Below are 54,909 nucleotides of genomic sequence, written 5' to 3' on the forward strand. Positions count from 1 at the left end.
CTCGGAGACCTTGAGGCCTTTCCAGGCCGGGGAAAGGCACAGGGGCCTGGAAGAGCAGGTGTGAAACCACCTTCCCCCAGGGTCCCGTCACCAACGTGTCCTGGCAATGCCAGCATGTGTGTGCCTGATGAGTGGGTCTCAGGGAGAAAAACAAGTCCGTGGATGCCTTCCTGAGCCAGAGGGACAAGAGCTTGTTCCAGGTGACAGCAATGGTTTGAGGGAGGGTGGGGGTGAGCTCACCAGGCCCTGATTCCCTGGCACTGGAATGGAGCTCTAGCTCCTAGTCCAGGCCTAGCTTCCTCAGGACTTGAAATAGCGCCTGGCCTGCCTGCCTGGACCCACACTGCCCTGTTACAATGTCTCCCTTACCAGCATGAAATAAGGACTCAGGGAAGCTCAGATGGGAGCAGGAGAGAAGGGTAGCGGTGGGAACAGGCATTTCCCTCCTTGTTCTCAGCTCTGTGACCGTTAGATCACGACACATTGGCTCCGCGGCCTCCCGAAACCCACTGGAGCAAATACAGTTCACTGTGGGAATACAGTTCACTGTTGTTGAGTGCTGGGTTTGGGCCCTGGGCCAGGGCAGGGGATGGAGACCTGGGTGATACGTAGAAGCTTATGTTATGGTTTTTTTGGGGAATGCAGGGAGAGAGAAGAGAGAGAAGCCCAGTAGAAACACATGTTTAAAACTACATAGATGAGCCCTGACCTGTGTGGCTCTGTTGATTGAGCTTTGTCCTGCAAAGTGAAAGGTCACCAGTTCGATCCCCAGTCAGGGGCACATGCCTAGGTTGTGGGTTCAGTCACTGGTCAGGGAATGTACAGGAGGCAACCAACCCATGTTTCTCTAAGATAAAAATAATAGCCTTCCTCCCTCCCTCCTTTCTTTTCTTTCTTTCTTTCTTTCTTTCTTTCTTTTTTTTCTTATTTTGTTAGTGGATTTAAACAACCATTTTCTCAGGACCATGGATTCCGTGTGTCAGGCGTTTGGACAGGACATGGCAGGGACGGTTTGTCTCTTCTCCATCATGTCCGGGGCCTCAGCTGGGAAGATTTGAAGGCTGGGTGACCTAAGAGCTGGGAGCCAGAACCACCTGACGGCTTGTTCACCTCCATGCCTGGCAGCTGGGTTGGGATGGCTTGAAGACAAGGACAGCGGACCAGAGAACCTACACAATCTTCCGTGCGGCTTGGCTCCCTCACAGCCGCGCACAGCCGCCTCAGGGTTCTTACACTCCTTGCGTGGCAACTCAGGACTCCCAGCAAAAGGGTCTCGGTGCTCTTTTATTTTTAAAAAAGCCTTTTTAAAATTTGAAGTATAAGGCACCTCCATAGACAGGTATGACTCTGAAATAGTACATGGCACCTCCCCTCATGTAACCCGACTTTCTTTCTTGACATCTATCTCTATATCATCTATGTTTATATACAACTCATTACCCCTTTTTAATATCTGCAGAGTATTCCATTTTATGGGTGTTTTTAAAATGATTAATTCAACACTTTTCCTGGTTCACTTCAGTTTTGTCAGTATTTTTCTATGTGCCTGGCATAACTTGCTTCATGGGCTCGGGTATATGAACAAGCCCGTTTCTCTTTCTGCTAGTCAGTCAGGCCCCTTGGTGGTCAGCGCTGCATCAGACGCCATCACACAGACCGACCACAGCGGTCTCTGTGGTCTCACCCTGAACACGTAAGACCTGCCCTATAAGAAACGTTAGGGGTCTTTCAGGCTGGACTGAAAAGGCCTTAGGCAGTAACTGGAAGCTATATGAATAAATAAAAACACCAATAAAGGCAAATTAAAAAAATTAAATAAAAATAATAAATTGTATTACTTATTTGTTTTTAGGGAGAAAGAGAGAGAGGAAGAGAGGGAGGGAGAGAGGGAGAGAAACATCGATGCGGAAGAGATACATCAATCAGTTGCCTCTCGCACACCCCCAACCTGGGACCCAGTCCGCAACCCAGGCATGTGTCCTGACCGGGGATCAAACCAGTGACCTTTTGGTTTGCAGGTCGGCGCTCAATCCACTGAGCCACATCAGCCAAGGCTAAAATTTATTTTTAAAAACCAAAAACCTACACAGACAACAGGATTGCCTTAAAAAATATAAACTGCCCCAAGCCGGGAGGAAGGGTCCTTAATGCCTGAGCATCTACTGTGTGCTAGGCCCTTTCCCGTGTTTCCTCCGGTCGCCCTCATGGACCTGGGAGAGGAAACAAGAACAGAGCTGCCACCTGCGGAGCACGTGCAATGTGCCAGACCCCCGAAGTGCTTTCATCCTGACGGCCCCCTGGGGGAGTTTATGCCTCCATTTCATGATGACAGAGCAGGATCAAAAGGGCTAACTAGCAGAGCTGAGGTCGGGCGTTGGTGCAGTGGTGGTGAGTAGGCTGGAGCCCGGGTCGAGCGAGGAGGGGCAGAGACTCCAGCAGGCATTCCAGGCAGTGGGAGCAGCAGGCGATCCAACGACAGCAGGTGAGGCTGGGAAGGCGAGGCGGCACCCTGAGGGTAAATGCCAGGGTGAGAGGCATGTGGCGGTTCTGCAGGCTGTGAGGGTGTTTCGGAGGCCGCGGGCTAGAGAGTGACGAGACTAGAGCTCTGCTCTGCCGGGCGGAGGGCTAACCTGGCAGAACTTGTGGGGGACTGGAGAAGAGCAAGCCAGGCCTGGGGCTGCCCTTCCACCCGCTCTGGGGAGTGCTAACTGGCCTCCCGTGAACCACAGTGGTACAGCGGGGTTCGGGAAGAGAGTGGGGCCCATTCTGAAGCAAGGGGGCAGTGCACAGGCCTACGGAGGCCTTAGAGTCAGCAATCAGCTGGGCTGGTCCCCTACTTTTGCAAACATGAAGGACTCTGAGGCCCACCGAAGGGAATGCCCAACGTCACTCAGGAGAGAAGGAGGAGGGTTCTGGGGGTGGCCCAAGGAGCCCTGCGCAGCCCAGGAGGAGGGGTCAGAAGTGAAACCCTGCTTTCTAGAGCCTGTCTCCCCACGACAAAGTAGTGGGTTGGGTGGGATCTGCTTAGGCAGAGGGGGAGAGGGGCAAGCGGGACTGGTTCTCCGGCCTCTCAGGGAATCTACGAGCTGCAACGGGCTCTGCAGAGGCAGGTTGGGTAGTGTTGGGTCTTTCCATTCTTTGGGGCCCTTTGGAGGTGCGGGGAGAGAACTGGAGCCCCAGGGCCAGCACAGGGCTGTCCGCTGATGCTGCCCCCTGACTTGTCCACTTATTTCTTCTTCTCTAAAGAAAGTTTATTGATTTTTAGAGAGGAAGGGAGAGAGGAAAAAAACCCATTGATTTGTTGTTCCACTTATTTATGCGTCCATTGGTTGATTCCTTTTATTTATTTATTTAATATTTTATTTATTTTTTAGAGAGAGGGGAAGGGAAGGAGAAAGACGGAGAGAAACATCAATCAGCTGCTTCTTGCACGCCCCCTATTGGGGACCTGGCCCACAACTTAGTCCCATGCCCTGACTAAATGGAACTTCTGGCTCACAGGCCAGCAAGCAATCCACTGAGCCAAACCAGCCAGGGCCATTGGTTGATTCTTATACAGGCCCTGACTGGCCAGGGATGGAACTGAAACCTCGGTGTATGGGGACAACGCTCTAACCAGCTAAGCTACCTTGCCAGGGCTCACTCATTCTTTCAGTGAATAATGATTGATGTCTGCCCTGCGCCACACACCGTTCTAAGCCTTCATGATAACATCAGTGGGCTAAACAGCCAGAGCTCTCTGCCCAGCCAGACAAGTTAATTACATGATGCTCCGGAAGGTGGTGAATGAGATGGAGGGAGCAAAAGGTAGAGCCAGGCCTCTGGCCAGGCCGCTCAGAGCATCGTCCCACTACGCCAGGGCTGCAGGTCTGATCCCCAGTCGGGGCACATACAAGAATCACCCAGTGAATACATCAATGAGTGGAACAACAAATCGATGTTTCTCTCTCTAAAAAAAAAAAAAATCAATACATGAAAATTAAAGACAAAATAAAAGGTAGAGCCAGGAATTGGTGCCAGGAGTGCTGCCAGGTGGGGCTCACCTTGTGGATGGCCTGGAGCCCAAGCTAGAGGAGGCCAGCAGGAAGAGGAGGGAACAGCCAGGGTGAAGGCCTGGAGGCAGGAGCCCGTTTGAAGAGGAGGAGGCCAGGGTAGCTGGAGCAAAGCCAGCAAGGGGTGGCCAGAGATGTCATCAGAGAAGATGAAGTGGCACTGTGAGGACTCCTAGCGCCCGGGAAAAACGCGTTGCTTCCACCTCTGAGCAGGATGGAGCTGTTGCAGGGTGGGGAGTGGAAGAGAGACCTGGTCTGACTTAGTTAACTGCATCACTCCGGCTGCTAAGTGCAGAACATGCTGGAAGAAGGGAAGGGTGGAGGCAGGGGGACCAGTCAGGGGCAGGAATCCATGTGGAGGGGATGGTGGCTTTGGGTCAGAGCCATAGTCATGGGGTAGGTGGTGGATTCACCTCTGTATTGAAGGCAATATTTTTTTTAAAGATTTCATTTATTTATTTTTTAGAGAGAGGAGAAGGGAGAGAGAGAGGGAGAGAAACATCAATGTGCGAGAGATATTGTTTGGTTGTCTCTCGCACGCCTCCTACTGGAGACCTGGCCCACAACCCAGGCAGGTACCCTGACTGGGAATCAAACCAGCAACCCTCTGGTTCACAGGCTGGCACTCCATCCACTGAGCCACACCAGCCAGGGCTTAAACGCAATAGTAATGCCATTTCTTCCTGGAATGGTGGTGAGGTGTGAGGGTAAGGGAGGGGTCAGGACCTCTCTAAGCTTGGTGCCCACATGTGGGCTTCACAGACTTCTACAGGCAGTGGTTCCTGAGCCCAGATCTCTGAGCCCTCTGGGCCAGACCCTCCCCGGCCCTTCTTCCCTCTCGTCCTCCAGCTCCCTGCCCTGTCAGTTTGGGTTGTAGTTGTCCAAAAAGAAGTGGGCAGTCAAAGCCTGATCACCCCAAAGTGGAGAGGCATACCACCCTTTATACGGTCAGAGCCTCCATCTTTCCTGGGGAAGAGGCTCTGTGGAGAAGAGGCCAGAGGAGGCTGTTTAGACTCTTGTGGGGGCAGAGTAAGCAATCTGGGGGAAGGCCTGCCTCCCACCCTGCCAGCTTCCTGGTTCCCCAGTGCCCAGGAAGACCTCCCTCTGGGCCTTCCCCTGGCCGCCATGCTCCAGCTCCCCAGCCCCCTACCTGCCTGGGGACTGGCAGGCCGCCTGGCGTGTGGTGGTGACGTGGGGCTAATGGGAGTGCGGGCTGGGCTGGGCAGGCAGGGCCTTGGCCCTCAGCAGACCCTCTGAAGCTGTGCTGACTGAAGCAGCCTGGGGGCACCCAGCCAGGGGCCTGGGCCTGGCTGCCAGTCCTGGTCCTACTTCAAGGGCAGTGTTGGCTAACAGGGCTGGCAGGTCACCATGGGTGGTCATCCCTGCCCCGTGAGATTTCACACTGCATAGCCCCTCCGGTCCATCAGGGCTACCCAAGCTGGCTTGCTCCCCTCTCCTGGTGCCCAAGGTCTGGGCACTGGGCCACTGCTCACCCTCCACCCAGGGTTAAACATTAGTGGGAGGTTATCAGTCCAGGTTTGGGGAGGGAAAGGGTAGAGTTACACTTTTACCAGCGGCTCCTCAGACACCGATCCCCCTGGCTGGACAATGCCTGTGGAGGAGTTTGTGGCCGGCTGGATCTCTGGTGAGACATTTTTTTCCTTCTGTCACATCTTCCCCAATGGTGGGTCACTTCCTGGGGAAGGTAGGGGACGTAGGGGGAGCTGAGACCAAAGTCCTGGTTCCCCTGGAGTGGCCAAAGCCAGCCGTCCCAGAGCATCCTGGGAGTGGTCTGAGGGGAGAGCACAGAAAGGCAGAGGTGGCAGAGTGCCCCTGCTGTGTCCCAAGGCCATCCCAAGGCCGTGCTGCCTGACACCTGCCGAGAGGGGGAGCCCAGGTGAGCGCTCTCCCTGAGGCACCCACAGCACCTGCACCTTGAACCCTGCTCTCCAAACCTGCCTTGTGGGGCTCAGAAAGTTCACCTTTGACCTCACCTGCCGTCCTGCGGTCCCCCTTGGGCCTCTGCCCTACCTGACAATGAACTGATGCCCGGGTCCTAAGGTCTGCTGTGCTCTGGGCCCAGCTCAGCTTCTGGGTGACATTTCTCTTAGGAGAAAGGGAGGGACATTTTGACCCTACCTCCTGGGGATTCGACCTCTCCCAAAGTTCCAGGACCAGCCTCTGCTACAGAGGGCAAGACCAGGAAGTGGGGAGATGGCTGGGGCTGGGCCCTCCTTCCCTGGTGTCAGCTGACGGGGGCAGAGCGCCGGAGGGCAGGGCCTGGACTGGACCAAGGCCCGAACTGGACAGAGGTTGTGAGCTGGAGGAAGGAAGGGAGGAAGGAAGGGAGGGAGGAAGGGAGGGAGGAAGGGGTAAAAGTGTCAGACAGGCAGGAGCTGTGGAGACTCCTCCGGAGGCCTTGGCTAAAGAAGCCAGGCAGAGCCCGTGGGGGGGGGGTCCCAGTGAGGACGCCGCATGTCTGTGGGTGGCCTCTCCCATCTGCATGTGTGTCCTCCAGGCAAGATTGGGGCTCCCAGTGCCTGGCATGGAGGAGGGCCCAAGGGGGCCAGCGGAGTGTCTCTGGGCCTGGTAGCAGGCCCTGTCCTCTCTCCTGCCTCAGCCCCTCTCCCCTCCGCACAGACGGCCCCCCTCAGACTGGTGTGAGGGTCCTCACTCACAGCACCTTCTTGTCACCGCAGGAGCTCTAGGCTTGGTCCTGGGACACCCCTTTGACACTGTAAAGGTGAGTCTTGAGGAGGCACCCACAGAGTGAAAGGTGTCCCCTGAACCAAACGTCAGGACGCCTGGGGAGCAGGGCTTGGCTGCCAGAGGCCCTGCCTGCCTCCCCTGCCCTGCCAGCACCCTGCTCAAAGGGACAGAGGCGGGAGCCAGGCTGGAGCCTGGCCGCCTGCCCACCTGTTCCATCCCTGTCCAGGTGCGGCTGCAGACTCAGACCGCCTACCAAGGCATCATGGACTGCGTAGTCAAGACTTACCGCCATGAGTCGGTGGGTGGCCTGCTTCTGCGGGTTTTGGGGTGGGAGGCATCTTAGCAGTAGGTGCCAGCTCCCTCCTCCCCAGGCGGGGCTCCGCCCTTGGAAGGGAGAAGACCCAAGTCTGAGGCCACCGGGGGGGCTGGGCGGTAGCTTAGTGCCCCAAGGGTGGTACTGAGGCCGCCCCAGCCTCCGCGGCCTCTGCCCCTGGCCAGGGCTCAGAGTGGTTTCCAGCTAGAGGAAGCCTGGTCAGGGTTGCAAGGGGCAACCGGGAGGCCCCCACGTGCCCCACCCACTCCAGTGCCGCCCTGTCCCTGCAGATCCTGGGCTTCTTCAAGGGGATGAGCTTCCCCCTCGCCAGCATAGCTGTGGTCAACTCGGTCCTGTTTGGGGTCTACAGCAACGCTCTGCTGGTGCTCACAGCCACCTCCCACCAGGAGCGGCGGGTCCAGCCTCCCAGCTACACGGACGTCTTCATAGCTGGCTGCACGGGGGGGTTCCTGCAGGTCAGGGCGGCGTTGGAGGGTGTGTGTGCACACGCGTGTGCACATGGACGTAGTGACGGTCGGTTCGTTCCTTCCCCTCCCAGGGCCCTGTGGTGACCCACAGCTGCCGATGGCTTTCCCCGTTGACACGTGAGGGGCTGTTGGGAAATGGGCAGCTCCTGCTGCTCCCAACCACCTGGCCTGGCTGAGGGTGGCGAAAGGTCATAGAGAATAGAGAGAGCTCAGGGTGGGGTTGGGTGGGCTGAGGGAGACAGTACCAAGAGGACACCATGGAGAAGCAGCTGACGGCCCGTGCTGGCGTGGACAGGGCTTGCCCCCCTCCGGAGGGGTGTGCCAACCTCAGGGCTGTGGGAAGACCTCTCTGAGGTGACTTTCACCCTGGACAACTGACAGCCGCACAGAGCTCTGCGCCCAGTCCTGACATGGTGCTGGTGCGCCCCAGGCCCTGCCCTGCTCAGTGCCTGTGCCCGCCGCACCCGGTGGCTGCGATCCGTGGGCCGCCCGGGGCCCCAGTCTGCAGGTCTCGCTGGGAGAGTCCAGGGCTTTAATCATTAATTAACTCTGGTCATTCGGTTTTGGTCTTTGTTCTCAGCGCTTAAGTACCTGGACTTTTGGGGGGTTGGGTGGAGGGAAGAGGGGCCTCCAGGAACCCAGGGGAACCCCAGCTGAATGGGAGGCCTGAGCATAGAGGCCATGCCCCAAACCCCAGCCAGGCGCCTCAGGTCACCCTCTCTTTGACACCTGCCCTGATGCTCTTGACAGATTCATGGGCCAGAGGGCAAGGACAGGGGACAGAGGCAGCTGGCTCACTGAAGTAATTAATAATTCAGGAGGCTCAAAAGGTCCTGGTTTTTCTTTTGCCCCTTCTTGTGCAGGGTGCAAGCCCCAAGACCTGGCACCCCCCCTCCTGAAACGAGGAGTCCTGGGGCCCCAGGCTGGGCCACCTGGTGTGGGCCCAGCCAGGCCCAGCCCTCCAGCCTCCTCTCCAGCCCTTTGGGAAGTAGAAGAGATAACAGTACTGCCAGTTGGGACAGGGTGGGGACTGGGTACTTGGACCAACTGGAGCCCAGGTTTGCTGTCAGGCCTATGACTTCAATCTTGGGGCAAAAGCTGCGTTTTAGTGTGGACGTGGGAGGGAGAGGTGGGAAGGGACTCTCTGGTTAGCACAGGGCACGGACTGACAAAAACTTGCTTTCTGCTGGCTAAGGCTGACCCCGTCAAATAGAGCAGCAGTGTCTGCTGTCCCCACTGCTCCCGTGGGTGTGGGATGGGGAGGGGATGGCCCCTAGCCAGCCCCCTCCAGCCACCCTAACTTTGGCCCTGCCATTTCCTCAGCCCCTCGGAGCCCAGGGCCCCATCTCACAGGACCCAAGTCTGAGGCCACCGAGGGCTGGGTGGTAGCTTAGTGCCCCAAGGGTGTGGTACTGAGGCTGCCCCAGCCTCCGCGGCCTCCGCCTCTGGCCGGGGCTCAGAGTGGTCCCCAGTTCACCACCCTCCTTGCAGGGGAAAAAGCCAGCAAACTTCACCTGCCGCCCTCTAACTGGGGCTGCCAGAGCCGGCCACCAGCTCCTCTGCCATCAGCCATGTCCAGGGCTAGGGGACTGGGACCCTGAACCTTCCACAAACACACACACAAAACACATGAGACCCTGGACGCTCCGCTAACCTCAGCTGTGAGCTCAGTTCTCACCCCAACAGCAGAGCCTGACCTAGCTGGTTCCTGACCCATACCTCAGCCCCTCCCCACAGCCTCCCTCCACGTGCCCCCAGCACCCACCCTCAGTCCCAATTCTACCCAAATCTGCATCCCACCTGCCTCAGCCAGGTGATGAGTTCTAGGACCTGCAGATCTCACCCTGTCACTGCATTCTGTGGGGACACTAGTGGTTGGCGGTTTGTGAGGGGCAGGAAGGGCTGGCCTGGTGCTTGCCCACCTGGGGGGCCTCTGAGAGGTGTCCTGCAGGACTTGGGGAAGGGAGACTCTGTAAGCTGGGAGGGGCCATGCCACTCGCCCATGAGTGACCTGATGCTAAGGAGGTGGCCCTGGCCCGTCCCCAGTTTCGAGTGTGAGAAGCTAAGAGCTGGCAGCAGGAGCGCAAGGTCTGCTGGGAGGATGCTGCCCTCTCCGCCCACTGCCCCCCTTGTTAAGAGAAGCTGTCCCGGCCCAGAACCCCCCACCCAGGGCCCTCACACTTCCTTCCCTACAGGCTTACTGCTTGGCCCCTTTTGACCTCATCAAAGTTCGGCTACAAAACCAGACAGAGCCGAGGGCACAGCCCGGGAGCTGCCCACCCCGATACCGGGGGCCCATGCACTGTGCGGCCTCCATTTTCCAGGAGGAGGGGCCCCGGGGGCTGTTCCGGGGAGCCTGGGCTCTGACGCTGAGGGACACCCCCACAGTGGGAATCTACTTCGTCACCTATGAATGGCTCTGTCGCCAATTCACGCCAGATGGCCAGAACCCCAGTAAGTGAAGTAGTGTGAGAGGCTGGGGCCAGAGAGGAGTGGGGTGGGGAGCTGGGGGAGACAGGGGCAGGGGAAGGATGTTCCTCAGTCTGACCCTGGCCTGGGCTCCCTCTACCCCAGGCTCAGCCACAGTGCTGGTGGCCGGGGGCTTTGCAGGCATCGCCTCTTGGGTGATAGCCACCCCCTTGGACGTGATCAAGTCCCGGATGCAGATGGATGGTCTGAAGCAGAGGGAGTACCAGGGGATGCTGGACTGCATGGTGGCCAGTGCCCGGCAGGAAGGGCTGGGGGTCTTCTTCCGGGGGCTGACCATCAACAGTGCCCGCGCCTTTCCTGTCAATGCCGTCACCTTCCTCAGCTACGAGTACCTCCTCCACTTGTGGGGATGAGCCTGGCCGGGCACTGCCAGCAGCTAGTTCCCCAGTGGGACTGACCACCACCCAGCTGCCCAGATTGAAGGCCAAGTTGAAAGCACCAGGTTGAGATTTTAATGTAAGAAGCTCAACCTTCCTTGTCAAGGCGCCTCCCAGTCCAGAAGATGCAGATGCTGATGGAGAGACAACACGGAAGGCCCTGCCCAGAATCCAAGGCTGGCCTCAACCTCCAGGAGCTCTTGCCTTGATTCCTTTGTAAACCAAGTAACCAGTGGTGCTGGTGACATTCTGGCCCCCATCCTGTGACTTTACCCCTTCAAGAGCTCAGCCTCCGCTCTGCTGCCTGCACGCTAATGATCCCCTGTGTTCCAGGGGCAGCGTCTGCCTCCACCTCACCTCACCTCCCTTCAGACCTCTCCCTGTCTGATCCGAGAGTGGCCTTTACCTCTCCTGGCCTTCGGAGTCCTTCAGTGACTCTAGTCACACTCAGGGGAAGGCCCAAACTCCACCCCCTCCCGATGGGGCACTGGGGCACCTCCCTGCCCACTAGCTATCCTGCTTGTGGAGAACAAGTTGTGCCCCTCCTCACCTCAGCCTGGGAGGCTCAGTCCCGCCACCCCTTGGGCTGGGCCCCCCCAGACCCTAGCTGAGCAGTCCCCTCCACCCTGCCCCTGCCTGACTCTGGGATCTGCAGATCCCTGCTCACCTCGGTTGTAGCCCTTACCTGTGTTGCGGCGCTTGGTTGACCTCTCAGCTTCCTCATTAAACTGAGAGCTCCTGGAAGTCGGTGGTCGCACATTTGCTCATTTCCCAGCTCAGAGCCCGGTGCTCGCAGCGGCCCGGCAAATGCCTGTTGAAGGAAGCGGCGTTGCATTCCCCGCCTCTCACCTGACTCCAGCCACCCCACCTCCTTCCTTAGTCCTGTCCCTTCCCCCACCAATGCCCCAACCCTTCACTGAGAGGTTTGCCTACCCTGGGGTCACTCCCAGTGAAGGGGTGCCAGAAGTCAGGGGTATCTGCCCAGCCTGCTCCCATGCATGGCCCATATTTACTTATCTCAATTGCAAAGTGGGCATTAAAAACTGGCTGGTGTGGCTCAGTGGCTCAATCAAAGGGTCACCGGTTCAATTCCCAGACAGGGCACATGCCTGGGTTGTGGGCCAGGTCCCCAATAGGGGGCACATGAGAGGAAACCACACATTGATGTTCCTCTCCCTCTCTTTCTCCCTCCCTTCCCCTTTGTCTAAAATAAATAAATAAAATCTTTAACCCCCCCCCCAAAACTGGCTAAGAGGGTTCATTTAATTGGCAATAAAGCTGAGCAGAGTTTGTACCCACTAAGTGTCCTGACCTAGCCTGAGACCAGCCTGGTGACCTGCATGCCCAGAATCCCCGCCATCCCTGGCACTCCCTGTGAGACCAGCCACAGCATTCTAATTGCTGTTGATGGAGGAGGCAGCCTCTGCTCGGACAGTGTGCGGCCCACCCCAGGTTATACAGCTGAGCGCACAGCTTGCCCGGTTGCATCTGAGCCCCCAACTCCCAGCCTCAGCCCTGACCTGCGCCCCTCGAGCTGTCCTTCACCAGATCAAGGGCCACAGGCTGCAGGCAGCACCCCATTTAGTTCTCCCTCTTCCCATTGTAGCGTTGTGGCCACAGGGCACGTGGCCGCGGAGCCTGGCTGTGTGTGCCAGCCCCCCTGGCAGCTCGGTGGGGCCCTGCGCCTGGGGTCTTGCTGGAGGAAAGTGTGATGCGGGCACATTGCCCGTCACTTGCTTTCAAGGAACTCCCTCCGTGGCTGAAATGGTGACCGGGAAGGACTGCTGAGGATGCAGGAGGTGCCCCACCAGCCTGGAATCTGGGTGACTGCTGCTTTCTGATGTCTCTTTGCTGCGACAGTTCGGCCCTCACCCTGACTCACAGAGTGGCCTGTGGAACAGCGCTGTCAGCACCTCCTGGCGCTGGTTAGCAAGGAGTCCCAGACACCACTGGGGCTGAGCGAATCAGACTGTCTGAGGCCAGGGCCCAGCAACATGTGTTGTGTGATGCGGAACTGTCCTGTGACCTACGCACGCAGCGGTGTTCTGGCTGCTCCTAACAGCAGAATGTGCTGCCGTCTCAAGTAAGGACGTTCTGGGTCTGGTGGAAGTGACTGCACTCAGCGCCAGCGGCCTGCCCTCCTCCCTAGGCTAGGGAAGCCTGCTCCCGGGACGGAAAACAGGGTCTGCCGGAGCCAGTCACTGTCCTTTCTGTGCCTGTTTCCTCTGAGATCGCTTTTGACAGGTCAGCCCGTGTGCCCCAGTGACCATCCAGCACCCCCGCAGTGCCAGAAATTTTGGGCTGGACACAACAGTCCTTGGAACACCTCGGGGCAGTCTGTGGCTGGAAGGGAGCCAAGCGCTTGCATGTGAAAGAGGAGGTGGCTCTTACAGCCTGCGCAAGAGGGGACAGGGGTCAGGGTGGTTCTCTGAAGTTTGCCATCTCTCACCCATTACCGTTAGCAAGGGAATAAAATATGAAATCCTTTTTTGGTTTTTAAATTAAATCCCTTTCGGAGTATTTAATTTAATTTCACCCATAAGCCTGCCTTTGCACTGTCTGGGCACACGCTTCTGTTTTCTCTCTCAGGTCCTCTCAGGACAGCGTGCTGGCTGGAGCTCCCCTGCTCCCAGCTCTCATTAGAACCAGAGAGTGTGGCGGGCCTCACAGTCCCCCCACTAGCCCGGCTGCAGGATGGTGCTGCAGTGAGGGGTGAGGGGAGGGTTAAGCATGGCGTGAGCAGTGAGAAAGCCGTCACTGTTTCGGAGGCTGGAGGCCCCAGGATGCCCCAGGGCAATAGATTGGAAAGGAGGCTGGAAAGACAAACAAAGGCAGGAAATGACTGACCTGAGCAGTTTACTGATGGTTTTTTCAGAGAGAGAGAGAAACATCCATGTGAGAGAGAAAGGTCAATCTTGGACAATGCTCCACTTGAGCCCCCTGGCCAGGGCATGGCTAAAGATATTTTCGAGATTTTATTTATTTATAGAGAGAGGGGAAGGAAGGGAGAGAGAGGAAGAGAAACATCAGTGTGTGGTTGCCTCTCATGTGCCTCCTACTGGGGACCTGGCCTGCAACCCAGGCACGTGCCCTGACTTGGAATCAAACCTGTGACCCTTTCGTTCACTAGCTGGTGCTCAATCAACTGAACCACACCAGCCAGGGCTGAAGATATTTTTAAAAGCTAGATGTTTTTAAATCAGAAGTCTCTCACAATATGCGTGTTAAATTCCTGCAGGAATGAACAGATGTCATTAGAGGTCATCGCTGTTCTGAGACCTGTTTAGACAGGAGGAATCTCGGAGAACTAGGGAACAGCCAATGAGCTGCTCTGAGGTTGAAAGCTGGTGTCTGAGGGTCACACGTTAAAGGGCTTCGAACCGGGCAAACACGCTCAGTTGTTCCTCATCAGACTTGCATTGTCCGGCATCATATGTACCTGTTTTTACAGCTGCGGTCACAGTAGGAGAAATTACAGGAGACTAACCTATGTGTGTAGTGACATTAAGGTTGCTGGTATAGGGGGGAATGACAGACTGGGGTGACCCTGGCATAGATCACTACTGCCAGACTCACTGAACAGCTGAGTTTAGTTTCATTAAGAGAAGTCACTCTTAATTGGCGCCTCCAGCCTGACCACTGTCCTGAGCTGCAGGCTCACACTGCCGACTCTGGTCACAGGGCCTCGAGCATCCTGAAGGCACCTGCCCAGGTGTCTCAAAGAGGCTTTCCCTCTCCCCTCCTCTTGCTTCAAAGGAGTCTCCAATTCCTGTGAACCAGCTCCCAGAGTTTCCTGGGACCCACTCCCTTCTTTCCAGTACTAATGCAGGCATATCTCAGAGACATTGCGGCCTCGGTTCCAGGCCACTGCAATGCAGTGACTATCGCAACAAAGAGAGTCACTTGAGCATTTTGGTTTCCCAGTGCATACAAACGTTCGGTTTATGTGATACTGCGGTCTACTGTGTGCAACAATAGCCTATGCCTAAAAACAACAATGCACGTGATTAATTAAAAATACCCGCTTGCCTGGCTGGTGTGGCTCAGTGGACTGAGCGCCGGCCTGCAAACCAAAGAGTTGCCAGTTTGATTCCCAGTCGGGGCACATGCCTGGGTTGTGGGCCAGGTCCCCAGTAGGGGGCACATGAGAGGCAACCACCCATTGATGTTTCTCTCCCTCTCTTTCTCCTTTCCTTTCTCTGAAAATAAATAAATAAAAGTAAAATCTTAAAAAAAAAAAAAGCTTCTTGCTAAAAAATACTGGCCATCATCTGAGCCTTCAGCAAGCCATAATCGTTTTGCTGGTGGAGGGCCTCACCTTTGATTTGTAAACAGTGTGATGTCTGCGAAGTACAGTAAAGTGAGATGTGCCTGTACGACAACCCTGGCCCCGTCCTGAATGTGGACAAATGACTCTTCCAAATGCAGTTCTGATCACGTTACCGTGCTCCTCTTGTGCCCCTCCATGGCTTCCCATTACACTGAGGAATCAGGGCAAGCTCCTTCTGCAGCCTCCAAGGCCCTGGGACTTTCACCTTCTCGTGGTCCCTTAAGCATACAAGCTTCCCTCCCACCACAGGACACTTGCACCTGCTGTCCGCCCTGCCTGTGTCCCGCTCATCTTTCAGCTCTCAGCTCAGTTTCACTTCCTCAGTGAAACTTTCTGCAGCACCCGTCTTCTAGCTCAGGTTCCTTTGGCTTAGATGCACCTGGGAGGCTTGTTAAACTACAGATTGCTGAGCCCCACCTGAGTCTCAGATTCAGAAGGTTTGGGGAGGGTCTGAGCACTAGCGTTTCACTAAGGTCCCGGGTGCTGCAGGGCACAGTTTGAGACCCACTGGCTTGGGCTTTCACGTCCTTCCCCCTTGTGGTCTGTAATTATATGCTTTCATTTGTGTGGCTCTTTGGTTATAATCGTCTCTCCTCTAAACTATGGGCTCCATGAAGCAGAGAACTTGACTCTTTTTGCTCACCATCAATCAAACTCTAGCTGGCATACTGAGGTGCTCAATAAAGTTTTGAACAAGTGAATGAATGAATAAATGAAAACTGGTCTTCCCGACTTCCCCTCTGTCAGGCTGGTGCTCTAGACTTTATGTAGAGCCCTCCTATCAACAAGCAACTAGACTCCAGATCCAATACAACAGATGTAATTTAAGAACCATTTCTAACTTTGCAAATAGTAAGGGAACTCCCTAAGGACTCCTTCAAAACAAGAAAGTGAGTGTAACCAGGCTGTTTCTAAAACGTCCCTTGGAGCAAATTCTAACACTATGACCTTGAAGATTAAAGAACACGTGGAACAGTAGACTAGATAGACCTTGAGTCCCAGCTGAACCCAAGTCTCGTACATTGTCAAGATCCTGGAAGGGGTTACATCTTTAGTAAAAACATAGACCGGAAAACCTCCTCCTACCAGTAAATCTGCCTCTCTCCCTGTGGTGGAAAAAAATTAAGAGTAAGATCAACTCCCCCGTGAACGAAGAACCAACCACATATATGCCTGTTCACCATACCAGCCTTCAGGTCTGGACACATTCCTCCCAGGAATTAACTTATCATGGTGTTAGCGCCCCCTCGTGCCTGGTAGGAGTAACTACATTTTTTTCTAACGGAGAGCACCCTAAATCAGGATCTTCAGGTTTTCCGGAGATTAAGAGCAACCAATTAAAAAAAAAAAAAAAAATCCCACAACAAAAATCACCAGACCTACCTGGAAAAATTCCACTATTAACTAAAGCATCAGCAGAAACAAAGCAACAGATTTAGCTCCCCCCCCACGCCTTTCAGATATCAGATTGATCAGATCCAGAATGTAAAATAACCACGCAAAAATATTTAAATACAGAAAGGAATCAAAAGACAAGAAACAAGACAGTATAAAAATTATTATATATATATTTGAAAAACCCCCAAAAGTTGTCACAGCTGAAGAGCAATGGAAGGTAGATGAGAAGAAACTATTCGTACAATGCAGAGATGCAGGAAGACCGGCCTGTCTTCCTGCCGGTGGGCTCCCCGCATCCGGTCCGTCATCTTCTCCAGACTGAGGACGACGGTGCCACCTGCCACATGCGCAGGGGTTAGAGTAGTGCCTGGCAAGTAGGAAAGACTGAGCAGACCAGTTGGTTGGATCCTCAGACTGACTGCTGCTAGTCACGGGCTACTTCTCTCTAGTTCATATGCGTCTAGAAACCGGGACAGTATCTCACTCAGTGTTGCTGCCTGGAGCCTTGTATGCCTTCTGAACATAGAGGGTGTTCACTACGTGCTTGTACACGCTTGTAAAGAAACGGTAATAATGTACATACATTTTTGGGGCCACCTCTTACTTTGCATGTGGCAATACCTGCAAAATTTGGTGGGACTGCCTGACCTTGATTTTAAAAAAAGAACCGATCTGTTGGGAATAGTCCTCTGATTCCTCTCGCCCCATCACACCTTATACCTACCCAGGAGGAAGCCCCACCCACTCAGTAGATTCCTAACTTGGTTTCCTGGTTCCCACTTTTGCTCCCCACCCCCCATGTTTTTCACACAGCAACAAAAATTAGACTTTTTAAAACATAAAATCTATCTTGTTCCTCCTTTGTCTATATCTCCCACCACCCCCAAAATAACTTCCTGTCTCACTTAGAATGAAATGTAAATGCTGTCTGCCTAAAGGCCCCCGCCCACCTCTCCTCCCCACTCCTCTCCTGGAGCCTCTCTCACTTTCAGCCACAGGGACGTCCTTCTGCTTCTCAAGCCTGTTGTTTGTGACCTTAGACATCTGCACCTACCGTTTCCTTGGCAGAGGACATTCCTTTGGAAGAGTGTTTCCTTCTTAACTTTCACAACCTAGCGCAAACGTCATTTCCCTGCCTCCTTTCTCACAGGCGCCCCCTGTGGCGTAATTTTTATTTTCACCAGCCCTTATCAGTACCTGAAGTCACTGAGGCTATTTTTACAACTGTGTGTCTTTAGCTCCCTCTCTACTAGACGGTACCGGATCCTGTCTGTCTCGTTCAGCACTAGCTTAGGGTCCTAGAACAGGGCCTGCCCCACAAGCGAGACATTCAGTAAACCCTACTTGAATGAGCCACCAAAGTCACCCGCACATAGGCAAAGTGTGCTATGTGATAACAATGCGAGGAAGGGAGACATTACTTGTGGAGGGGTGGCAGGGGAGGGGGAACTCTGGGAAGAAGTCAGCAATAAAACTTGATTCTGCTCTAACAGGAACGTGACACCCGAGACAGAGAGCTCATCTGTCCCCTCTCTGTTACTTTGGTCAGGCCTTTAGAGATTATACAATTTTGGTTTCCACATTTAAGAAGAGACGTCAGAACCGGGATGATTTCAGAAAAAGGACGATTTAAATGACTGCAGGTTAGGAAAAACAATCTGTGAGGAAAGCCTAAATGATTTGGGATCTTAGGCTAGAAAAGGCAGGTCAGCTGGTGGCTTCAGAGCTCTTAAAAGTGAGTCGTCCTCATTGTCCAGCTGCCGGACGTGAAGGTGGTCAGTTAGGGCAAGTCACACAGCCTTTATTCCCTTACTGTGCAAGCAAGAGGCAGAGAGCCACCACCTCCCCAGGGTTCCATTTTCCCCAGTGGACCAGCACCGGTGAGGGTCAGATGGCAGGCAGACCAGGGACTGTCTCAGTCTCACAAACCCCCTGAATAAAAGCCTCCTACCTCGTGATGGGCCGTGGACCAGGGAAGGGAGAGCGGGAAGGGCTAGGAATAAAGGGCACTGTGTCAACGCAGAGAGAGCTGAGAGAGTGCAGAGAGAGCGTCTCAGCAGGGGCACCTAGGAAGTGCTTGTGAGGCGGCCCCTGGAAGGAGGTGCCTGGGCTCTGGATGCAGGTAGCCACTGGGCTGCCGCAGGTGGTCTGAGTCCTTGCCGGCAACACCCTCCACGAAACTGCACGCTCGGGCTTGTGGCTGCCTGCGGTTGGCCTGAACACGCAGGATTTTGGCTTAGAGCCGGGACTCTCACCAATCAGAGTGTCTGTGCCCAAAGCCCACATCCTTCCAGGTAAAACCACCCTCTGCCCACCGCACTCCCACGACCTGGCTCAGGCTTCATCTCTGAACCAGTCGGAGTCTCTCTGCCTCTAGGTCTCAAATCTTTGACCCACCCTCCACATCTCTGTTTTCTAGAACCCCACAAATAACCTGTCATTCTCTGGCTAAAACCTTTTGGGGTGCCTCATCACCAAACTTGGGGGGCTAATGGCTCCTCCTGCTCCCAGGGCCTCCTTGTGGCTCTGGCGAGAATGCCTGACTCGGCCCCTGCCGCTCCTTGGCCTGGACTATGCTTCCCATCCCTGTCTGTCCTTCAAGCTGCAACACAAAACTCACCTCCTCCAGGTGAGGTCTCCCAGGCTCCACAGGGCCATAGCACTTTGCACATAATCACACTCCATTGTCATTGTCTGCAAGATCCTGCCCAGCAGGGACGTCATCTTTGCAACCTTGTCACACAGGCCTTTCTGAAGACATGTTGTGGAATGATCAAGTGGACGGCAGAAGAAACAACCAGCCAAAAAAAAGAACCAACGACTGTTCCAAGTTCTGGCTCTTTTCTGTTTCCCCAGTGAGTTGCTAGCCTGACCCTCCTACTGACACCTCGTCCCCTCCCGCAATCCGGGAGCTAAGTTAACAGAGAAGCAGGTGTCTGGGGCAGTACCTGGGATCCTCATGAGGCCCCAGGCCCGGGCTGGGGAGTCCTTCCTGCTGCCATTCCGGAAGAGGAGGGTCCCTGTGGTCATCCGCATGCAGCTGCAGACCCCTGTGTGGTGGCAACCCTCAGCCACCCAGTTACAAAGCTGAGTTGAAAGTGTCTACCCTTTTCCCCTGAAAATTGCACCCTGGCCTCTCCTCTGATTAAAAACTTTATTTTCAGAAGCAGAACTGTTTTTAACACAGAATTCAAGGCATCAACCTGTCTGTAAAGCCTGAATTTCACCTACCCAAGTCCCAGCCTCCCTGGAGGTTCAGAAACCACCGAGCCTAGCTTCACTTTGGATGCCTCTTCTCGGGGCCCGGAAAACTTTTATTCAGAGCTTAGACTTGTTCTCCCGATGTCTCCCTTCTACCCCTTTCACAAAAGCCCCATTTCCACCAGAAAGAGACCAGCCTCCCACCTGCCTTCTGCAACAGGGCGTTTCCATGGGAAACAGGACAGGAGGGGGCTCTGGCGAGGAGCAGGCTCCCTTCACAGGCAGCAGAGCCGCTCAACCTCCTCCTCACAGGCATAGAATTTTTCAAATAGCTCAGGGGAGGTGCCATTGCACTCAAACCACCTCCTCAGTGTGCCCAGGGCCCGCAGGGCTTCGGCTCTGGTGGGCAGGGGCTCCAAGCCATCCTCCCCAGCCCCCTCCTCTTCCTCAGCACCCATCTCCTCTTTGCACTCTCCAGACATGGGCTCCTCGCCCTCCAGGTCCACAAAGCGGGAAAACTCCTCAAAGCTCAGCCCACCAGGGACAGGTGGCATCTCAGAGGCTCTGTTCGAGGACAGCAGCATTTTGCAGGGAGCCAGCCCTTCCTGAAGGAAGCTGCTTACAATGAACTGGGGAGGCACCTTGGCCCAAGCCACGGCCGCCATGTGCAGCGTGTCCAGCACTGTGATGCCTGCCCCAGCCTCAGCCAGTGACGTGCCAGCCCTCTTGCTCTGGACGGCTGCCAGCTTGCCCAACAGACGGTGACGGTAATGGGCCTTAAAGGCCCGGACCACAGAGCTGGGCAGAGAAGGTGTGGTGCTAGTGGTGGAAAGAGGCAGGAGCCTCACATGGCAGAGCCCAGGCACACCTGCCAACTCCTCCACCACTTGAGCAGCCAGCAGCAAGGCTACCTGTCGGCCCTGCCTCCCCATGTCCCGGTCAAACTGTGCCAACCACTCTGACCAGGGGATGCCCACATCAGAGTGGTAGGAGGCAGGCAGAGCCTCACTGCTGACTCCAAAGAAGCATCTGGGTGCGGCCTGGAGCCCACTGACCAGTACCCGCCGCTTCTCTGTGCCCCTGCTGTTGGCACACAGCAGCACCTGCACTTGATCACCTGTACCTACTCTGCCGGGCACTGCTCGATACAGCAAGGGCACTTCAGCACAGCCAAAAACATCCTCCGGGGAGAAGTCTTTCAGGGAGGGAGGCAGCTGGGTCTGGGACATGAGGCCTGGGGGAGGTGGCTCAGCAGGGAACAGAGGTGCTAATACATGGCGGGTCCCAAAGCCCACATTGTTTCGGCGTTTCCAACGGACCAGCCAGCCAATGCTGGGCACAAAATCCTGGCCCAAGATGTCGGCCAGCTCCTTGGCTTTGTGCAGCAGCATGGGCCCCGTCACGTCCCAGGCCTTGGCCCGGGCAATACGGTACCAGCAAAGCAGAGCCTCGTCGAGGCTGCCATATTTGGACTCGCGCTTGCGCTTGCGCTCCCGGTTGGCTGTGCCACTGCACCAGTCTGCCAGCAGCTTCTCCTTATTCTTGCAGATGCGTGAGATCTGGGGTTGGGAGACCTGGAAGCGCCGGGCCACCTCGGACTGGGACATCTTGGACTCATCCAGGAGTTCCAGCACCTGGATCTTCTCGGCCAGGGATAGAGCGTGAAGCTTCTTCTTGCTGCTCAGCTCCATGGCTTCTCCGGAGCACCTGTATGGGAAGAAAACAGTGACAAGGATCCAGACCACTGAGGCCAGGTGTAACAGGAGAGGGGCACTGTAAGGAAGAGAATCTATGAGGAAAGGGAAACTGGCTGGTATGTGGGAGAGACCATGGGGACCTGGATCACCTGGGGAAGGGTGAGAGGGAACACTGGGGAAGAGGTGTGAGGGCTGCGCTGAAAGAGGAAGGGAAATGGTTAGACTGATCTGGAGGAATGCCGGCACAGAGCTCAGGGGGAGGTGGCTCACTGCTCAGAAGGAGAGGGGAGTCTGGGCAGGGCTTTGGCATAGTTGGGGGAGAGTATGAATAGAGCCGAGGGGACAGCTGCATAGACAGCAAAAGAGTGTAGATGGGGGAGGACACGAGGCTGGGCTTGAGTGGCGCTGGCTAGGGATAATCAGGGCTGGGGATGACGACCTGGGCTGGACTTAGAAGACAGGGTGGTGGAGTGGATGGACAGAGTTGAGGTGACAGGTGTACAGACAAAGAGAGATGGATGGGGCTGAAGGAGCAAATCTAATTTGGTGCTGGGTCCTCAGGGGGTAAAGTGGGACGGGGGTCACAAGGTCTAGAAGGCGACACAAGCGACAGAGGACAAGAGAGGTGAGGAGGCCGTGGGTAGCATGAGGGACGAGATGTCTCTAGCAGGTAAGGTGGTGACCTGGGACAGGTATCTGGGCGCAGGCAAAAGAGGCCGGGACCCAGGTGGGCCAGGAGCCGGGCTCCGCAACCTGGCCGGCCTCTGCCCTCCTAGACGCAGGGTCTGACCTCCAGTGGACCTGGGAGCACCCTGCCGGGCCTCCCCGCCTTGCAGCCTCCCGCTCTACACCCACCTCAGGCGCTTGTCCTGCAGCTCCCGCCCTGCCTGGGCCCCTCTCCCGAGCAGTCTCAGCGGCCAAAGGAGAGTAGGGGAGGGACGGGAGAGTAGGGAAGGGACGAGCGACAAGACCCGGAGGGCAGAGCGGGCAGAGGGGCTGCGCTGACGGCAGGCGCGCGCACAGCAGGACACCGAGCGCGCCTCCGCTCGGGGCTCTACCCAGGCTGGGAATCTATGGTGCAGCTGCTGGGCTCCCACTCAACGCACCCCGCCTTGGACCAATCATATTGGCCCTCAGATGATCGGTCCCGCCTCCACCTAAGTGTCATTGGACATCTCGGTAGTGGCGGTTTGTCGAGTCTTCTGGGAGGCGGGGCTTCCAGCAGGCTCTGGGAGCAGAGTAAGAGCCAGAACCCCGCCAGAGTCCGAGCCTGAGCGGCGCCCCTAGCACCTGGGGACCCCACCGGCAGGGGCCTCGCGAGCCTCAGGGCAGCATGGGGGCCGGAGAACAGACTTGGTGTCCTAAGATCTTCCTAGCCTCAACTTCTTCATCTACCCAACAGGGTTAACGACCCTCACGAAGTGGTTTTGAGAAAATGGAAGCAAGCAGTTATGCTACACGAAAGCCGTTACCATGGACAGCGCTGGCCCCTGCTCGCAACCGGCTTTGGAGAAACTGGGGCCAGTTCTGATTTAGGGCGAGTAAGGACTAATTTTTACCCGTTTTGTAACAGAATGCATGTTTGGCTTAGAAGGCCAATACTGGAGAGGCAGGTGCTGGTGTAAAGGAAAGTGGTTTATTCAGGTGCTGGCAACCTGGAAGATGAGGGACTCGCTTCTCGAAGCCCATCTCAGCATCTCATGTGTCCTGCAGAGTTTATACAGGAAAACCGTGAGAATAGGGAAACTAAGGAATTTCTGGTGACGTGCAGTTTCTCAACTCTACTCGGGCGGTTTCGATGTTACCTCCTGCATGCGTCATCATTCGCAGTTTCACTGCTGATTTCAGGGAACAGGACGTGCAGGCAGCATTTCTGCTGGTTCTGATAGGAGTCGCTGATGCTTGCCCAGTTCCTTGTGTTCAGGGCCATTTCTTCGTTAACCAGGAGCTGCAACTGCTGATGTCTATAAAATACTTACAAGGAAAGCTTCAATCATGAATCATGAAACTCTATGAGTTTGTTAGTACAGCCTATTCTGTAATTACCATGTGATTAATATAGTTTACTTCAATCACTGTTACAATTTTGGTATCCGTTGGCAAGATTCATTTCTAAACCCAAGACGCAATAATCACTGCCTTCCTTAGTAATTCAGTTCTATCTGTTCTATGCAGTCTCATGCAAACATCTTACCTGGGGTCCACGGCTCCCCGCTCCCAATTTCACTTGCTTTCTTGCCTCGCCTCCTTCTTCCTCTTACGGTTCTGACTGGAAGACCGGATGGAGGATCTGAGTCCCCACCTCTCTGCCTTTCTCAGGCTTCCCTCCCCACCTGAGTCCTGCCCCCATCGGCCTTCTGTGTTCCATCCTAAGTCCCACCGCCTGCAAACCCTTTGCAAATTTCCTCCCATTTATGCCTGCTATAGTATTCTCATTTTTACATCTTTTCTGGCCCTTAGACTACTCAACCACAAAGGATCATTGCTTTACTCCCTCTACTCCTGTCCTACTTCCATGTGAAAGCATGAAGATGGAGGCTGTGTTCTTTCCCTAAGACAATTCCCAACCCAGAGCCAGTTCCCAACTCCCATGTTGCTTACTGAACGCGGTGGCCCAGGACGCTGCCTTCCACTACACAACAGTAGCTTTCAAGCATGTTTCAGAAAAGCCTAAAGATACTTTGAGGGTTCATACCTGATTGATTAAAAATATTTAAAAATTTTTAATAACTTCAAAACACATACTCATGTGGGATACATTAAGATCCACTATGGAAGCTGTCAAATGTTGGCTGCAGGGAGAGAACTCATTTTTATGCACATAGCCACGCCCAAAGGCAGGCTGCAGGCTTGCACTGTGCGCCAAGTTCACACACACTGCGCTGAAAACAAAGACACCAGGCAAGCACAGTTGAGGTGCCCCTGCTCCCCATGCTCGTTACTCATACAAAAAACTTCCATGTCTCCCATTGTGGTGTCATTAGTTTTCCTGTGTCATTCTCTTTAATATTGATGTTAATAAGCGTCTGGGCCCATTTTATGTATCTCAAATTCCAAGGTCAACTATTACGTATGTTTAGCTGAATTTCCTACAAAGCAACCAAAATACAGAAATAAAAAGGATGAGTAGATTTTAAATTTTGTATTAAAACAACTTCATTGTTCTTTATATCAAGGAACTGTTATAACCTGCTTTACTGATTGGGGATCAGACAGAATTTTAATTTGGGAGAGAAAGCTGTATTTTAAAACATTTAAAAACCACTGTAAGGAAGTTTTAGAATGAAGTGGACTTCATAACCAGGAAAGGGAGTCGGAATAGCAATCATCCAGCAAATGGCTCTGTGTAAAAACGTTTATTTGTACTAATGTTTAGAACACAGGAAATAAAGAAAGAAAAAAAGACACAACTCCAAAGCGACAGTGAATCAGGGCCTGCCCAAGGCCAATGGGAAGCCACTCCAGGGTGTCCTGGCATGGCGTGTCCCTCCCACTACTTAAAGTGTCACCAGGCAGAAAACTGAGGAATCAGGGTATGAAGACCTTACCAGCTGCTAATGAGCGTGCAAGGGAAGAAAGGGGTATCTATGTGGTCTCCCCATGAACCCGGAGCCAGGATACAGAGAGCAGGAGGCAGAGGCTCCCAATTCAGTTAAGGGCAGGAGCTGAATACCCAGGTCTAGGAAGAACAAAAAGGGGATTTTGGAGGTAGGCTTTTTCATCGAGTTAAAAAACAGGCACATTGTCCAACATCTCCCTGTAACCCCCCAAGCGGCTGGCCTGGCCCCCAGATGCTTTCCCTCTCCCCACAAAACCAAAGGGAATAAGGAAGGGAGGCAGAAGATGTGAAATCCCAAGGGCGAGGAATGCTGCAGTCACTAGAGACCGCCTATGAGAGCGAGCCAGGTGCGCACACGAATCAGGGTGAAGCTGCTACTCCCTCCGGGGTGGGGCAGGGCAGAGCCCAGAGGGTGACCAAGAGCATCCTGGCTCAGGCAAAGGATCCTGGGTAGCAGGGACAGAGGGCCACAGAGAACCACCCTGGGGGAAGGAGGTGGTGAGGCTAAGCAGCAGGAAGGGCACGGAAAGCTCCTTGCAAGCACATCCTCAGTTTGCTCAGTTGCTCGCTCCCAGCTACTTCTGGTAGAGCTTGGCCTGGCTTGCCTCTGGGGGAATGAAAAACCGTGGGGACCAGAGTGGAGGCGAAGCTCAGAGAGAAGTGAGCTGTTGCCCCACTCGTTCTCAGTGGACACTGTTTGAACCCTGTGATCACCAGGGCCGGGGCCCAAGGCAGACAGAGTGAATGCACTTCAAGGAGAGCCGTGAGAAGCTGGGCCCCCAGGTGCGCCTTGGGGCAGTATGCTGCTCCGTTCTCCCTGAGGGGCTGGGGCCAGAGGCAGTCAGAGCTGCCACCTCAGTTTGCTGTTGACAGAGGCAGGTTGGCATGACCACCCCCAGTTCTCTGGACTTGTGAAAGAGAGGAGGAAGGAAAAGGTGGGCATGAAAAACGAGAGAGGAGAAAACAGCCCTAGAGGTATGGGGGGGAGGGGACAGGGGGAGTGGCCACATCAAGAGGAGTTCTGGTTCTGGTAGATGGAGGCTTTCTCCTTCAGCAGGTCCAGACATAAGTGGCAGCTCCAACTTCCTGCAGAGAAGTGTAATGGGGTTAGGATGGGTCCCACACAACCCTAATCTGCTGTCCTTCCAATCCCCACACATCACCTCTAGTAACAGGATCGGCTATAGGGAGGATAGGATGCATTCTGCAGTAGCAGTTTCACAGTAATCCTGAGCTGGGAGAAACTTCTACGTCTTCAAATATCATGAAGAATAATTCTTAATGGAGATGAAATAATCACCTGGAGGACTATTTCACATGGAGAATAGAGTCCCAGACCCTTTTGGCCCTATTAAACCAGAATGTGTAGGAGGAGAGCCTGGGCAGTTACAATTTTTTTTTTTAAGATTTTATTTATTTCTTTTTGAAGAGGGGAAGGGAGGGAGAGAAACATCAGTGTGCGGTTGCCTCTCATGTACCCCTCCCTGGGGACCTGGCCCACAACCCAGGCATGTCCCCTGACTGGGAATTGAACCAGTGACCCTTTGGTTTGTAGGCTGGCACTCAATCCACTGAGCTACACCAGCCAGGGAACGTTCTCCTACTTTTTTGTTTTGAGAAACTGAATTAGCCCGTAATGTCTTGAAATTACAACCATAATTGTACATGTATGTATTTAAACATTATTCTGGGAAAGAATCCACAGCTTTTATCAGCTGTTCAGAAATATAAGTGGCTCTGAAAAATATGAAGGTCCTTTCCACTCCACAGGTCAACCCGCAGGAAAGGGCTGACAAGCTTTTCTGCAAATAGCCAGACAGAGTGTTAAATATTTTAGGCTATGTGCACCTCATATAGTGTTGGTTATTATTTTTTTTTACATTCCCTTTAAAAATGCAAAAATCGCCCTGGCTGGTATGGCTCAGTTGGGTGGAGGGTCGTCCCATATGCCAGGTCGCAGGTTTGATTACTGGTCAGGGCAAAGTCTAGATTGTGGTTTCAGTCCCCAGTTGGGGCACATGCTATAGGCAACTGATCATTATTTCTCTCTTACACAGATGATTCTCTCTGACTCCTTTTCCTTCTCTCTGAAATCAATAAGCATGTCCTCTGGTGAGGATTAAAAAAAATTAAGAGCCCTGGCTGGTTTAGCTCAGTGGATTGAGTGCCAGCCTGTGAACCAAAGGGTCGCCAGTACGATTCCCAGTCAGGGCATGTGCCTGGGCTGCGGGCCAGGTCCCCGGTACGGGGCACACAAGAGGCAACCACACACTGATGTTTCTCTCCCTTTCCTTCTCTTCCCCTCTCTATAAATGAATAAATAAAATCTTTTTTAAAAATTACAAAAAAAGGAGAAAGCAAAAAAACCCAAAACAAACAAACAAAAAAAAAACGTTTAACGTGAAAATCATTCCTAGCTGGAGAGTTACATAAACTAGCTGCAGCTGGATTTGGCTGTGAGGGGTAGTTTGCCAACCTCTAACCTATGCCATCTGACGGCTTCTAGGGGGTCTCCCTCCCATCCCGCTGCTTCTACTACTTCAGTATCTGCCAGTAGTTCAAAAGGAAAGCCCTTCTACAGTTAATGTAGAACTTTATCTGTAAATTGATTGTTTTTATGGTTAAAAAAATGAAACACAGAACTCACTAGTTCTCCCCAAAGTAGATTTCTAAACCAGCACCAAACGAGCTGCGTGCTCCCCTACAGCTGCCAGCGGACTGTGCCTTTGCTAGCGGCCCGCTCCTCGGGGGCGCGGGGCGGTGGCAGCAGTCTGACCTGTATTGCCAGTTAGCTACTAGCACCACACAGTGAGCCCCGTTCTCTCGCCTGGGGTGCTGGCCCACATCCTCCGCGCACAGTAACACTCCGTGCACTGCTACTGGTGCATTCATACCCTCCTAAGCTCCCAAATTTGTGTAAAGGAGGGGTAAAGTACAGAAATTTGCCTGGAAGGGGACTTGTAGAGGGGTAGCCACTTTTTGGTGCCACAAATGGTTTCTTCAAGTTTCCGTAACCGTGGAGCGTTATTAAGCAAACTATTCGGGCTTCAGGTTCAACTCCTTTCCAGACTGGGTGGAAATGAACACTCAAATTTGTCAAGTTCAAAGAGCTGACAATCAAACCATCACTTCAGACAAGCTATCAAGTTAATTTCCTGGACTGAAGAAGGAAAACAAATCACTACTTCCAGTAACTGTTCTCTGCTCAGTATCTGCTTTCTCTTGGGCTGCTGATATTCCTTCTGTGTTTACAAATTTATCTGATGATAATGTGCAAGCATTAGACCCTTGAAGTTGAAGTCCTAGGAAAGCATTCTAAAATGAGTGAAGGCAAAGTGCCAACTCCCTAATTTGGAAGGATAAATCACTGATAAGAGAACTCATTTATTGTACAGGTGATGGTCCAAGTTGCTACTAATGGTTCTGAGTAAGCGACCCAGACAACCTACCTTCAGGAGGCTCAGACATGGACGGAGTAAGACAGTACATGTGGTAGCCACGATCGCAGTCATCACAGAACAGCAGCTGGTCCTAGAGAGGGCAAGATGGAAGAGGCAGGGGGAATTAAATGACTAATAGGCTGATTGGTAGGAAGGAGGGTTTCCGTAGACAGTGCTGCTACTTCCAGGCGGCAAGGAAAACCAAACGTGGGTGTCTCTGGACAGAAACCACTGCTGTCCATCTCCACGCGACCAGCCGCCTAACTGATCTCATGGTCCCCAGAGTGTCCTCTACAATCTGTTCTCCACTGAGCAGCAAGTTATCTTTTCAAAATATAAGACACGCCACATCACTGCCCTGATTAAACCCAGACCTGGTGGTCTTGCCTTCCAATAGCATCTTCTACCCTGCTCTCCCAATGCAGGAAGGCTCCACCCAGTCACACTGGCCTCAATACACCTGGCTTGTCCACCTTAGGTCTTTGCACTTGCTGTTCCTTTACTGAGAATGCTCCACCTCCAAATCTTCTTGGATAGCTCCTCTGTATCACCCAAACCTCAACACCAACATCATCTCCTCGGAGAAGCCATCTCTGACTATCCAAATCAGCTGGTTACTCTCTGTCACACTACTGGTTTCATTCCTTCACGCCACAGCATAAAAATCCCACTCATTTCCTTGCTTGTCTTGTCTTGGGGTCCTTAGTGCCCAGCACAGTGTCTGACACCAAGCAGCTGTTCAACAAACACCTTCCAAATGAAGTTCCACCTAGGGTGCTGGGGAGGGACATGCATGAGGGGGTCTTGCTCTCTTTTAAAAGAAAGGTCACTTTAGAGGGAATTGTGGAAAAAACAGTGAAAGCTGAGGAGCATGCTGGGAGGGGCAGGGACACGCACGTCATTCTCAGAGGTGCCACAGATGTTGCAGCACTTGCACTCGATGCACTGCCAGCGGTAGGTCTTCACTGCTGCCATCATCACGGGGGTGAACTGCAGGCAAGACGGATGCCCTGTGGGGGGAGGGGGCAGGTGAAACAGGCAGCCAGAGATCGGGGAGAAGCAAGGTGACCTGGTTGACTGTGGCAGCCCTTGCCCCTGGGTTGGAAGTACCTGAGCGACCACAGTCAGAACACGACACTAGCTCCTCGGGTTGTCCTGTCTTCTTGTTGATCTTTGAGTCCCCCAGGCAGAAGTCGCAGTAATTGTTGGGCAGTGCCAATCCATCGGGACCCTTCTTGGCTATAGGGAGAGAAAATGAACTTTGATGATACCCAAGAGGCCTTGGGGCCACTCAACATCCTGGACAAGAGGGTTTTTCATAACCAAGCCGACTCCTGCTTGCCCCAACTCTGACACCTCAGCTTACATTTCTGCTCCTCAGACCTCTGGGAAACCGGAGTGGGTGGCTGGGAGTCTTCCTTGTCTTCGCCCTCCTCTTCAGCCAAGTGGGAGTGGGCATAGTGATAACTGAGGCCTGGTCGGTTCTTGTAACGCTTTCCACAAACTGAGTGGGGAGAAGGTTGTAGAGAAAGGTCTAAGGATCTCAGAGTGCCACATCCCCACCCCTCTAGGTTGTGGGGCTCCACCTGAGGTGGAGGCAGCCACCCCCACCCCAACCATCTCTTTTCTGGGACAGGCTTTTAGTAATGGCCACCTCCCCAGGGCCAGGAGGCCCTGGGGCTCTCCAGCTTCCTTGGCTCTCCTCCCTCCCTACTAAATCCCAGCCCATGGCCACCTCTACTCTTCCACATTGGCTATCTATGGGGCTGAGCCCTGGCCCCATCAACACTTGCCCAGGGAATAGTCTGGGGAGGTCCAGGTCAGAAGAAAAGGGCATTTCTATGGTTTTACAATTTGGCAGGAAGAAGGAGAGGTAAGAAAGATAAGCCAAACTTTTTCCTCCCCCCTCAGTAAATGTGGAAGGCTTGTGCTATACCATATATACCACAGAGCACATCTCTGCCCAAAGTGGATAAAGGATAGGGCCTGGGTCTCTTGCGGATAACACCTCAACTGAGTCTGAAGGGTAGTTGGCCCCCAGAGAAATTCAAGGACACTCCCAACCAATCAGTGCCCTGCCCAACCCACCAACCAGCAAGGAAAGCAGATTCCCCACAAGGCATCTTTTACTTTTGAGCAGTGATACCAATAAGAGTAAGGGAGCCAGTAGGAAAGGAATGGGAAGAGGATGGGTGGAGGAGGTGGCAGGATAGTGGGGAATATTAGCTGACCACTAAGTGGCTGTTTTGGGGAGGGGGGAGCAGAGGGATTTGTTGGAAACGGGTTTCTTATAATGCTTTTGAAGCCACCCCATGCAGTGGGCCCGAGAAGCCCGAGGAGCAAGTCTGTGGGAGATAGCGGTGAAGGCAGCTTCCAGGACTGTGAGGAGTGGAGCACATCAGAAGGGCCACTGCTCCTGTCCCCAAGCCATTCCAGAGATTTTTAAACTAGCATCACAGGAGATGAGAAAGGCAGGAGGAACAAGGGAGGAGGGAAAAAGGGATAGGAAAACGAAGTCTGAAAAGTTGAGAGAGCTACCTCTCTGGGGCGCTTTCGAGGTATGCTTTTGTTTGAAACTATCTGAAAGACAGAAAGAAAAGTCATGAGAAGAAGGCCTTGATATACTTGAGACAGTAGCAGCAGCAGCATGAAAGCGGAGCAAACGAGAGAGAGACCCCAGCGGTGATGGTGCTCCCAGGGTGGAGGGACAGAAGTGGGGAGTCAGAGAAAAGGGGAGAAAGAGACATTGAAAAACTTGTGGTTGGACTCCTGGGGCCATGGAGCGACAGGGGCCAGCAGACCTGGGTGCCATCTGTCAAGAGGCTGATTCTGACTGCTGCGGGTGCCCCCTCACCAGCACCCCCACCCCAGGTCACAGTGGAATTCTCTCCCAGAGCATGCAGGTCCCACCCATCAGGTAGCAGAGGCCAGGGCCTCCCAGTGGTCTCAGATGGAACCAGTAGGCAAAAAGAACAGGAGTCCAGGCGTCTTTTACCGCTCTGAGCAAGGACACAGCCCTCCCTCCTTTCATGTCCTGAGCGGGAGCTGGGTCCAAGGCAAGGGCTCCCCACCCACTTGGGAGGCACTCACTGTCACAGGCGTAGGGTTTATCCCGGTCCTCCAGGATGGAAGCGTCCAGCTTCTTACGGGCACTGCCCACACCTTTGCTCTGCCAAAAAAAAAAAAGAGGAAAAAGATGCTCTTACTAAGGTGTCTAGGCCTGAGGAGTTGAACCCTCCTGGAAGTGGCTACTAATCTCACTCAAATCCACCCCGCCCCAGGCTGCAGGCAGCACCTCGACCCCTCACCTTGGATTTCCCCTTGCCCCGACGCTTGGGAGTGTCTTCTTCGTAGTCCTCGTCATCGAGATCATCCAGGAAGTCATCCGGCTCCAGGATCCGCTGAGTGGACAGGAGGGTTAGGATAGGCAATAACAATGTACATCCAAAAGCTCCCCCACGGTGGCAGTGGCAAAGCCACCCAGAACCTCCTTGGTGACCTGGCCCTCCGCTCCAGCCTCGTCACTGCTGCCCTTCAACACTCTATAATCCTGTCCTTCTCCCTTCGATGTTTTGGGCTCTTTCTCCTCCGTGCCACTCTTCACATTGTTCCCCTAGCCCGGAAGGCCTTTCCCACCATCTCCAAGTGGCTGAATCAAATGCCATGTTTCTATACAGCTTTTCCCGATGCCCTGAGTAGCCATGCCCACTCCTGCCTCTGATCTGCTGCCCCAGGAGCACGTTTAGTGGTGGTTCCCTTCCAGCACCTCACTTCCTAGACTTAGAGCTTTGCTGTTTAATTGTGTGGCCTTATGAGACATTTTTGTTAACTGCTGTTTCAGCCTCTGTATGTGAAATGGGGACCACGGTACCTACTTCACAAGGTTGTACAGACTAGAGAAAATGATAGAAGAGCCTTTAGTACTGTGTCTGGAGTATTTTTAGCTCTTATTATTTTTATGTATAGTTTTATGTGCCTGTTGACAGGGACCACATCTATTTCATCTATGTAACCCCCGGCACCAAAACATTTTTGTGACAAAAGATGAATGAGGGAAGAGTCTGTACTTAGAAGGAAAAGAGCGGGAAAGACCGCATGGAAAGACTGGATGGAAACAGTGAAGCCAGTCTGTACCTAGAGCTAATTAGGGAATGAAACAGCAGCACTCCGGGGGCCTGCCTCCTACCCCCCAGCTTGCTTCCTTTCTGATTACTGGGTGGCCTCTGAGGAGGCGGCGGCTGCTTTCCCTCAAGGTTCCCTCGGCCTGAGTATTAATCTTGTACCTTCCGCGCTCGACTGTTGGTCACAGGGAACTCGCCCAGGCTGTCATCATCAACTCGGGGATCAGGGGCGCCTCGCTTCTCCAGGGGGTCGGTGCGCAATAGAGCCTCCAAACTACTGCCATCCTGGGAGATCAGCCCCTCCTTCTTCAGGGTCTGGTCTGTGTCTGCAGGCAAGGTCAGGGTGAATCAAGGCTAGAGAGGGCTACAAGCAGAGCACTCTGGGTCTACAGAGTGCTGGGCCAGCCACAGCGGCCACTGTCTTCTGGTCTCTGGCTACTCAGGAACCAAGACACCCTAATTCACTTGGTATCATAAATTATCTGTTTATCTGTCTCTTCTATTAGACTGAGTTCTTGAAAGAAAAGAATCACATCTTAATCACTTTAGTAACTTCAAATCTAGCCTTAGGCCTGGTATGTAACAGGAGATCAGCAGGTCTTTTATCATCAACAGGCCATGCCCCTGCTCAGAAATGGTGTGCTTTACCTGGTTTAATAGATGGGAAGGAAAGTCTTGGGTCTTCAGGAGGGTGGGCTCGCCGTTTTTTCCGCCAGCGCCGGGCAGGGTAGGAGTACAGCTGCCCAGAGGCCAACCCTGTGGAAGGAAGGGAGAGAGAGAGAAGTCAAGCCCTAACCCAGTCTAGAAAATAGTATCAAATACTTTCTAGATGAGTAGGCCCACTTGAGTTCTATAGCAAGGGAGGCATATCGGCAGTGCAGGGGGAGGGGGCGAGGATGCGTGGGACAGTTTATGGAAAAGAAAAATAGATGTAAATTCAGGGGCCTTGGCTAACACATAGCTCTGCAGAATCCCAATAGCCTCAGTCCTGTAGAAAACCAAGATGCTGGTATAAACCTGTCTGATTGTTCCTCCCTGGGCTTCTAATCATGGGAAGGCCATACTCATCCATGGGTGGAAAGCAGTAGGGAAAACCCTCTCAGCGGCTCATCCCTAAAATGCGGAAGCTTCTTCTTCCTACGTTCCTGAGCCTGGACCCTCACCTGGACCCCGGTGTCGCTTTTCCATCCAGATGTAACAGTTACTCTGGGCTACTCCGGTCTGTGAGTCCAAGAAAGGCAGGCGCACGCTGCGCTCAGCACAGAGGCGGGCATTGTAATTGTGGCATTGCTCCATGGCGTCTTTGTAGTACTGCTCCCCAAGGCTGCAGTAAAGACAACAATCAGGTGTGTATGTATGTTTTTGGGGCGGGGCATCCCTCTGCCTTGCCATCTGCTTCTCTAGAAGGCTCAAGGGACTGGGAGACTACTGCTTTGGTTGTATCTGCCTCCATTCCTGCCTCATGGGACACCAAGCCCCATCACTAAGCCATTATGAGAAAGGAACTTTACAAATACATTACCATCTGGAACACAGGATTTCTTCATGTATCTAATCAGATTTAAGTCTAACCCACAAAGAGAAAATAATGTTCACTCTGTGCCTCTCATGAGTCCAAACTCTATGCTACACAAAGTGCTATTTCTCCAAAGAGGATCAAGGGGGGAAAAAAGATGTTATTTCTCTTAACTCTCATGACTATGAGAAGCAGAGGTTAAGTCCTTTGTAGAAAAGAGGAAAAGAGTTCAACAAGGTCTGGGAGACTTCCTAAAATATGGTTAGCAAACTACAGTGTATCTTTACAATGAAATTCTATGTGGCCAGAAAGAAAGAAAGAAGCTCTTCATGTATTGATATTAAACAATCTCCAAGATAATGAGAGAAAGAAAAACAAGGTACAGTGTTGAGAAGTGTTATAGGATGCTACCATATATGGAACAAAGAGGTAGGAAAGAAACTGTAGGCCTCCAGGAAGAAAATACAAGGGACTGTGGGACTTTCTTCTACATGCTCTTTTATATCTTTTGAACTTTTAATTAGGTACTTACTTAGCCAACTAATTAATTCTACATACTAATTTTACAGTCAATGAAAAACACCTGAAAATACCTGAATTTCCTCGAAGCCTACCCTTTACTGAGTATCACTATACTGACATAAAACCTTTTTGTTTAAAGGCTCATCCTAGGCCCTTCTCCATTTTCCATTTTCACACCATCAAATTATATAGGAAGGAAACTTCCTGGAATCAAAAGACTCACTTTGAAATCTTAATCAAGAGTAAACCTTTAAGTGCTCTAAAAAGCTGGAAAACTGCACAGAGCCAGGAGTTACCTGGCTGTAAGAAACACGCATGTAGAAACGATCTCGTGCTCATCCTTTAGGGCTTAACAAGCACCTTCTCACTGTAGCCTACACTATAATAATTTATATTTATATATTTGATCAATCTTAAAATAAACAGAGGGCAGAGGTGATTTCTTCCCCATGATATCCCCCTACCCATGAAGGTGCCTGGGGCATCTTAATTTGACTTGGGAGTAAAAAGACCTGGCTTGGCTAAAATTCACCAAATAAACGTGGACATTTAGTCAATTCATGCGGATCTCAGGTTCCTCTGCTATGGACTGGGGAGGTTGGACTAGGTAAGTTCCAACATATTCTACAAGACGGAGACCCCTAGCATGAGAAGCTGGACAGAGACTCTGTTGCTCATGTCTGTATCCTGAGCCTCGCCAATAAACCCTGCTCTGGAATCTGAGGGAGGCTTTCAATGAGCAGCCGCAACAGACCACTTAGGCACAGCTTAGTGTTCCCAGCCACTAAAAAGACACACACCACACACAAGGCAGTGACACCACAAGACGGCCTGGCCTGTTTCCACGGGCTGGAGTGACTATGACTGGAGCAGGCACAAATCGTGTGTTGAAGAGTAGAGGGAATAAGAACAGGCTCACACTTGCTCGCCTTTAGGAGGCAGCCATGTCCTCATCACACAGAGGAAAATTGGATAAACAAGGCTGAGTGCAGCAGCTCCTTTGTTTCTGCTGATGGGGATTGATACTGACACTGAAGTCAAATGGAACGAAAGGCCAGATGGGCCGAGAGCTGCTAAGTCAGAGTAAGGAGGCTGCAAACAGTTTGGGGGGGGGGGGTGTTTTATCAACAGTTTTGGGGCTGAGAGGTGTTTTATCAAAGTTCTTGCGAGTTAAGTGGGGCGAACTGTCTCATCAGTAAGAGAGCTGAGAATGAAACAGAAGTTGGGGGACAGGGGACCTGATGAGGAGAGCAGGAAAGAATGAGAGATAGCTCTTAGAAACTTAAGGTTCCTATTGCAAGAAATTTCAACTAATGTTATTCTCCAGATCTTGTTACCTAACTCAGAAGGTTTCAAAACTAGTGAGCAGCCACAGCTACCCACTACTCTTATTTTACCCTAGTGAGACACCTCAAACACTGTTTCAAATAAGACACATTTGGAGGGACAGAGAATTTACAAATAGGAATACTCCTGTCCCAGAACAAGATGCAAGTCAGAAAAGATGAGCTAGTAGTCCTGACCTGGATATATAACCTCAGCTGTCAAAGGACTAAGCACACCATGATCAAGAAAAGCCACGGAACAGCATCTTTTCCCAGGGTAAGAATGGTCCTGGAAAAATGAATGCCCCTTCTTAAAGGAACATTCTGAAGGAAAATGTATCAGCTGTGATCCACAGCCCTCTGCAGCTGGAACTGAGGAGGAGAACGTTGGTTTCTGATTACTGGTACTCAGGAACCAGTGGCTGGTGACCTTCACACTCTCTGCTGTTCTTTAAGGAGAAATAAGAAGTCATACTCTATGTACATGGACAATCCCTCACTTCTAACACTACACAAAAGGGTTGGCAACCCTATTTCCCTGAAGTCTTTCAACATAAAAAATAAATAAATAAATCTCATTACATATAACTCTCAAAATCTAGGCAAGTCTGACATTCCCCTAGTATAGTAAGATTTCCAAGGTATTAGCTTTCTTTTTTCGGGAAGCATGAAACCTGTGTAAAAACTCCCCTTACCATGGAATGGGGGGCATCAACAAAGAGAAAGGCAGGGAAACAAAGAAAGAACATCTGAGTCACAAAGAATAACTATGTAAGTGGTAGATCAACAGCGTCATTTCTAAATTGAGGGGAACAGCCTGAAGAAGAGAGCCAGGGAAGCTGGAGTGGGCAGATCAGAGAAAGATGATGATGTTGGGAGGAGGGGTGGCTGAAAGAGGTAGCGGGATCCAGCTGAAAGTAAGTGTAAAAAAAATAAAAATAAATAAATAAACCCACATGAGGAGAAGGCACTTAGCTTAATGGAAGTGGGAAAGCATTCTCAAAGAGAATGCTCCAGGCAGGGGGGAGAAGCAGCGTGCCCCTGTAAAAGGCTCTTGGGAAGAATGAGGCTTCAGCCCACCACAAAGACACAGAAGCTGTGAGTCCCTTAGAACCGTTGGGAAACCTTTACCTTGCCGTCCAAACAAAATCCCAAAGCCCTAACCGGTCAACTACACACCTCTCGATTTTCCCACCCCGCACCTAGCCCAGTGAAAAGGAGCCTGCTCTATTCGCCACGGGGCACGAACCCATTTACAAACTCATTGAGATTCCTCTCCAGGGAGGAGGCTGGGTTAAATCAAGTCCCAAAGCACCTTACACTCGTAGCTCTCAGGCCGTTCTCCATTCTCCCAACCACCACCAACTAACTTTGCTCGAGACCGGCCCAGCACCAGGGCATTGCCTAGCGCGACGCAGCCGACCTCGCTGCGCCCAGACCGGCAGCGGCGCCCCGGGCAGCTTCCGTCCAGCTGCCGCGACGTGACGGCTGGGATTGGCCGGCGCCGAGGCCCTTTCCCCGGAGTTCTTTCCCGTCGGTAAATGCTCTTCAACAGATTCTCCGCGAGAACATTTTTGCTCTTGGGTCCTGATACCCAAGACCGCTCACCCCCTCGTCACAGAGCTGTTTAGAACCGAACAGTCCCGTGGTGGTGACCGCGCCGGGCTGCCGAGCCTGGTGCTTCGGGGCCGGCTGCAGCAGCCGGCGGGGAGAGCTGGGTGACCCGGCTTCGCAAGGACACTGGCCGGTGCCGGGTCCGCCCTCCGCCCCGCTCCCCTGGACTGCGGCGTCTCGGGAGCGACCCCGGGACTGTGTGTGTCGTACGCAACAAGGGCGCCACACTCTGGAAACCGCAAGCCTGAAGGAGTGCCCTGACCCTACAGCCCCGCACAGCCCCGGGAGGCTGCCCGTAAGGGGCTCCCGTGTGCCCCCCTCAGGGCCTCCACAAGTTTCCAAAGAAGCGAGACGTCTTCTCTGGAGTCTCCTGTTGCCCTCCCCAGGAGGAGTCACAACATGGCCTTCCCGGGCCCATCCCTCTTTCGCCTCGGCCCTTCCCACACCACCCCCTCCCCCCAGGCCCCTTACAAGACCTCCCGACCTAGGGGAGAGAGAAACGACCACTCACAGCTTCACTACATTTTCCACCACAGCCGCCATCTTCCCTGCTCCTCTCCCTCAGGCTGGGAGGCCCGGAGCCCGCAGCGCGCAGGCGCCGGGACCTAACGGGGAACCCAGTTTCCTAGTCCGCCTGCGCAGGCGCCGCCCGAGCGCGCGCGCCCTCCTGAGCGAGCGACCGAGCTTCGAGCCAGCTCGGTCGGCCAGGGCGCCGGGGAGCCCGGTGCGCAGGCGCTACGGGCGCGGGCGCGTGTCCGGAGCCTCCCGCTGGAGCCCCGCCCTCTGCTTTTGGAGGAGCTGGAGGAGGGCAGGAGGATGTGGCCTGGTTGTAAGAAGGCGAGGCTGATGAAAACTGGCAGGCCCGGGGAAGGGCTACTGATACCGTTATCCTGCTACCTCGCCGACCTTTAACCTTGTGGTTAACCCTTTGCTCTCATCACAGGCGGAAGGGTTGGGTTGGTGGGTAGCGGAAGATAAGAGTCGTACAGAGTGCACTTGGCCTGCCAGACGTGACCATTTTAGGGAGAGGAACATTAATACCCAGAACTGGGCAGTTGTTTGACCCACATACTGGGGTCTGACAGATGTTACCTCACCTTCCTGCCACCAGACTCAGCCACCAACTTCACTGGTACCCACCTCTTCTTCCTTGCTTCCTACTCCTCCTATCCAAGCTGTTCCTTCCACTTAGGTTTTGAGGAACTTCCCTCCTGCAACTATCCCTCTTTCTGTGCCATTCATATTTGCACTGTTGAATCATGCCAATTTGTGTACATACGTGGCTTAATACCCTCTTTTTTAAAAAGCAAATCCCTTAAGCCCACATCTGCCTTGGATTATCACCCCATTTCTTTCACCTTTTCATAGCAAATATTCCGTTTATACTCCCAATCTCTGTTGACTTACTTCTAAGTCTTTCTGTCTAATTTAATGGGGATTTTGTTCCTACCAGTTCACTTGAAACAGCTCCTAACACAACTCACTATGACCTCCATTTCAACAGATTTAGGGATCTCTTCTCCTCTCTCAACAGCATGTCAACTCCCAGTACACCAGTGACGTTCCTTCCTTTATCAAACTCTGCTCCAGGTGTCTTCTCCAGGACAGCACCTGGCTGTCCTATCACATCGTCAGTTCCGTCAGCCTATTTTGCTGCCCTGTTCCACCTATAACTATCAGAGTCCCCAAGGCTTGGTCCTTGTCATATCCCTATTTCATCATTTCTGAGATGCACATATTCCCTGTCCTCTCCCCCCATTTTCTTTTATTTTTTTAATATTTTATTTATTTACTTTTAGAGAGAGGGGAAGGGAGGTAAAAAGAGAGGGAGAGAAACATCAATGTGTGAGATTGGCTGCCTCTCACACACCCCCAACTGGGGACCTGGCTGCAACCCAGGCGTGTACCCTGACTGGGAATCGAACTGGTAACCTTTTGGCTTGCAGGCCTGAGCTCAATCCACTGAGCCACACCAGCCAGGGCCTCTCCCTCCGTTTCAGTATTTCAGAATCAGGACACATCTTACCATCACTATGCCTTAAGATCACATTTGGCAGATGAGGGTTGTGAGATATTTGTCACTGCCTGCCTTGCACCAAACTTGCAGAATAGACATCAGCACCTTGGAAGAAAAACCAGAGAGAACACTGGTGCACTCTTTCACCTCTGGGAACCAAGTGATCGTGAGGCAAAGGGTATCAGAGTTGACCCCAACGCAGGAGTCAAAAGTGCATAATATGGCCTAAATGTTTGTGTGCCCCCTAAATTCGTCCTGAAGCGCTAACCTTCAATGCGATGGTGTGTGAGGGTGGGGCCTTTGGGAGGTAATTATGTTGAGATGAGGTCATTAGGGCAGGACCCTCATGATGGGGATTAGTGCCCTTTTAAGAAGAAGTCAGAGACATCTCTCCCCACAAGGGAGGGCCATGTGAGGACACAGCCAGAGGGCAGATATCTGTAAGGCCGGAAGCGGGCTCTCACCAGGAATCGAATCTGCTGGCACCTTGATCTTGGGCTTCTCCGGATCTGTGAGAAATAAATGTCTTTGTTGAAGCCACCCCATCTGTGGTGTTTTGTACAGCAGGCTGAGCTGACTAATATAGTATGCTAGCGCTAAAGCTGAACATTCACATACTCAATGATGCAGCATTTCCAATTGTGGATCTGTGCATCAAAAGCACGTCAAGAATGTTCACAACAGCGTTCGTTGTAATAGCCCCAAACTGGATCCCCAAACCGGATCCCATGCTGCTGCTGTGGGCATCCCAATTGATATAAACAACAATGAAAAGAACAAACTATCGCTACACGACAACGTGAACCAATCTCAAAAACTTAATACTGAATAGAAGCCAGTTTTTAAAAAAAGGACATCTTGTAGGAGGATTCCACCTATATAAAGTTACATAAACAGACACACTATGGGGCCAGGACTCAGGAGAGTGGCTACCTTTCCAGGAGAGTGACAAGGAGGGGGCATGAGGTGGCAACTGCGGTCCTAGTGATGTTCCTTTTCTTCATCTGGGCAGCGATTACATAGGTTTGTTCACTTTATAAAAGTTAATTGAACTACACAAAATTTGTGCACTTCTCTGTATGTATAATTCAATAAAAATTTTAAAATAAAAATAGTATGAACAAGTAGCCTAATTCTATATCATTGGAAAGGCAGTTTATGAGCCCACCATCAATGGCTCTCAGTTCTTTTCCTGCAACTCTGGCTTCTGGCTCTGGCTGATCTAGAGCCTTAAGGATGGCCAAAGGGAGGAATGCTTCCACCAGGGGGCACAATACGATTTCTCTAAATTAAGAGCTGAGACTGCCAATGGGTCATTTTGCATTTACATCCACTGGGCAAGAAAGTAAAAAGGGGTACCACTATTGGCTGGAGTGATGGATGCAAACGGTTAAGGGGTAACAGGTTTGCTATTACCCAGTGGAGACAGACAGAAATATAAATGAAACCCAGGGGATCTTGTTAATATTCAGGTAGTTAATCGAAGACAGGCTCCTGGTTAGGTATTTAATTCCAACACTCCCACTGAAGACAAACTAAAATTCAGGAAAAATGAAAAAAATCTTAAAGAAGCATTAAAAGCTAATAATATAGTGAAGAATTACTGGGTCAACATTTAGGAGGCTCCAACCCAGAGAGGTAATCCCAGAATGCAAAGCAATTTTGTTTTGGAGACATTTACTGATCTGGAAGATACAACTGTGAAACTGAGCTCTTGTTTGATGGTCTTTGGTTGGGACAGTCAAAAATCAAAACTCAGAGCCTGCCCAAGGTGGGAAGTCAGATACCCCCCCACCACCACGCACACACTTTAAGTTGGGACTTAAGATGGGACACTTCTATGGACATGTAGCCCAGAGTTATATTACCTGGGTGGTCCAGGGAAGCTCAGGCCTTTAACTTGGATAAAACTTGGGTTGAACTGGGACCCATTCTATAATGCCCCTAGTCACCTGGCAGAAGCCAGCATATTTGGTAACAAGCAATATCCTTTCTAAAGGAATGTACTGTCATCCAAAGCTTCAAATTATTTCTAAAAACTTTTTTCCAGATATAATATCCATCCCATCCATAGTCAAAGATAATCAGGCACACAAAGAAACAAGAAACCCTGAACGAGAACTGATACGAACAACAGAAAACATAAATCAACCCACAAAGACTTAAGACATTGGAATGATTTGATAATGACCAGAAAATAACACTGCTCAGTGTGCTTAAAGAAGGGCAAGACAAGCCCTGGCCAGGTAGCTCAGCTGGTGAGAGCGTTGTCCCAATACACCAACGCTGTGGGTTCCATACCCGGTCAGGGCACATACAGGAATCAACCAGTGAGTGCATACATAAGTAGAACAGCAAATTGATGTTTCTCTCTCTCCAATCTCTCTCTAAAATCAATAGATAAAAAGGTTTTTTTTTTAAAAGACAGACAAGCATAAAAATGTCTACAAGGAACAAGTACCTACACAAGTGCCCTAGGTTTGGTTCAAAATCACGTGATCACCCTAAAGTACCCTGACACCACCCGTACCCTTGCCCCAGGCATTCCCGACCACGTTGTTTTTTATGTTTTTGGGTTCTCACCGAGATGTATTCATTGATTTTAGAGGGAAAGGGCAAGAGAGAGAGAAATAGCAATTTGGTTGCCTCCTGCACACTTCCCAACTGGGGATTGGGCCCATGGCCTAGGTATGTGCCCTGACTGGGGATTGAATCCGCAACCTTTCTGGTGTACCTATGGGATGATGCTTCAATCAGCTGAGCCACCTGACCAGGGCACGTTGTTTTTTCATAGTGTTGAACACTATTGGAAATCATCTGACTTGCTCACAAATTTAATATCGTTCTTCTCCTAGAATATAAGTTTCAGGAGAGCAGGGATCACACCTGTCTTACACCCCCAGTACAGGGAGCGTTCCGAGTGCACTACAGGAGCCCACTCAACAGCGCTGCGGATGAGATGAGTCTGCTGTCCAGCACTGTGGGGTCCCTCCCAGCCCCAGGCCAAATCCAGGAACTGCGGTCTCCTCGGGGTCAGCCCAGGTCACAGAGACTGGCCTGTCTTCAGGGACAAGGGTATGGGGAGCACAACTATGAGCAGCAGCGAGTTTTATTGCGACCAGAACCCCTGGTCATGTGGCAGATAGGGCAGAGGGACATTCGGTCATTGATGCCATGCTCCCAAAGTTCTGGCTGGCGATGCCCTGCCTCTTCTCCACGCGCCAGTCAGGGCATCCGTGGCAGCTGAGGCAGAAGAGAAGTGAAAGGGAAGTCCATTTCGGCAGAGCCTTCATCCCAGGGGTCTGAGGGAAGGAGGAGCAGGTGGCGGTGGGGGCCCGGAGGCCCAACATGCTCAGGGCTCTTTGGGCTGAGTTCTGCATGTGTCTTCTCTTACAGGGAAAGCAAGGAGGTGCACTCTGCCCATGGGGAGAGAGAGGGTGGGAGGGAGGAACACAAAGGTTCGAAGTCAGAAATCACTGGCCAGTGACCACACAAGCAGGACTTGGGATGTCGACTGCTAGGCCAGGCCCACGTCCACCCGCTGCTTCCAGGCATTCACCTCAGCCTGGGCTCCCAGCCCGGCTTGCCTCAGGTCCTATGTGGGGATCCGCATGTGGCCCAGGTCCTGGTCCATGATCTGGAGCACGTCGTCCAGGATGGAAGGCCCCAGGTCCACGTGCAGGGAGAGCAGGGAGCTGGCATGGGACAGGAAGGGCTCCTCAGTCCCAGACTCAGGGGTCAACCCATTTCGGGTTGAGCCAGCCTCTGGAATTCTCCAGATGTCCACACTACCTGCCTCTTGCGGGGAAGGCTGTGGGGAGGGCTGAGGCGTCTCCAGGTGCAGGCGAGGGGGTTTGGGTGGGGCCTGGGTTGTGGGCAGGGTGAGGGCCTGGGGCCCACCGATGACTGGGAGGGAGATGGCATTCTTAAGCAGAGGGGATGGCCCTTCGGGGAGCTCCCGCCCACACAGCGTGGAGGTGCGGGTGAACTGGAAGGGGAGGTTAAAGGTGCCATCCTCCTCAGGTCCCTCGACTGCTGTCCCTGGAAGGAGGTGGAACTTGCCCTGCAGGAAGGAGATGTCACCAAACATGTCACTGCCGCCACCACTGCCGATATGAATGGTGTGGCGGAAGTCCCCCAGTGGTGGGCTGATCATGTCTGAGGACAGCAGGTCCCGCAGCTTCTCCTTCTTGCCCTTGCGGCTTCCGCGCTTCAGGTAGATGGGTGCCTTGGTTGACATAGTGACCTCACCACGCAGGCCTGGCTGCCGAGGCTGGAGACAGTCCACTCGCCACCGAGATCAGAGCCTTCCTGCTGCCTCCTCTCACCACTCACCACTCAACCGGAAGCCCCAGAGGGTGGTTTCCAGACTCCAAACCCTTGTCAAAGGGCTAAGAGTAGGTATGGGGCGTGATCAAAGTTGGCCCAAGGAATTAGGAAAAGAAAGATTAATGACTGGTGAAGGCAGAGGGTTGAGATAACAAACCACTTTCTCCCCAAAGGGTTGGAAACTTCCGAAAATTGGCAGCAGAAAGGTGGAGATCTTGTAGGCAGCAGTGCTCCCTGGCTTTGTCCTTGTGAGTATCTCCCTGGTCCGGAGCTGAGGAGCTGAAACACCAAGGGTATGAGTCAGGGACGGAAGGACAAAAGTCAGAGGCCTCCGTTTCGCTTCTGGGAACCAAAGTGGGGCCACCCTGCTGCAGGGGCCCTGCCAGAAGAAGCGTGAGCTACCTCAGTCACAGACTCGCAGTACCTAGGGCCTGGATCACCACCGCCAAGCCTCTCTCCTACAAGAGGGGACACTGAGGCCCAGGAACCTGAGCAACAGGCCCAAAGTCCCATATGAAGTCCCAGCTCTGGTCTCTTGCCCTGGGTCCCAGGCTCTGCTCATCACCATCCCTGTGCACTCACCTCCTAAAGCACACCAAAGGTGCCCCAAGAACTGACAAGTCTCACAGGTTGGGCTCAGTTCCCTACTTGACAGAGGACAGAGATCTTGAAACCTCCATCTCACACACCCAGGCCTGGCTGAGACCCCTCCCATTTGGCCCAATCACATCCTACCTGGAAGTGAGATCACCTCGGGGTTTCCCTCCTCCTGGTTAGGAGTTCCTTGTGTGCAGGGACTGGGTCTGAGGTAGTTTCTGTCACCCTCCCTGCCCTAGCCCCTAAGGGGAAGACGGAGAGGTGGGCACAAATATTTTGGGGGGAGGCTTTCTATGTCTGGTATTTTGCTAAGTTCTTTGCAAATACCTCATTTTGTTATCTCAACCACCTTCCTATCATCTCCATTTAAAAACTGGAGCTATAAGATATTGGGGAAATTCCCACAAGGCATCGTAGAGGGAGAGAAGCAAAACACAAAAATGTGGTAGAGAAGATTCCATTTATTAGAAGCCTCGACCAGCTCCCCTCCCCTTCCCCATAAATGCGTGTATTTACAGGACCATTTACAGGTCTGCACAGGGTTATACGCAACACAAGAACAGAGAATATGGAAGGCCAGCGCTAAGTCTGGGGTGGGCGGCAGGGATGGGATGTGGGGTCAGTGACGTGGGAGGAAAAGTGCCCTCAATAAAAATTATCTAATATTTGATCCTGTTACTATAAAACAAAATATACAAATAACAAGTGATGGTCGCCAAAATGTTGATGGCGGTTCTCTCGAGGTGGTAGAATTTTTGGGGACCCGGACTTTCTTGTTCATACTTTTTATTAGCTCAATTTTTAATAAGCATGTATTATTTATGTGCACATATTATTTATGTAATCAGAAGAACGAAAGCTATTTTTAACGTGGAAAAATAAACACACTCTGAAGGGGTGCTGTACTGGTTTGCAGAAAAAGCCTTGCAAGCCCGGCCTCTAGTTCCCAGGGCCGGGGATCGCCCGACACGTGGATACACATGAAGGATCAGAGCTCTAAAGGCAAAGAAAGGAACATGTCCGAGGTCGCTCAGCAGGTACCCAGACAGGCCCCTCGTCTCCCACTGCGCCGCCCAGCAGGGGCTGAGCAGGTGGGAAATCAGCCAGGGAGGAGCTGATCAGCAGCAGAGCAGCTCGTGACGGCTTCTCTGCCCTATTTCTCACCCTGGGCAGGGTGAGGGGAGGAAGAGCAGCTAGCAGGAGGGAGCAGGAAGGAGGAAGGCAGAATCCCAACTCTCTTCACCTCCTCAGCCCGGGCTCTCACTCAGGAAACCCCACCCCAGCACCGGACACCCCGGGTCAGTCACGCTGAGCCACAGAGACCGGACATCTTGCCCCTCCCTGAGCACCTGCAGCTGAACAGGAAACAAAGGAATGACTCTCCAGTGGTGGAATTCCAGCTAAGCTTGGAAGGAGCTGGGGGCGGGGGGGGGGGGGGGGGGGCGCCGCCGTGGGCGCCTCTAGGCCTTGGAGTCCCCTCACTCACACTCATCCAACACGCCAGGCCTGGGGGGCGGGCACCTGCTGACACACATCCTATCTGTCCGCGCGGCGGGCAGGCGAGAAGTCCTGGGGTGGCTTTTCCTTCCTTTCATTCTCGGAGAGCGGGGCTGACTGGTGGGATTGCTCAGAGCCCGGGCCAGGTCCCCCCTCCCATCACGCAGGGGTGCCAAGACTGCGGAGTGTTTCCACAACACAATGGGCGTCCCTGACAGCTGCCAAGCTCGGAGCCAGATATACCGCCCGATTCCAGATGTGGGGAGAGCTGAGGCTGTCGAGAAAGGGTTGGGCCAGCGTCAACCACCCAGGGGAGAGCTGGGAATCGCAGCCATCAAGCCCCAAGAATTCAAATTTGGCAACTACAAGACCCCAGGCCGCAGCTGCCCTTGCACAGCTTTCATTTTAATGCTCGCAGACACAGCACGGCGGGTGTCATTACTGCCTTTTACGAGGCAGAAGCTGAACCTTAGAGACATGAAGCAACTTTGCGGAGGTCACCCAGCTAGTTGAGGCAGGGTGGACACTGGTATCCAGCCACTCTGGCTTCCTTCAGAGAAAATGACTTTCAGAGTCTCCCCTCACAAGGAATACTAGGCCACTCCCTACCTGGGGTATTTGTTCTAAGAGTGGTCTGACCTTAAAATCAGGAGACTGACCTTGAATCCACCCCCAGCTGGGACTCACTCTGATCTTGGGAAAGACATTGTTCCTCTCTGGGCCTCACCTTCCCCATCCATAAAATGGGATGGCAATAAAGCCATCACCAGAGGGCCGCTGCCGCACTGCAATCAAGAGCGCCAATGTTACTGTCAGCCTGGCCGTTTATTCAGTAAATAGGTATAGGGCCTTCCTCAAGCACTTTGGTGGTCTGGAGACAGGATTTCCAGCAAGACCAAAACCCAACGGCCTTCGGCCCCCGGCCCCCACCTCCTTCCGCCCGCCCATCTCGCATAGCCTGCGCAGAATTCCCCTGGGCAACCTCTGGGGTCTCCCGGGGTCCCGGGACGGAGAGGCGCTCGAACTCGGGGCCGCTAGGTGGCGCGCTCGTCATCTCTATCGCTGCGAGTCCCGGAGGAATCCGGCCGCGCACCGGGGTCTCCAGCGCGCCTCTGGCTCTAGGCAGGCGCCCCCAAGGAACCGCACGTTCGCGTACCAAATGCGGATTGTCTGCAGAATCTTTTTTTCTTGGGGAGTTCTGTCTCATAAGCAGACAATCACGGGGAAAAGGGGGCGATCGAGAATCCTACCAGGGTCTCCAAGCTCTGGGAGGAGCCTCCCCCGTGCTTTCCGGCCTGGGCAAGGTCCGAGTGTCCGTTGGGCGCAGGGCCAGAGCTCCGGCGCGCGGGCCCCCGCCCTGGCTCCCGCGTGTCCCGCTCCTCAGCGTCAGCTCGGGTTCCAGCGCCGACCCCTCCCCGCCCTCTGCCCGAGTGCAGCCCAGCCCAGACCAGCCCAGCCCGGATCCATTTCAGGACGCTCGCAGCCTTGGCTAAAGATAGGAGGACACCTCACCATCCACTAAAAATACGACCCCCAGCCCAGGCGGGGACGCAGGGCGCAGGAAGGCGCTCCTGGATCCCGGAGGTGGGGTGGGGCTCAGGCGTAGGGTGGAGGGCGGGATCGGGAGTTCGGGTTCAGAATGCACGGCGCCCCGCAGGCAGAGAGGGCGCGGGTGTGGCTGCTAGGACCGAGGCGCGAGCCGGAAACACTGCGGAGCCCAAGGTTCCCGGGAAAGAACCTGCGCGGAGGTGAGATGGGGGCCGGGGTGCGAGCTGTGGCGGGAGCCAAAGGGATGGGCCTCTCAAGGGACCCCTTCGAACCGTTGACAGGTTGCAGAGTCCCAGCGTAAACTCACCTTTAGAGCACAGGCAGCTGACCAACAGGGTAGCAAAAGCTCTGGCGCAGGACCCCGCCGCGAAGGGAGCGGATCCCGGCTCTGAACCTACGGGGCAGACGTTGGCTGCTGAAAACCCGCCCCCTGCCCGCGGAGCCAATGCCCGGGCCTCCCACAAAGGCCCCGCCCACACCCCCGCCCCACTCGGGTCCCCGCCTGGGCTCCCTCCTTGGCAGCTCTGCGCAGGGAACACTAAGCCCCGCGGCCCCGGGGCTCCAGTACAGGCTCTGGGGGCTGCGAGCCAGGCGATGTCGGGTGCCCAGGCTGCACTCCGCGGATTCCGACTGTGCTTGTCTGAGCCCAAATTCTCGGTTCTAGAAGGGCTGAGAATTCACAGAGCGTCCTTGGACGCGTTCCCTCCCTGGAGGTCTGGGTCAGGGAGGCGCCTGCAGTGTATTCTGTGACTAGTAAAGGAATGAATGAGGCCTTGCAGGCGCCTACATTAAAATGTTACAGATTTGTGAGAGCTTTCAGGAGTTTACCCTGAAAGAGGGCATTGAGGGTGTGCAGGTGGAGTGGCCTGGGCACATACTCATGGTAAGGCTAGGTGGCTTCCAGGGAGGGGGGCAAGAGTGGGGGGTAGGACTGGGTGGGACCCATACTTAAACTCGTTCCAACGGTTGGTTCGTTCATTCGTTCACCACTCATTCATTCACCGATACAGTACTAGAAACACTTACTGAAGGGCAGGCGGTGCACAGGGTGCTGGAAATAGATTGAAAGAAATTGTGGCCCTGCTCCATTTAGCTATGCAACAAATACCCGTTGCACTTCTACTGTGTGCCACGCGCTATTCTTGTCTCTGGGGTTCAACCCTCTCTGGATGGGGACCTCCAGTCCAGTAAAGGGAGATGGAGGGAACCCGAGTCCCCAAGTACACCATGATACCCTTCCCCGTGGGCAAGTGCTAAGAAGGGTGGGGCAAAGGAAAAGTGGATAGTAATGGGATGAGGGGACCTTGCTTCCTGGAGGGCGACAGTACAGTGTGACCAGGATGGTCAAAACTTCCATACTGTTTACCATACGGCAAACAAAATGTCCTGAAATAGAGAAGGATGCCGGAGGCAGGGGTGGGGTCAGCCCAGTCAGGAGGGGGGAAAGGATGGGGAGAGATGGTAGGCAGAATAATGGTCCCCAAAGATGTGCATGTCCTGGTCTCCGGGACTTGTGAAAACGTTCTGTTACATGGCAAAGAATAATTAAGGTTGCCGATGAAATTACAGTTGCTAACCAACTGGCTGAAATAGGCAGATTACCCTGAATTATCTAGGTGGGTGTGTAATTTCAAGGGCCCTTAAGAAGGAAGAGGGAGACAGAAAAGGGGAGTCCAAGAAAGAGCTGTGACGGTGGAAGATGGGCCCCACAAATGCTGTGTTGCTCCCTTTGAAGACGGGGAAGAGGCTACAAAGGAATGTTGGCAACCTCGAGAAGCTGGAAAAGACAAGGAAAAATTCTGCCCTGGGGCCTCCAGAGGAACATAGCCCTGCTGACACCTGATCTGAGCCTGGTGTTGCTTAGTAGATTGGGTGCTCTCAAAGGGTCACTGGTTCTATTCCCAGTCAGGGCACATGTGGTTGCGTGCCAGGTCCCTGGTGGGGGGCGCTCAAGAAGCAACCACACATTGGTGTTTCTCTCCCTCTCTTACTCCCTCCCTCCCCTTTCTCTAAAAATAAATAAATACAGAAAAAAAACCAACCTAATACAGGGAAGTTTCAGGTTCTAACCTTAAGCCTTCCCAGCCCTCCTCAACTCCCCAGGAAGCATTAATTAGGTAGGTTCTGCCAGGATTGGCCTGGTGGTTCAGACAAAAACTGGCCGAGACAGTCGAGGGGAAGGGACATGGTGGTCCTAGGCCAAACTGTGATGGAGTTGCATAAGAGTTATACTTCTTTCCCCTATTGCCACCCAGGCTCTGCCACGCGGCTACCCACACCTGCCTGTGCCCCTTACTAATTGCTTCCTCTCCCTGAAAGCCCAGCCAGGTAGCAGAGCCAACACCACCATCCCCCTTTGCAGAGATGGAAACCAAAGCTTGGGGCACTGACAGTAATTTGCTCGGCCTGAAATTGTCAAGACACACAGGCTCTGGGCCCTCCTACCCCCTCAGGATGCTCACCTAGTCTTCCTCACCCCTGCCTTCCTTTCCCTCCCACAACACCCTCCCGTGGGCAGGGCCGCAGCTCCGCCAAGCCCTGAGCACTGCGTTTGAGCCAGGGGCCCAGGTTCTGAGCTGGCTCTGCTGCTGACTTGTTCTGTGGCCCCAGATAAAAGTCCCTTTCAGAACCTCCTTGCCTGTGAAATGGTAGTTTGGTGGGCCCCGAACAAGAAAAGGGACTTGCGTGTGTTTTGTTGACAGGAACACATAACCTTAGCAGGGGAGTTTCACAGACGCAATGTAACAGGAGCTTTGGGGGACTCCAGGCTGGCCTTGCCACCTGACCTGGAATGGCTCTTGTGTGAAGCCCCCTGAACCTGTTGGAGGGTGGCTGAGGGGAAGCCTCCAAACCCCTGCCCATCTGCTGAGAAAGGGGGAAGGCGTCTGGAAGGGTCAGAAGCTCCATTCAGAGCTGATGACAAAACAGAAAGTCTCAGGGATGGAAACTCAGAGCAGCAAAGACACCTGCCCGAGGCCACAGAAAGCCAAATGGACTACAGAACCCTTTGGAGAGGTGCTGGGGCTGCAATGGGGGAGCACTTGGAAGTGAGTGATTGGGGAGCAGTGAGGGATGGGCAGAGAGCAGCTTATTTGGCCCCACCAGCTTGGCCCAAGCCACCGCTCCCTTTCCTCAGGGACTAGTGATCTGCGTGGCCTGGCTGCCAGGCCAGGGCTCGCAGCGCCCAAAGCCAGCGGAACTGCCATCTGCTCTCTGCAGGCTGTTTTAAGCCCACTTGGATGTGACAAGACTCCCTCCAGTCCCCTTGCTGCTCGGTATATTACCGCCATCAGCCAGAGCAAGGGGCCTCCTCAGAGCCCACATCCAAGACCTGATTCGTGCCTGGCCGTAGTTCCGCACTTCGCAAGCACTCAGGTAGGTGGTTCACTGTCCCATTCACAGATGACATTATATCACTTGCCTGGGGCCCAAGGAAGCCCAGGGAGCTTGCAGCCAGCTCCTCCCAGGCCTGCTGAATGGATGGGACCTTTGTGTACACGCCCAGCCACCGTGGGAGCCCTGCAATTAAGGAGCATCTATAAACCAGAATTTCATTTACTAAAATTGGGTTTTGACGTAACCTTACAGGCTGTGTGTAAGGGCCTGAGTGTGGGCAGGGAGGCCGGGACCCTGAGCCAGGGGAAGGTTGCAGCGTCCTGCATTTCTGGCCCAACAGACACTCAGGCCACTTGCCCCGCCCATTGCCTCCTTCCCCCAGTCTGCTCCCTAGGCCCAGGGTCTGAGGCTTCAGCCAGACCCTGGACTGTCCTTGCTGGAAGGTTTCCAGGACACCCTGGTGGCTGAGGTGCAGGACCCAGCATGGCGTGGGGGAGGGTTACAGGCAGGAAGGCTGCCATGGAGAACTGCCCTGAATGGGGTATTCAACTTCCTTCTCCTCAGCCTAGAGCCTCTCCCTGGCCCTGGAATGGGCCCAGTCCATTCCCCCCAATCCCACGGCTGCTCCCCCCACACAGGGCCCTATAATCACCACCCGGGGACTGACTCAGCCCTTCCTTCCCTTCCCAGCATCTTCTTCCTGGAAATCGTCCACGTCAGCAGACCCAGCCCCCGCAGGCCCAGGGGGACAGTCAAAAGCCCCTCCTCCAAGGTTGTCTGGGGATGAGGGAGGGACTGGCAGGGAAGGATCTCCAGGCTGGTGCCAGCTCTCCATGGCCCCACCTACCCAGGAACCTTGGGGCCTGGGAGGCAGGTGGGACCATAGGGACCAGGAGACTGGGGACAGGTCTGGGAGCAGAGGGTCACAAGGGAAGGGTGGTGATAGTCTTGGGGGCGCCTAGGAGGGCCGTGAGAAGAAATAAGGTCTCTAGAGGGAGCTCAGCTCCCACCCCACCCTCCCCCACCCCCACTCCATCCCCAGGAAGCCTCCACCACCCCAGCCTGGAGTTCAGCCTGCAAGACTCTGTGACCTGAGCCAACCCCGGGACTGGGTTAGATCTTTCCTTGATTGTTTCTTGTTTCCTTCCTCCCCTGGGCTCCTGCCAACTGCAGCCCTGCCTTCCTTGTTCTTCACCCCCTTCGGAGAACTCTGACCCATCAGAGGCTGGGATTCAATATGAGTGTCCCGTTGGAGCTACCTTTGCCTCTTCCTTGGACCCCTCCTTGGGAGTTGGGTGGCCTTGCTGGGGGACTTTCCTTCGTGTCTGGATTTTTGGCCCCAGGCTCAGGGCCATGGGGGTTTCCAGAGTGGTGACAGCTCTGTTCTAGCAGGGACCAGTCCAGGCACTTCCTCCCAGAGGCCCCTGGGAGCACCCAAGCCTCCCTGCTGTCCCTTGGCTTGGGGAGCAGAGTCAGCACTTCCTGTCCCTTCAAGGCACACTGTCATTATTCCTTTTGAAAACTCATATTTGCCATCTACCTGGTGCCTACGGCTGTGCTGGACTGGAGAAGACATGGATGGCCAGGGCTGGGCCCCAGCTCTCGGGGAACAGCTAGCCCTGAGTGGAACAAACAACCAGTTCTAAGACAGATGTTCTACACGATAACGGAGGTCCTTGAAAGCAGAGGCCAGTTCCGATTCACCTCTGTCTATCCCAGGCCAGCAAGGATGAGGCTCCGTCAGTGACTGTGAATTGAAAGAAAACCAAAAAGAACAGCAATGAGAAGGATTTGTTCTACCAGAGGTGGGGAAGCAGATGGGGGAGTTAGGAGGACTTCAGGGAGGAGGAGATATTTGAGGAGGGTATTAATGGATGAGTAGGAGTTTGCCAGGTAGATAAAGGGAAGGATATTCCAGGGGGAGCAGGTGGAGGCAGTGACAAAGGCCAGGAGGAGTACACGTACATGCATGGTGTGACCAGGAAGCAAAAACGGTCCAGTAGACCATGGCACAGAAGAGGAGAGAGTCCAGGAGGGGAGTGAGCCTCCCCTTGTTTCCCTTGCCCAGCGTCTGTCCCTCTTATTACGGTGACCTCCGCTCCATTTTCCAGAGTCTCCAGTGTGAGTGAGTCCACCCCTGAGCTCTAAAAGTGGGCCTGAGACCCAGGCCTAGCCCAGCTGGGTCATAGGGATGGTGCAGGGATGGGCATATGACACGAATGAGTTTCATCTTGAGGATATGCTGGGACTTTTAGGGTTACCAATGTCAAGAAGCAAACGCAGGGCTGATGATGACCTTGCTCTGCCACTACGAGGAAAGATGTTGTCTCAGAATAAAGCCTGCACAGGCTTTATTCTTCTCCCTCCATGGCCCTTGCCTGTCACCAGACTCCAATCTTTTGACCTCATCATCTCCAACTCTGGCTTTTACACCCCAAACTGTCCCCTTCCTCCCTCCAGGTGTCCCTCTCCGAAGCAACCTTCCTAAGTGCAATTCCGCAGCCAACTCATGGGAAGGAAATTCAAATGGCCCTGATGACCAGACTCACTGAGCGTGATCTGAGAAGCACAAGCTAAAACTGCACTGAGGCCCCTGTGGCTTTGTTCCGTGTTCACTTTTCAGTCTGTCAGAAATTGGAAGGACTGCGAACCCGGAAACAGAGCCGAGAGAAGGGATCTCAATAACATTACTTGTGCTCCTGGATTCAGCCATGCCTGAAGCACAATTCATTATGTGGACCAACAAAGGACAATTTTTGTCTAATCCAGTTGGAATTGGGTTTCTGTCACTTGCCACTGAGAATCTTGCCCCTTGAAGAATAATTAAAGGCAAGCCATAGCTCATGACTGCTGAACGCCATGGGAAGGGGTTAAGGATCTGTGTAGGGGTACGACGTAAGAATTACATTTTTTTCCATTTAAATTACTTTTTTGACATGCTAATGCTTTCACATGCTTCCAAATTCAGAAGCCACAAGAGGCAAAAAGTCCTTCTCTTACCTCTGTCCCCAGGCACCATTTCTTGTCCCCACAGACAACCAGTGTTATCGGTTTCTTGTAAATGCATCTAGCGATAGTCCGTCCCCCTGCAAGGGAAGCCCCTCCCAGCTGTTTTACACACATGGCAATGTTTAGACGAGTAGAGTCCCTAAGTACAGCAGGCCCTGGTAGGGATGGAGGGAGAGCAGGCCCTATTGTGGGGGGCAGTGGGGGGTGACTAAGAGGGCCACGGAAACCACATTTTATCGAGCCTCTGCTATTCACATTGTTCTGTGCCTTGCTTTTTTTCAGTTAACATTAGGTTTATGACCACTCCATACCAGGGCAGAGTGTATCCAGGGTTTCCTTTTTGATGGCTGCGTAGTATTCCAGTGCACCATATTTTACATAATTAGTTCCTAGCTGATGGGCGCTTAGGTGGTTCCCAGCCTTTTCCTATGACAAGCAGTACCACAGGGAGTCGTCTTATACAAATGCTGCTTCACACGCGTGTGAGCACAGCTGTAAAATAAGTTTCTAGGGGCTTGGGGGGTCAAAGGGCATGTGCAATTGTCATCTTGTCAGCTCTGTTTGCGTGTCCTTCTCAGTGGATAAGCCAAGTGCCAGGCCCTCTGCATGGACCAGGGAGCCTGTTTCTCCTCAGCCTCCCCAGCACCGGGTTCGAAGTCCTTCCAATTTCTGACAGACTGAAAAGTGAACACGGAACAAAGCCACAGGGGCCTCAGTGCAGTTTTAGCTTGTGCTTCTCAGATCACGCTCAGTGAGTCTGGTCATCAGGGCCATTTGAATTTCCTTCCCATGAGTTGGCTGCAGAATTGCACTTAGGAAGGTTGCTTCGGAGAGGGACACCTGGAGGGAGGAAGGGGACAGTTTGGGGTGTAAAAGCCAGAGTTGGAGATGATGAGGTCAAAAGATTGGAGTCTGGTGACAGGCAAGGGCCATAGAGGTAGAAGAAGGGGGTCAGGTCCAGCCCAGGGTGATGACTGGGGTGATGGGGACAGGCAGGAAAAGGAAGGGAAGATGGTGGGACCACCAAGGCAGATGGAGGATTCTGGGGGTGAAGGTGATATGCCACTTGCCTGTATGTCACCCCCCACCGTGACTGACTCAGAACACGCACCAATGGCCACATACCCCTGCTTACATGCTTCAAGGCCACAAACCCTGGGCAGGAGCCCTGCTGGCCTCTCCAGCCTCAAGCCACCTCTCCACTCCCGAGTCCCAAACAGCAGCCTCCCAGCCCAGCAGCTGTGCCCAGCCTCCAGGGCAGGTGCCTCGCACACACTTTTCCCTTCGCCTCACCTGGCCAGCTCCTGCACATCCTGCCGTTCTCAGCTGTGCTGTCTCAAGGAAGCCTTCCAGACCCCCAGTCAATGTCAGTCCCCTTGTCGTATCCTTGCAGGGACTCTGGACCACTGTCCTCCCTCTGCCAT

General features: G+C 53.3%; 4 protein-coding genes and 2 long non-coding RNA genes across 11 annotated transcripts; 2 read left to right on the plus strand and 4 right to left on the minus strand.

Moving 5' to 3' along the window:
- Positions 1-1,448: 1,448 nt before the first annotated feature.
- LOC123478098 (uncharacterized) lies at positions 1,449-5,681 on the minus strand. The gene is made up of 3 exons (XR_006653228.2): positions 5,624-5,681; positions 4,044-4,272; positions 1,449-2,509 (listed from the first exon to the last, which is right to left on the minus strand). It is a non-coding gene; the product is annotated as an uncharacterized lncRNA (long non-coding RNA).
- On the plus strand, positions 5,246-12,935 carry SLC25A45 (solute carrier family 25 member 45). Of its 3 annotated transcripts, none has more exons than XM_024574462.4 (6): positions 5,255-5,697; positions 6,752-6,795; positions 6,988-7,059; positions 7,365-7,550; positions 9,758-10,016; positions 10,137-12,935. In XM_024574462.4, exons 1-6 carry the CDS (start codon positions 5,661-5,663, stop codon positions 10,403-10,405), a joined length of 867 nt encoding a protein of 288 aa, XP_024430230.2. In that variant the 5' UTR covers positions 5,255-5,660; the 3' UTR covers positions 10,406-12,935. The 3 variants fall into 3 exon arrangements, with proteins under 3 accessions (XP_024430233.2, XP_024430230.2, XP_045039492.2); XM_045183557.3 differs by lacking the exon at positions 5,255-5,697 and adding an exon at positions 6,296-6,364; XM_024574465.4 differs by lacking the exon at positions 7,365-7,550 and having other exon boundaries at positions 5,246-5,697.
- Positions 12,936-19,077: 6,142 nt separating this feature from the next.
- On the minus strand, positions 19,078-22,776 carry TIGD3 (tigger transposable element derived 3). Its single transcript, XM_024573990.3, has 2 exons — positions 22,615-22,776; positions 19,078-21,065 (listed from the first exon to the last, which is right to left on the minus strand). Exon 2 carries the CDS (start codon positions 21,047-21,049, stop codon positions 19,634-19,636), a length of 1,416 nt encoding a protein of 471 aa, XP_024429758.1. The 5' UTR covers positions 21,050-21,065; positions 22,615-22,776; the 3' UTR covers positions 19,078-19,633.
- A 1,620-nt stretch (positions 22,777-24,396) lies between these two features.
- DPF2 (double PHD fingers 2) lies at positions 24,397-37,815 on the minus strand. Of its 2 annotated transcripts, XM_024574192.3 has the most exons (12): positions 37,664-37,815; positions 33,339-33,499; positions 32,824-32,931; positions 32,338-32,501; positions 31,363-31,455; positions 31,145-31,223; positions 30,593-30,634; positions 29,421-29,558; positions 29,165-29,293; positions 28,952-29,064; positions 28,064-28,145; positions 24,397-25,700 (listed from the first exon to the last, which is right to left on the minus strand). In XM_024574192.3, the coding sequence occupies exons 1-12, from the start codon at positions 37,693-37,695 to the stop codon at positions 25,624-25,626; spliced, it is 1,218 nt and encodes a 405-aa protein (XP_024429960.1). In that variant the 5' UTR covers positions 37,696-37,815; the 3' UTR covers positions 24,397-25,623. The 2 variants fall into 2 exon arrangements, with proteins under 2 accessions (XP_024429960.1, XP_024429961.1); XM_024574193.3 differs by lacking the exon at positions 30,593-30,634.
- A 2,329-nt stretch (positions 37,816-40,144) lies between these two features.
- CDC42EP2 (CDC42 effector protein 2) lies at positions 40,145-47,572 on the minus strand. 3 transcript variants are annotated; one of them, XM_045183325.3, is made up of 3 exons: positions 47,448-47,572; positions 42,729-43,777; positions 40,145-42,585 (listed from the first exon to the last, which is right to left on the minus strand). In XM_045183325.3, the coding sequence occupies exon 2, from the start codon at positions 43,407-43,409 to the stop codon at positions 42,765-42,767; it is 645 nt and encodes a 214-aa protein (XP_045039260.1). In that variant the 5' UTR covers positions 43,410-43,777; positions 47,448-47,572; the 3' UTR covers positions 40,145-42,585; positions 42,729-42,764. The 3 variants fall into 3 exon arrangements, with proteins under 3 accessions (XP_045039260.1, XP_024429951.1, XP_045039259.1); XM_024574183.4 differs by having other exon boundaries at positions 40,152-43,777; XM_045183324.3 differs by lacking the exon at positions 47,448-47,572 and adding an exon at positions 46,843-46,975 and having other exon boundaries at positions 40,152-43,777.
- Positions 47,138-51,486, plus strand: LOC123478051 (uncharacterized). Its single transcript, XR_008426867.1, has 3 exons — positions 47,138-47,340; positions 50,360-50,515; positions 51,167-51,486. It is a non-coding gene; the product is annotated as an uncharacterized lncRNA (long non-coding RNA).
- The last annotated feature ends 3,423 nt before the right edge of the window (positions 51,487-54,909 follow it).

The sequence above is a fragment of the Desmodus rotundus genome, chromosome 5 (assembly GCF_022682495.2).
Source record: "Desmodus rotundus isolate HL8 chromosome 5, HLdesRot8A.1, whole genome shotgun sequence".
Classification (NCBI taxonomy): domain Eukaryota; kingdom Metazoa; phylum Chordata; class Mammalia; order Chiroptera; family Phyllostomidae; genus Desmodus; species Desmodus rotundus.

Coding starts and splice junctions, on each gene's coding strand:
- CDC42EP2 (XM_045183325.3), bottom strand. CDS start 43,409: ATGTCAACCAAGGCACCCATCTACCTGAAGCGCGGAAGCCGCAAGGGC.
- DPF2 (XM_024574192.3), bottom strand. CDS start 37,695: ATGGCGGCTGTGGTGGAAAATGTAGTGAAGCT. Junction 33,500..37,663: donor GTGGAAAATGTAGTGAAGCT/GTGAGTGGTCGT, acceptor TCTTTACTGCAG/CCTTGGGGAGCAGTACTACA. Junction 32,502..32,823: donor CTTCCCATCTATTAAACCAG/GTAAAGCACACC, acceptor CCTTGCCTGCAG/ACACAGACCAGACCCTGAAG.
- SLC25A45 (XM_024574462.4), top strand. CDS start 5,661: ATGCCTGTGGAGGAGTTTGTGGCCGGCTGGATCTCTG. Junction 5,698..6,751: donor TGTGGCCGGCTGGATCTCTG/GTGAGACATTTT, acceptor TTGTCACCGCAG/GAGCTCTAGGCTTGGTCCTG. Junction 7,551..9,757: donor GCACGGGGGGGTTCCTGCAG/GTCAGGGCGGCG, acceptor CCTTCCCTACAG/GCTTACTGCTTGGCCCCTTT.
- TIGD3 (XM_024573990.3), bottom strand. CDS start 21,049: ATGGAGCTGAGCAGCAAGAAGAAGCTTCACGCTCTATCCCTGGCCGAG.